This window comes from Cupressus sempervirens, chromosome 7 (assembly GCF_028749045.1).
Source record: "Cupressus sempervirens isolate cs-2001-9-10 chromosome 7, ASM2874904v1, whole genome shotgun sequence".
Lineage (NCBI taxonomy): Eukaryota > Viridiplantae > Streptophyta > Pinopsida > Cupressales > Cupressaceae > Cupressus > Cupressus sempervirens.
The window spans coordinates 456,362,640-456,434,728 of NC_143124.1; positions in this window are offsets into that span (position 1 = coordinate 456,362,640).

Consider the following 72,089-nt stretch of genomic DNA (forward strand, 5'->3'; position numbering starts at 1 on the left):
TTTACACCATACATAAAAACCATGTAGAGCCCCCACCTCTGTAAAGAGAACAAAGAGATCATTGTTGTGATTTTATTTTCAACACTTCAACTTTGTAAACAACAAATGCATTTAACATTTCAACACTCTAATCAATAACTTATAACTTCTCTATTCAAGAACTACTCACAAATGCTTCAGATGTTCTGAACAAAATGCTCAAAGTCTTTTTAATATTCATGTAAAATCTGTTTGGAACTAGTACAAAGATCCTTAGAGTCACCACTCACACTTGTGAGGAAAGATTTTGAAACATAATTTGTAACTTGACAAATCTAAACTAGACTTCCAATTTGTGGAAAACTTGCAAATCATGGAACCACTCTTGGAGATTTACACACTTAGAAAAGATGAAAAATACATTTTGTTATTCTCAACTCTTAATTTTATAGTAGAACTTTGCATATAGCTGAACTAATTTATGATAAACATACTTTGGTTGTAGCACACAAATGTCATTCAACTCTCAAAGCTATTGCTATCATGAATAGGGTAACCACTAAGATGCATGATTTTAAGCAACTAGAAATCACATTTAGAAACTCACTACGACAAGTTGTTTCATGCATTCCTTTCTTTTGTATTGAATCTCTTTTTATATTCTCAAGGTTTATTTATCACATAGATTCATAACAAGTCCCCGATAGAGTCACCATTTTGTTGGCTCATGATTTAATAGAGATTTCAACTACCAAGTAGCTAAGACAATATTTCATCTAAGGGAAACTATCTCCTATGATGGACACAACTTTCTAAAACCCAGGCCAACTATAAGGCTTAACTCCTTCTTGACTTCAGGCTCAACAAAACCTAAGTAGGTAAACCTCAAATTCATCTATATGGTACCAATTTTTAAAAACATAAATCTAAACTTTTACTTAGTAGATGAAAATCCCAAATGTTATATAGTCATGTAATGGACAAGACATGAAATAGCTAATAGAATGATTAATGAGATTGACAAGTGTGGGATCCTTTTTCAACTCTACAACATGAAATGCATAATTAGTTTGATTAATTGATTGATATCAACAACACCCACATATGAAACAATTATATACTTGCAAATCCCATGATTGATTAGTTTTGTATCAATTGTGTATTTGAAAAATCACAACATGCATTAGGTATTAGAGCAATCTCTTCACTTTGTGAATCAAACATCAATGTTCAAAACTAAATCTCATACTCATATTATCCTTCTCATGAAATCTATAATCTTGCAAAGATATATCCAAAATTTACATGATTCTTTGAATAAAAGGAAACAAACATCAAGACATACAATCCAAATTAAGATGCAACATGATCTATGTTCCTTTTCCATAAACCACTAAACATTGTAAACAATAAAGACATGAGATAAGAATAAGAATCAAACTAAGTAACTTGTTGGTATTTATATGCATACATTTGAAGTAAATACATTCATGATGTATGAAAAGACTCATAAAACACACAATAGAACAAAATTATACACTAAAACTCCATTAATATTGTTCATACTATTGAGTGGATATTTTGCAATTGACAATTTTTGGTAAAAATTCAGTCACAAAATAGGATGACTAGCCATAGTGTGTGAGACAAATTCTCTCCTACCTTAAAGGGAAGGATCCACATTCTCACCATTGGTGGGGTCAACTCAAGATAAGCAAGAAGTTAAGAGATTTTGTGAAAAATGGTGTTACGAATATTCTTTCTTCTTAAATTTTAAGAAAAAATCCACTTACTCGTGGAGCAAGTAATGTGTAGGATGGAATCTCTAACTACACTTCTATCAAGAGCTGGAAATAGTTATACCAATAAACCAACACTAACTCAAAGGCTAGCTGAAAGTGTACCATTTTGGCTCTAAGTTTGGTTGTACTTCTATATGAAAAAGCTTTACAATTAGGGCACACAAACTCCTAAAACTAAAAACAACTTAACTATTTTGTGAATTAAGATAGAAGTATAAGCTATAGATAAAACATCTATCTATATATTTCCATAATTGTTCCTAGTCAAAGCTCTGCTCTAATTACTTCTTAACTCTATTCTATGAAATTTACAAGATATAATTATTGAGAACATGAGATAACATGAATCAAAGATAACATAGATAAATTATAAATGAAGCTTATAACTCACACAAGTAACAATCTCACTTCATCAAAATGAAGTCTCAAATTCTCCTTTGTATTCATTTTGTCTCAAAATAGTACTACACATACAAAGTTTTTCTTGCATAATTTCTCCAAAGCTTTCTTGCATATAATAAACATAATAGATCATTTTTACAATGAGAGATCACTCCTTTATTTAGGCAAAGGAGTTAAGAAAATATGGAGAAAAAAGTGGAAGCAACTCAACCGACTTTGACCTAGTCTAACTAGAAGAGAAATTATAGGTTTACATGCAACTGTACATGAAACTTGCACTGCATCCTTTATGCACATGTAACTCACATTACATGTAATTAATTACATCTTTTGCATGCAATAAATCCTTGTTAGAAACAATAGTCCTCCAAGATAACTAGGGGGGTGAATCAGTTATCTAACAATCAAAACATTTATCTTCCTTAAATAAACTTAACCATTCAACCAAAGTAAACAACAACCATAATAAGATTCACATAGATAATTACACTAGATATGTTAAGTAGGTAAACCCTTGATCAAAGTGAAAATCCTGGTGTGAATGATGCCTAAAATATGATGTACTTATATAAATATTCCTTGTGACATGGTGGACCTTGTTAGGTGTCTATTACAACTTTTAGTACATATGAGTCTCTATTAGGAGACTTTGAATCCCTATTAGGAGATTCTAACCCTATTAGGAGTTGTGCCAACCCTATTAGGAGTTGTAGTATAATGTATGAAAGAAGAGCCCACTACCCAAGTATGCAATTTCAATTACAGGAAGAGCTCACTTCCCAAACAAGTGATTTACTATCAAGTTCTACTTTCCTTTGTTCTTTTAACCAAACCAATCACTATCAAACCTTGTAGAATAGGTCACAAAACTTGGATTCAAATATTAGATCTTGGATCATACAACATAACCTTTGAAATGAAGTTTCCTTCACTTCCACTCTACTCTACTAAGCTTCACATTTCTCTCTCTTTGTTACTTACAACCACTTCTTCATGTCATAATTCCATACTCATGATAAAGAAAAATGTCATTCCTTTATACTAAGTCCACAAAATAATTTCGTAAGTTAGTTGTTAGACCTTCTCAATTTATTATTATATGACCACATTAAGAACATGTTACACTTAGTGATATCATTAATATTTTGCCTTGGAACTTGAATACTTTTTCATATGCATAATATTATGATGATAAAAATTAGCTATATCATCATCAACATGTCTTCTTTACATCCTCAACCTAGATTCTTAGAATAACAAATCTGTTAAGAAGTACTATAGGTTTATTATAATAGGCCTCTATAAACTTTATCTTAGAACAAACATTGCCAAAACTTACATAACTCCTTTCAAACTTAACATCTCTTCATCCAACATTAACTACGCATGCTAAATACTCAAAACTATCTCAGATTACCTTAGATAGTGAGAATACTCTACTAGCCATCTGTATCAACTTGATCTTTTTATTGTTCTTTTGTTAGATACCATAGAAGACTACTATGTTGACATCAATGAAAAACCTAGTCATGAATGTAACATATCATCATAGTAACATATCTACAAATACTCCCCCATAGGGATATCATCAACATTCATGCTTCCAACAATCTCCCCCTTTGGCATTGAAGGCAACATAGATGAAAAACATCTAGTTCCAAGAATACTAACAAAAGACTATTCATCTTTTTTATCTAATCCTCTTCATCAATCATTCTCCTCCATTGATATACCTCAATGTGCTTCTATAAAATTTTCATTCCATGTTGTACTTCTTCTTGCTTCTTTTCTTTCTCCCCATGATGTTCTTCCTCATGATCTTCTTGCCAATGATGTTTTTTGTGTCGTACTTCTCCACCATTGACATCAATGTCAAAGGTTTTAGCAACTGTCAAACTTCGTAACAACTCATTCTTACTAGCTCAAATGTCTAAAGACACTATTCAATACAACATCCAACAAGAGTCTTAGATGACTCTATTATTCATAGATACTCCCCATACAAGAAGCATAAGTATTTAATCTAGACACCAATGGTGCTTTATTACATTGGACTCATGCACTCTCGCATTATCTACTCTAATGTAGCAAGGGGACTAACCCCTAGCATACCTCACAAATACTCAAAAGTCTCTTTCGAAAGAGGCTTAGTGAATATATCTGTAATCTACTCATTAGTGCTCACATACTCCAATCTAATTTTATTTTATGCAACTTTCTCTCTTAACATGTGATACTTAATAGAAATGTGCTTGGTCTTAGAATGAAACATTGGATTCTTAGCCATACTTACTATGCTTGTGTTGTCACAATGCATGACAATAGATTCATTGATTTCTATCCTTATATACTTTAGCATCTGCTTCATCCAAACAACTTGATTACAATTTTTTTTGCTGCAACATATATTGCTTTTACTATACTTTATGAGGTATAATCCTACTTCTTTCTTAGCCAAGAAACCAATCTTTCTCCAAGAAAGAAGGCTCCACCACTGGATCTCTTTATGGTCATCCAAACTACTTGTCCAATCAACATCAGTATAAGCACTTAGAGTGAAATCATTAGATCTCTCATACCACAAGCCAAACTTAGGTGTTCCTTTCAGGTATCTAAATATCCTTTTGACTATTGCATAATATGTTTCTCTGGGATCAACTTGGAATCTTGTAACAATTCCAACTCCATTTTTTGTATTTAGCCTTGTGTGAGCAGATATTGCAATCCTTTGATCATAGATCTATACTTCTTCTACTCAACAGTGGGTGTTCCATCCTTTATAGATAAGTTGTGTCTAGTTACCATAGGTATTCCAATGGGTTTACATGTTTCCAAACATAACTTTTTTAGTAAATATTTTAAATATTTAGTCAGATAAATAAAGAATCCTTCTTTATCATGTACAATTTGTAATCCTAAAAAATATTTCATTTCTCCTATCATACTTATTTCAAATTCCTTCTTCATATTTTCTACAAACTTGTCACTTTCATCATCACTTCCTCCAAATATGATATCATCAAAAAATATTACCAAGATCATTAATCCATCATCAATTTATTTCCAATAGAGATTATTATTTGTCATACCTTTGTTAGATCAAATCATTGTCAAATGCTTGTCCAACGTTGCATACCAGGTTCTAGGTGCTTGCTTCAAGCCATACAATGCTTTCTTAAGTCTGCATACTATGTCCTTGTCATCTATCAAATGACAACATTTAGGATTCTCTATATACACTTCTTCAAGTTCTCCATTTAGAAATGTTGACTTGACACCCAACTGATACACATTGAATTTCTTATTTGCTACATAGGCTAAGAATAAACTTACTGCTTCAATTCTAGCCATAGGATCATATGTCTCATCATACTCTATTCCTTCTTGTTGTGTGTAATCTTTACATACCAATCTTGCATTTTTTCTCACAACTTTGTCTTGTGCATTCATCTTGTTTTTGAATACTGATTTAGTTCCTATCACATTTTTGTCTACTAGTTTTAGGATCGATTCCCATGTCTCATTCTTTACTATCTGATCTAATTCCTCTTTCATAGCTTGTTTCTAATGATCATCTTTACATGCTTCATCTACATTCTTAGGTTTAACTTGAGATATTAAACATAGTTCTTCATTGACTCTTCTTCTTATCAAAAAAATATTATCTCTGCTACCGATGATCTACTTGGGTGGATGATTCTTTATCATATTCTTACCCAAACTAGGAGTTCCTCTCTCAACTCTTAGCTCTGTTGAAGGTTCCAAGCTTTGTTCCTACCTTAGCTCTCCTTCATTTTGAAAATCATTGTTATTTTCAAGGAATACTTTATCATCCCTTGGCTTGGTAATATCACCATCATCTAAATTGTAATAAACTAATCTCTCTTGTATCCTAAATTTCTCATCAACTCTCACATTTTCACTTTTCATAATAGTCTTAATTTTCTAATTATAAAATCTTAAAGCCATGCTCTTCAAAGAATAACCAAAAACATACCTTCATCACTTCTAACATCAAACTTACCAATATCATCACCTCTTTTGATATAACACTTACTACAAAAAATTCTAAAATACTTAATTGTAGGTTAGTGACCAAACCATAGTTCATAAGGGGACTTGTTTGTGTCTTTCGTAACTTGTACTCTATTCCTAGTGCAGATTATTGTATTCATAGCTACATAAAAGCACAAACTTATGTCACCCTTTTGTAAAGGAAAAGGATAACAAAAATATAACTGTTCACCTTCAATGACATAAAATTGGTATTATTATTTTGATTTTGGAAATGAAGTAAACTAATGAAATGTGTAGAAATGGATAATTTTAGGATTATAATTTTTAATAATTATTTGGGATAATAATTGATATATTTTCCTATTTTATATATATAATTTTTCAGGTGCTGAAAAAAACTGAAAATTAGAAGTCTAGTTCCCACCATAAAAATATATGCAAATAAACTTATTTCCCTTTGATCTTAGACTATGTTATCTAGATAACATACATATTTAGAACAATAAAAAATAAAAATAGGCTTTAGAACAATATTTTCTCTTTTATAAGGATTGAAATTTCAACTCACTTGAAATCTATAGTTTTCATCTCCTACCACATTTTTCAAAAAATAAAAAGGTTCTAACTAGGAGAAAAAATATACATTCTAGAAGAGAACTCTCTCCTCTAGAATGTCATATAATTTTTAGATTTTTTTGATATACTTTAATATTTTTTCTTTCTGAAAACTAACATCTTTTTGAGTGTTAAAATATGTTGTTATGGAATTTTTGAATTTCAATATACTATATCTAATTAAAACACTATAAACTCTACATGACAATATTCTTGACTCTAAGCTCTATAAAATGGTGTTTATATATTATTAAAGAAAATCATAAAAAATATTAAGAGTATTTGAAATGCCACTTTTTTGAAATAATTTTATATCTTTAGTAATTGGATACAAACTGGTATAAAATATTTATTTAATAAACATTTCCAATTGGAAAAGTGTGAGACCATATATAACTTAGCTAGAATGAATTTATCTAGATCATTTGTTTAAAAAAAAAAAAATTTAGCTAGAAATACTCAAATTTAGTCATTCTGATAAGCTAACCTGAAAGGTGACATAGCTTTATACTTTTACCTAGGCTCTTCTATCCAAAACATCTTGGATACATTATTATCAATTAACATAGCTCTTGCTACTTCGGTAACTAGCCTATTTCTTCTCTTTTCTATACCATTCTATTTAGGGGTTCTCAAAGCTAATAACTATCTTTTGATTCAATTAGCTTCACTAAAGATGTTAAACTCATTAGAAGTAAACTCTTCTTGTCAATCTAATATTAAACATTTAATCTTCGTACCTGATTCATTCTCAACTCTAATCTTAAATATCTCAAACTTATCAAATGCCTCATATTTCTCTTTAAGAAATGTAACACACATCATTCGAGAATAGTCATCAATAAAAATCATAGAATACTTTTCACCATAGAATCCTTTAGTCTTTGTAGGACTGTTGAGATCTGTGTGTACAATCTCCAATTTTGTTGTAGTAGTAAACTTCTTGTTGGAAAAATAAGTTTTGTTATGCTTTGCCAAAACACACTCCTTGAAAATTGTGTTAATAGGGTTTATAATCTTAGGAAAATCTTCAACTATAAACATACTACTAGTCTTCATAATACTATCAAAATTTATATGACAAAATTTTTTATGCCATAAGCAACTGTCATCTACCTTTGCAAAAAAACATGTTATTTTAGTAAGATTCAATTGAAACACATTACCTCTATATCTAATTCATGTTCCAATTTCCATTCCATATTTATCTCTCATCATGCATGTCTTCTCTATGAACTACAATTGATAGCCTTTGTCTACTAGTTGTCCCACACTCAATAGATTGTGCTTAAAACCATCAACAAAGTATACATCCTCAGTATTAGTTTTACCATCAAGAGTTATAGACCCAATACATTTAACTTGGCATGTTGCACTATTTTCAACTCTAACAATGTCCCCATCTTGACATTTGAAGTCAACAAATTTGTTCATATCACCAATCTTATTATGTGAACAACCACTATCAATTATCTAATCAGATTTCTTTTCAACCTGTGATATTGAAGGTATGTTCTCTAGACTTTCTTCTTTGATTGTTACAAATTCTATTCCATCATCACTAACACTTACTGCTTATTCATCAGAATGATCTTCTTCATTTGCATACAGACACTTTGTATCTCTTCAATGTTTGTATTTCACTTTTTGTTTTTTTTGTCTTTTAGGGAACTTACATGCATAATAACCAAATTTATTACAAGTCCAAAATTTAAAGATTTTCTTACCCTCTTTTTCTCTTCTTAATAGAAGGGATACTCCTTCAATATTTCTATCCTCATCAGATCTCCTACTACTAGCAAAGTCTCCTCTAGCACTTTTCCTCCTTGATAAACTAGGTTGAATATTCAATGTACTAAAAGTTGTTTTAATTTTGGTCAATTCTCTAGACTGTCTAAGCCCATTCTCAATTGCTTCAAATCTTCGAAGCAATGAATCCTTTGTGAAATCTTTGGTTAAAGATATCAACAACTGTATCATTTCAATTGTTGGCTTAAACGGTTGTGTTAAGAGCTGTACAATATCTTCCATATCACCTCATCTTCTTCTTTAGTTCATCCTTGTGATTTAATACCCACTACAAGTTCTGATATTCTTCCTACATATGTTCTTACAAATTTATCTTCCATCATTTTAGCATCTTGAAATGCACAAATCCAATTATGAAGCCTCAACTTCTTATAATGTTCATCACCTTTGAAACTAGTCTCCTAATATTTTGAATTAAAATGTAATGTAACAAGTGAATTTACTTGATTGTATTCAATTTTACGAAGTTTAGTCAATAATGCTTCTCTAGCTTTGATGTCACACATGAAAATATCTCTTTCTTCCCTAATACAAGTTTCCAATCTTTTATAGCAATGATTTTCTTTGCTAATTTTGTCAAGACCCAATATCCTAGACCCATACACAATAGATGTGTCTTCATTTATTCCTTCCACCTATCATAAATTTTCAACTGAACTTTATATTATCTTTCCTAAATAGGCTTGCCATGGATCTCCCAAAGTTTTTAAAATTTATCTTCAAGGACCTAATGCTCTAATACCAATTGTTAGAAATAATAGTCCTCCAAGATAAGTGAAAAGGGGTGGGTGAAGGTGTTGAATCAATTATCTAATAATTAAAAAATTTATTGCATTCAACCAAAGTAAACATCAGCCATAACAAGTTGCACATAGATAATTACACCAAATATGTTAATTAGGAAAATCCTTGATTAGAGGGAAAACCTTAGTGGGAATAATGCCCACAAGATGATGTACTAGTATAAATATTATTTGTTAGAGGATGACCCCTATTAGGAGTCTATTACAACATTTAGTACATATGAGTCCCTATTAGGAGACTTTGAATCCTTGTTAGGAGACTTGAACCCTGTTAGGAGTTGTAGTACAATGTATACAAGAACAACCTATTGCCAAAACATGCAATTTCAATTACAAGAAGAGCTCACTACTTAAACAAGTAATTTATTATTAAGTGCCCCTTTCCTCTATCTATCAACTGAACTAATTACTTTCAAAACTTGTAGATGAGGTCATGTACCTCAAATCCAAATATCAAACCTTGAATCACACAATAAGTTCTCAACAATGAAGTTTCCTTCACTTTTTCTCTACTCTACATAGTTTGGCATTATGCTCTCTTTGCTGCTTACAATCACCTCTTCGTGTCATAATTCCATACTCATGATAAAGGAAAATGTCCTTCCTTTATATTGAGTCCATAAAAAAATTCCTTGAGTTGACTGTTAGACCTTCTTAATTAATTATTATAAGACCACATTAAGAAAACATTACACTTAACTATAACATTAATCTTCTGCCTTATAACTTGAATATCTTTTTGCATGCATAATATTATGAAGATAAAACTTATCCATGTCATTGCCAACATGTCTTCTTTACATCCTCAACCTTGATTCTCAGAATAATAACTCTACTAAGAAATATAATAGGTTTATCAAAATATGCCTTTGTAAATTCTATCTCAGAACAAACATCACCAAAACTTACATAACTTCTTCTAGACATGACATTTCTTCATTCTATGTTAACTACATATACTAAATACTTAGAAGTATCTCTCATAACATTGGATAGTGAAAATACTAAACTAGCTATCTATACCAACTTGATCTTTTCGTTGTTCTTCTATCAGATACCATAGAAGATGGTTATGTTGACATCAATAAAAAAATTAGATATGAATGTAGCATATCATCATAATAATATATATGAAAATACTCCCCCATAGGAATATCATCAAAATTCATACTTCCAACAATCCTCTCCAAATACAAACATGAAAGAAGAAAAAGATAGATGGAAAATAAGGAAAAAATCATAGGGATTTTTTGAAGGGCCTTGTACTTGGTGATGCTATCCCAAATGATAACAAGATTGGGAGCACCTATATTTTGTGCCACTACATTCACCTTGATAATCATGGTCTTGCACTTCTTAATAACATCTAAATCTCTTGGATGAATTATCCATTGTCATTTGAAATCTTGATGTGATCAAGCATTTTCTGCTCAAGTTGTCATGAATTCTCCTTCATAGATCAACAAAAACTAGAGTATTTGACACTTTGAAAACTTTCTTGATGATATTTTGATGTAAACATAAAATAAATTTAGATCAACACCTTTAACTTATTTTATAGTAAAGTGCTTGGTGCATGGGAATGCATGCAAATGGAAATTGTTGGTTTCCAAAATGTGACTTAGGATATTTAAGATGTCATTGCATATAAAATGGATTACATGTAAATGCAATATGCATGGGGGATGAAAAATGATATGTGAAGCAAATGTAGATGAAGGATGAGCTTACATGTAAGTTCTGATAATGAATGAGATGCAAAGCATGGAAAGAAGCAAAAAATAGAAAAACATGTATTTTCTTATGGAGGCATGAATGCATATAGAAAGGTAAAAATGAGCTTTATATTTGCCTTAGATGAAAAGGTGAAGTCAAAGCACATCATAATGCATGCATATGATATTTTTTACTTTGCAAGAAAATTTTTTTTTAGTCAAAATAAGGGTTTTGAGATGCTATTAGTGTAAGTGCACCAAGTTGTGGTGCCAAAAATATGACACCTTTTTTTTCTAGTTTTAGAAAGTGCGTACATGCTAGAGCACATACAAAATATAGCATTTATGCACTTTCTAAAACAAAAACAAAAATTATAAATGGGCGGAAAACCCACAACCCATTTTATTTTAAGTTTATTTTACAAGATTTCCTCCTCACAATGCATATGCAAGTTGAAGGAATTGAATATTTTCACCACCTACATCGTCAAAATGCCTCCTCATCACCGAAGTTTGAGATCAAGATCACACTGTATGTTTTTTACCCTTGCTTTTACATTGTTTTATATATTTTTGCATTGTTTTGTAGGTTTTGTCAAATTTTCTTTAAATTTGTTTCTTTATTTAGATTGCAATTGGTTTCTTATCAAGAAATGTGAATAATGAACTAGAAAATCCCAAACAAGATCAAAACTAAAATGCTCCACAAGATGAGAATAAAAACCCTCCATAACAAGAAAAAGAAATTCCACAACCTACATTAATTGGAAGACCTCCTCCTAACACATAGGACAACATAAAAAATGAAATAGAAAGAGGGAAAAATAAATTAGAAGCACTCATTGGTAGGTTGAAAGATTGTGGACAAACCAATTCAATGAGAGCACAATTGGCATCCTCCATCGAGTCCATTATGACCCATGTATCTTTTTTTAGTGGTCAGTTAGATATTTGGAATGTTAAGAGGGAGGAACAAAAAAGATATTATGGAAACAAATTATCATATCAAGATGTAAAAAAAAAGAATGTACGAAAAGGTAGGATTTTTGCATTGTTTAGAAAGCTTGGTGAAAAAAATACTATTAGAGAGACAACTAAACCATTCCCAATCCATTGGTGCATACATGATGGTATTAGAAATAATTTTTGGGATAGATGGTGGATGGTCTTTGATTCTCCTCCCTACAATAATCATGAGGTCCCAATGTATTTCTTAAGGAAATTATATTGTGAATTTTTCCTTGGGGAGATCCCTAATTATTTTGATATATTAGAGTCTTAGGGTAGAGGTGAGGGGTCATCATTTGAGAGGCCAGGGGCATGTCGTGACCCTAACATAGTTAGGGAACCTATTGTCAAGCAACAGGGTGAGTAATTGATTAATCCTTTAGTTGTGAAGGAACATGTAGAGGCCAGCACTTTAGGGACTATTAATGCTTTGATGTAGATCCTCATTCATTACACGAGTCCATTAGTTGAGGAGGAACCTTCTGTATATCACTGTCACATGTGCACATCATGCAAATCCTTATGCACATTTGGCAATCATGCTAAAGATAGTATGGATGATGGGCTAGTCACTAATTAGTTCTTGAATGAGACATTTGGCATTGACACATAGATAAATTACAATTATAATAAACTAATTTGATCACATATCATATGTATAGTGAATGACTAATTCATTAGCATGTATTAACATTGTTCAAAATTCAAGGTCAGAGTGTTAGCAACCCCAGTAAAGATCCCCTAACCCCATTTTTTGTCCCATCGATGAGTCTAGAGGTATGTATTGATTTAATAATTTAAATTAATAAAAATATTTATTAAGTAATCATATGAAGGATTGACAAATTTTTTTATGCATGTGCATTAGTTCTCTACTAGACCATCGACATTCACTAAGGACTCCAAGCCTAGGCATGATATGAGCTTTGTAGAAGTACATTTGTTTCATGTTTATTTAATTCATTTTATTATATTTGGTTCATGTTTCATGTTACATGTAACATGTATTGTATGACATATAGCTCTTGACATCTAAGACTCCTCCTCATCTTCAGTAGTCCATCAATCATGGAGTGGTTATAGGTATTGCTAGTTTATAGCCATTTACTAATGTATGAAAGAATTTTCTTGGTTTTAGTTGTTTTTTTATAATAGTTAGTATCAAAATTTTTAATTTTATTTATAAGTGATTATATTGATTGAATTGTTGCAGGGCCTTGTTACACCCGGTCGTCCATGAGCCTTTGAGGTGGACTTGCAGAGTGACTATTTGATGGTAGTAAGAAAATAATTAGTTTTTTCTATACATATATTTGATTTCAATCTATAATAATTATAGATTCATATCTACTTTGTTTGTATCAGCTCGAGTTAGAGAAGATCCTAAACAAGAGGACAAGTGAGCATGTGAAGAAGACCCATCATTCTCATCATCTCCCTCCACACAATGACCAAAGACCTCTAGAGGTTTGTTTCCTTGACCTCATGGGAAGGAGAAGATATAGTTGATAGACACACATGTATAGGAATCAATGGACATATATGTTGGATTTTATGTCAGTGGATAGATTAGATATACATTTGATGTATATATGACATTTTATATTTGATGTATGACATATATCTGATGCATGACATTATTAGACTTATGAAATTATTGGTTAATATATGATATGTTTGTTCATGTATGACATAATTGGTTATCATAATATATTATGTGTTTGTTAATGTATGACATTATTGGTTATGATTTTATATTATATGTTTGTTCATGTATGCCATTATTGGTTATCATAATATATTATATGTTTGTTCATGTATGACGTTATTGGTTATCATAATATTATGAGGTTGCATGGGTACTTATATCCACACCCTTGGTACTTGTACCCACATAACCAAGTACTAGGTACACGTATTCCAAGTACTAGGTACTCGGTGGAGAGCATCATAGCTAAGGACCTTGATTGAGATCTCTATTTTTTATTTTTTATTCTTTTTGTGTATCAGCTCATTTTTTATCAAGCTTAATCCAATACCTAATTAGTTCAAAACTTTGATAGAATATTGATTAATAATAAACTTTATCACTGTTCAAGCATAAGTTTATCATTTCCAATATGTCATCATCATATGATTTATGATCTTATTTTTCCTTCTCTATTATTTTTTGATCAAGCTTAATTCAATACCTAATCAATTTGAAACTTTGATACAATATTGATCAACAATAAACTTTATCAGTATTAAAGCTAGAAATTTATCATTTGCAATACGCCATTGTCATATGATTTATGATCTTTTTGTTCATGTTTAAAGTCTCTCTTCTATTTTATGCATCTAAAAATTTACCATAAATTATTACAAACATATAAAAAATCTGAAACTAAAAACAATACATTATATTTGCAAACTTTATGACTATTCTTGATTTGAAAAATCATTGTCATGACTCATAAATTTAGGTTTTCTATAAATATAAAAGTATAATTAGAAATAAAGTTTGACATATCCAAGTACCCCCATTCCCTATTATAAAAAATGGCTATACTTGTACCCATACCCATACATTAAGCACCCCAAGTCCCCTGACCTTGCCCAACCTCCTCACAAAGTTAATTGATCCAAACATGCAGCATCACTCCCTTACTCTGCTAGGAACACTACCCCTCCAACGGTTTTATAGTTCTACTAGGGTACTACAAAACTCACCAATAAAATCAAGGTTTCGATGATTTCCTAAGGTGTTATTGGAACACTTGTACTATGCTTGAATGGATAACAACAATAGGTTTGTACCTAATTTCAAGATTTATTCACAAAAGGGCTATAAGGAGAGCCCCTAATTAGGCCTCCACCTAGATTTCTAAGGCCAATAGCTCCTTTGTCTTAGATTTTCAACACCTCTATATTTAATAAAAATTGATACATATGACCCATGCTCAAGGATTTTTAGGGTCATACAACAAAAATAACAAAATTGAGGGTTTTGTAGGGTTTTCTTGGCTGCTTGTTGTCCCCACTTTTAATACACCTTCCACACTTAATGAAGACTCCTCCTCCAAAATTTAGAACCTCCTCATACCCCTCTTCAATCCCTCATAAGGGAAAGTCTTCATTCTTCAAGCTTTTCTCTTGAGAGCTCTTTCTTTTCTCATAGTCCCTAGCCGAGCATTGCCTAGCTCACCTAGGGCTTGGTCAAAGAATTCTTTGCACTCACTTTCAAGGCCCTTTGTTGCATAATATAATACATTAGGGTCTGTAGCCTTGAAATCTAGAAGACCATGGAATTTTCACGATGGAGAGAAGATTTACAACCCTTTCATGATATATAACTCCAAAATTGGCAGCAGACAAGTATCTTTGAAGAAATTTACAAAACCTTTAAAAACTTGGTCGCAAACTATAATTAATGCATAGAAAATGGAGAAAAACCAATAAGACAACTAAAAAATTCAACAAAATTATAATAGTCACTTGAGTTTCCTTCAAAAAACATTAAAAACTAGTAAAATCTATGCTAAAACAATCACAGTCTGCTACATACATTCCAATAGAATGGATTCATACAAGAAATGAGTTGCCAACCCTTGTTTAGGATTCCTCCAAGCATAAATAGGTTTCTCCTTGGGTTAGAGATATGTTTTAGGGATTTTTGAAAGCTTCTTTACAAAGTAGGTCTTTTAGAAATAATTGGAAAAAGTTGCACAACAACTTTTAAAAATTGCAAGCAATTTGGGGCAATTTTTATTGCTTGCGTAGTCTTGTTTTGAATCACATTTCAAGACCATTATATGCCTTCCCAAAACATCTTGGGGAGTGAGAATTTCATTATCTTTCTTCACGTAAGAATCCCCAAACTCATAATAACATCCCTTCCATAAGGTGGCAGATTTACATAACAATGCATTGTTCTTGCACTTTGGTCTTCTAAACAAGTAGTCCATCTTGGAAGGTTCTTTTAATGCACACCCATGGCTAAAATGCAATAAAAAATCCTAAATCAACCTTCCCTCAATAATGACCTAAGAAAGATACCAACCCAAAGTCAAGGTACCATTCTCAATAGAGACCAAAGAGGAAATTTTAAGACCTATCCTAGCTTGGACCCACAAGCATGAGCTAAATGCCCTTATTGTATTCACATACTTCTTAAGAGAAGTTCATCACACAAAAAATGATATTGTGGGAGCCTTGAAATGGTTCTCCTACACCACCTTCTAAGAGATTCTTCAACATCTTGTGAGTGAAAAAAATCTTCCAACATCCTATGATAGTATTTTCTTTGCAACAACATGTAATTTATTGATTTTTGGACAACTCTTCACAAAGGGAAGTGGTTATGTTTCAAACCCATGAAATGACTATTAAGAAATCCAAGAAGATCATTAACATCTTCCACTAACTCCATTCAATGATAAAATGCAACTATATAAGGGGTAATGACTCTCAAAACACTTATTAACTTATTAACAAAAACAACAAAAAAGGAAAATCTTTAGGACTAAGGAAAATCTTTAGGACTTTCAGTTTATAGGTGACCTCAAGTTCCTTGAGCTTACAAACAAGGATTAAATTATTAAAATAAAAAAATAACATGTTCAAAATAATGTGTATGATTGCCCCTTTACCTTCTATCATGAGTCTCCATCATTGGATGAGATGACATATCTAGTTGCCATAGTCAAAGATCGTTGCCCTATGGCATTTAGTGACTCTTAGGGATGATTCAGTTTGGCATGCCTAAGAATGTTCAAGTGCTCAACATTATAGGACAAGCTTCAGGCTAGTGTTTACCTAGCCACCCAAAGCTGATGGAATTGACAGTTTGATCCCACGATGAAAGGTGAGAGAGATTTGATAGTTGACAATTTTATACTAGCCAATACTACAAATTTTAGCATCACCTAAGATGGCATCGCAAAACCAAAATAGAGTAATATCACCAAAAATTGAGAGTAGTTATTTTAAGCCTCTACAACATGGTCTTATAGCACCTAGAATCACATCCATACCTCACATGAGCTCTAAGATATGCCCTATCAAAGATCACTACCCTATGGCATTTAGTGACCCTTAGGGACATTTTAGTTTGGCGTGCCTGAGAATGTTTGAGTGCTCAATGGGATAGGATGATCTTGGGGTTAGGATTTACTGAGCCACTCAAAGCTAACTAAATAGATAGTTTGATACCACAATGAATGGTGAGAGAGATTTGGCAATTGGCAACTTTGTACTGACCAACATTACAAGTTTCAGCATCACCCAAGATGGCATTGCAAAATCAAAATAGAGTAAGATCTTCAAAAAAGTGAGAGAGGTTATTGTAGGTCTCTAAAACATGGTCCTGTAGCACCTAGAATCATGTCCATACCTCACATGAGCCTCAAGATATGCCCTATCAAAGATCACTTCCCTATGGCATTTAGTGACCCTTAGGGATGTTTTGGTTAGGCATGCCCAAGAATGTTCAAGCACCCAATAGGATGGGATGAGTTAGGGGCTATAGTTTACCCAGCCACCTAGAGCTAATGAAATATATAGTTTGATCCCACAACAAATAGTGACAAAGATTTAGTAGTTAGCAACTTTGTACTGGCCAACACTATGAGTTTTAGCATCACCCGAGATGGTGTCACAAAATAAAAATGGAGTAAGATCTCCAAAAAGAGAGGGGTTATTTTAGGTCTTCACAACATATTCCTATAGCACCTAGAATTGTATCCATACCTTGCATGAGCTCTGAGATATGCCCCATCAAAGATCGCTGCCCTATGTCATTTAGTGACCCTTAGGAATGTTTCAGTTCAGTGTGCCCAAGAATGTTTGAGTGCTCATTGAGATTAGATGAGCTTGGGGCTAGGGTTTACCTAGCCAATTGAAGCTAAAATAATAGATAGTTTGATCTCATGATGAATGGTGAGGAAGATTTGGTAGTTGGCAACTTTGTACTGGCCAACACTACCCATTTTAGCATCACCCGAGATGGCATCACAAAATCAAAATGGAGTAAGTTCTTCAAAAAGTGAGAGAGGTTATTGTAGTTCTCGCAAAAACTAACCTATAGGACCTAGAATCACATCCATACCTTGCACAAGCTCTAAGATATGCCCTGTGAATTTTTTTTCCCTATGGCATTCAATGACCCTTACAGACATTTTAGTTTGGCATGCTCGATAATGTTCGATTGCTCAATGGGATTGGATGAGCTTGGGTCTAGGGTTTATGCAACTACCCAGATCTAATAGAATAGATAGTTCAATCCTGTGATGAATGCTGAAAGAGATACAAACAAGATATTTATGCATAGGCCACTTTGTGCAAGATATGAGAAAAAGTTTCTAGTTAGGCCAAATTTAGTCTTTTTGAGTTTTTAGTCAAGATAGCCTAGGATTAGGTTTTTGTAATTTGTTTTTTAATAGTTTGGAACCTTTTCCAAGTCCTAGAAGTGAAATCTAGTGTACTTTGCTTTAGTTGCACTTTTTGTGCAAAATTGCAAAAGTTGTAAAAGTTGCTTTAAAATGAAAATTTGACTAGAAACCTTCTACCCTTCAAAAAAATGTTTCCCATGCTCATATACCTAAGCATGGATAGTTACAACTTCCCAAACTTCCATTTGCAACTTTTTTGCAAAAATTGCAAAAGTTACTCAAGCAACCTTTTGAGTAACATTGCAACTTAGCATTTACAGGACTTGGGAAGCTAGGATACCCAAGTTGGGCATGATCCCTCAAAGTTCTCATCAAAATATATTAATGATCTTTAAAAAACAACAAAAATCTCGTTGCCACCTTTAAATGAAGACTTCAACTTAAATGGAGATTGTCAGTTCCCAAACATGTCCCAATCAAGTAGATGATTGGTTTACTAAGAAACCAATAGAAAATGGGGTCATGGAAATGAACTCAATGCTTACGAAAGTTCAAAAACACTAAAATAACTTATTTCCAAATGCTCAGCCCTTCACCAATTCCCAAACTCTTGCCATTAACAAATCAACATGCTACAAGAGGTCAAATCCTTCATGGTACTTGACCTAGGGCTTGATTGGAAAAATCACAAAACACATCCTCTAGTCTTGAAACCTTTGAATATTAAAAAGGACCCTACTAGCTACCATTTCTCAAGTGGGCATGAAATTTCAATCAATTGTAGTTAGAGGCCCATTTTTGTTGTGTGCACCAAAATGTTGTCCTAAAAACCCAGTTTCACTTAAAATGCAATAACTTGAGTTAGGAAACATGTAAAATGATGAGACCAAAAGAAAAAAAAAAAAGATGATTCAAAACTCTATCTCAAAAATCCTTTACATCTATTCTAAAATTCTATACATTTCATGCATCATGCAAACAATAGTAAAAATGACTTGAAAATTGAATTTATTTCATTGCAACTTCTTCCAATCCATATATTAATGCCCTCCAGACCTCACCTTCCTACATGTGAGCATCCATTAGCTATCTTGGGAAGATACTTTGCTATCTTTAGTCTGATAGATGGTTGCTCCTCATTGGTTGGTGTTGCCACCTCTTCCCTCTTCCTAGCCTATATAAGCATGCTACCTGGCTTGTATTTGCATCTCTTGTTTTTTGCATCCTCTTAATGCTATTTTGCTTCTAGCATTTTCATTACTCTCTTGGAGACTAACTCTATGATGCTATTTTGATTTTGTATCATTTGCATTCATAGTTTAGATATTTAATCTTTGCACTAGTTTTCTAAGTTATTAATCTTTTTAGATTCTAACATGGTATCAGAGCTTTTCTATGTGCAAGAATAGATTTTAGTTTCCTTATTTGAGAGATTCGGGGGGGGGGGCTAATAAACTTTATTGTAGTTTTTTTAAAAACAAAGTATGCTCTTCTCTTGCATCTTTGGATGATCCTGAGAATCAGAAAAGTTTTGACAAAAATGATTTTACTCTGGGATTTCAATCTCAAATCTGACAACCAACTTGCATATTTGGAGGTTTCAATCAGTATTGCAGGTTCCAGCATGCCATTGATGGACTTAGGAAGCTGATCCAACATTTTCATGTCATATTTTGGTTGCTAGGGTTGTTTCTTGATTTTTGGAGCTATTTTTTATTGTTAAAGGCATTTGATTTACACTACAGCAACATCTTCTGTACATCAGCAAGGAAAACGCTTTCTGGGTTTTGTTCGCAATGCCAAAAAACTATCTGGGTATATTTTAGATTTTGCATGCAAGTTGTATATTTTGCAAAATTGAGGATGAAAGGCTACAACCATACCCCTCTCTGTTGGCAATCACAGATTTGAATGCATTTTTCAAATGTCTCATTCTTGCTCATACGGACTCTGATTTTGATGATTCTTGTTATGAACTTGGTTATTTTTTTGTGCTCTATCCACTAGTGGAGTTGTTTTTTGATTTTCATGTATGAATTTTTCAGAAATTGCATATTCTCAGCCATGACTATGCATAGTTCTCATTTTGGAAACTTCAGAGGATCATAACTTTCTCATACGACCTCATATCGAGGCAATTCTTTTTTTGAAAGTGCATGATTTTTCAAGTAGATCATAATAGTGCTATTTTTTTCTTTGATTATTGTGCCCAAGTTTCACTTTTAGCATATACTCTTCATGAGGGTTTGTAATGCATTAAAATCAAGACCACTACGTATTTCTTTCTAGTGGTAGTTGTAAACGCACCAAAATAAAGTGTCAAATCATATTTCTTTGGGGGGGGGGGGGGGCTACTTTGATTGAGTAAAAATGGTGGGGGGGGGGGGGGGGGGGGGGCATTGTCGTGGCTGGGTTCTCTTCTTTATAGCATTTCTTTGCATTTCTTCATCATGAATCAAACAAATATGCCCATCCTAACTCCATACAATCACTTTGAGTGGAAATTATGCATGATAATTCACCTAAGGAAAGCTGGATAAGATAGGATAACTATGGGACTTGAAACTGAACCTACTAAAGTTAAAGAGAAGCCTAAGTGGTTTAACAAATGTGATGAGGCATATGGAACATTGTGTTTGTCTATTTCTCCTGACTTGCTATTTCACATTGAGTCTTTGGATACACCAAATGAAGTATGGACAAATCTAGAAACATTATTTGGCACACAAGATTCAATGAGGCGCCATATGTTGGAAAATGAATTAATTAGTTTGAGTCCAAGCAATTTCAACAAAATCCAAGATTTCTTCACCAAATTGAAATCACTAAGGCTGCAGTTAAAACAATGTGGAATTGAAAAGAAAGATGAACAACTGATTCTCAATATTCTCTCTAAGCTAAGTTCAGAATATTCTGTGTTTGTCTCTACCTTCTATGCTACTAAGGATGCACTTGTTACTCAATTCACCATGCCATCTCTAGACGATTTTGCTATCAATCTCACTCGAGAACATGACAAGCTAATCCAAATGGGCACTCTTAAGTCCTCTAAGTCACATGCGTTAGCAACCAACCAAGGCACAAAAGAACAAAAAGGACAAAGTAGTAACGACAATAGTAAGGATGAGAAACAAAATAATAGTGAGGAAAAGAAGGATCAGATACCAATTGCTTCAAAAGAAACTATTGATACCTCATCCACTAAGGGCGATAAGCCTAAGAAAGAAAAGGTTAAATGTGCCTATTGTAAAAGACCCGGTCATGATGAACATAAATGTTTGAAGAAACAAATTGATCACTTGACATACATTCTTGAGAAGAATAATATTAGTGTTCTTGAGTCTATCAAACAAAGTTCTAATGAAGAGTCTAACAAGGCAAAAGAAAACAGCAAGGGGAAAGGAAAGGGAAAAGCTCTTGTTGCAGTTGCTTCCTCACCATCCACTTGGGTTCTTGATTCAGGTGCTTTACACCACATGGCTTCATCTAAGGAAGAACTTGCATCCTTGGAGCCATGTACTATGCCTTCTATTTTGATGGGTGATGACACTCCTATTGAGGTGTGTGGGAGAGGGTCTGTTGATGTGGGGGATGGCACATTCCATGATGTTCTTTGTGTACCCTCATTATCAACTAATCTCCTATCAATATACCAAATCACTCACACAAGTTTAGGCAAGCGGGTTGAGTTCACTCCTGATTCAGTGGAGATATGTGAGTTGCATAGTCATTCTATAGTTGTAGTTGGGAGAGCAGATCATCAGTCACGACTCTATCTATTTTCTCACTTTGTTCTTGATCCTCCTTCATCTATTTTGCTCACTCACTCTAATGATGTGAGTAAATTATGGCATGAGTGGTTTGGCCATCTTAACTTCCGCTATTTGCATCAGCTCAACCAGTAGAGCATGGTCACAAGGTTTCCTTCGGTTCAATTCTTAGGAGGTGTTTGCCAAGGTTGCATTCTTGGTAAGCATCCTAAGGAAAATTTTGACAAAATTAAGGCATGGAGAGCTTCATAGATACTAGAGTTAGTTCACAGTGATTTGGCTTGTCCATTTCAACATCCTTCCTTCAGCAGGGCCTGATATGTTCTTACATTCATTGCTGACCTTTCTCAATATACATGGGTGTACTTTCTCAAACAGAAGTCAGAGGTATTTGATCATTTTCAAGACTTCAAAAATTTTGTAGAAAAGCAATCTAGGAAAGCAATCAAGGTTTTGCACATAGACAATGGTGGTGAGTATGTCAACCATCAGTTTGAAAGATTTTGCACTTAAGAGGGGATTGATTTACAACATTCAGTTCCATACAATCCTCAAAAAAATGGTGTTGTAGAATGGAAGAATAGATCCTTGAAGGAAATGGCAAACTGTATGATTCACTCTAGATCTCTTGCACCACAGTATTGGGCAGAAGCCATTAACTGTGCTTGTTATATCCAGAACCGTGTTCCTCATCGAGCCTTGAAGGGATTTACTCCTTTTGAAGCTTGGAGTGGTCGAAAACCATCAGTTAAGCACTTTCGAGTTTTTGGCTCCCCTACATGGGCCCACATTCCTATAGAGAAATGCAAGGCCTTGGATCTGCAAAGTAGACCTTGCATATTTGTAGGTTATCCTGATGGTGTGAAGGGTTATCGATTGCTCCACCCTACTACACATGAGTTAATCATTGAGAGGAGTGTTTAGTTTGAGGAGTGATCTTCAAGCTCACTTTCTAACATGTCTCCAACTCCTTCTACCTTGACATTAGAGTCACTTGGAATACATGATAGATCTTCTGATGAGTCAGATTCACCTGAACAATCTTCTACCTCTACTTCTGATGCACAAAGTGATTCAGAGAACTCACCTCCTTCCTCTCCTAGTCATCATTCAGAGGTTGATGATTTGCCTCTAGATTCTCCATCTTCTTGCCCACTTTGGGCTAGACAGACCTTGCAGTCTACAGGTGATTGGGATGGGGATCCATCAGACACTAGGCAAACTCGTTCACAATTCTAGGATGCTCCACATGTCTTTATTGCTACTGCCTCATATCCATAGTCCTTTTATGAGGCTTCTAGTATTTTTGAGTGGGATACAGCTATGCAGGAAGAGTATAGTTGCTTGATGAGGAACCACACTTGGGATCTTGTCCCTCTTCCTAAAGGAAGAAAACTTGTTCAATGTAAGTGGATCTATCAGACAAAATTTGTAGTAGATGGGTCAGTTGACAAACACAAGGATCACTTGGTTGCCAAAGGATTCTCCTAGGTTCCTAGGATTGACTACTCTGAGACTTTTGTGCTAGTTGCTTGAATGAATTCCATTCGAATTGTTCTTGCCATTGCTGCAGCAAATCGTTGGGAAGTACATTAGATGGATGTGAAGAGTGCTTTTCTTCATGGTGACCTTCATGAGGAGATCTACATGGAGCAGCCACAGGGCTTTCTTCAAGATTCTTCACTTGTGTGTCATCTTCAAAAGTCTCTCTATGGCCTCAAATAGGCTCCTCGGGCCTGGTATGCCAAGGTGGACTCCTTCCTTCTATCAGTTGGGTTCACTCGGTGTCATTCTGATCCTAATGTCTACATTTTGTAATAGGGTGATTCACTTCTATTTTTGGTTTTGTATGTTGATGACTTACTGATCATAGGAAGTTATTCACCCACCATTAAGGTTATGAAAGTGGCCCTTCAGGATAGTTTTTTGATGATTGACTTGGGCTTGTTGCATTACTTTCTCAGGATTGAGATCCTTCAGTCTCCTTTTGGGATCACCATCACATAATCCAAGTATGCTCTAGATTTACTCTCGAGTTTTCATATGGTTGACTGTAAGCTTGCTCTGACTCCCTTCCTTTCTGGAGTCAAACTTGAGGCTCAATGTTCTTCTCCACTTGTTGATGGTACTTTGTACCACCAACTTGTTGGGAGTCTCATTTATCTGACTCATACGAGACCTGACATCTCCTATGTCGTAGGCATGGTCTGTCGATTCATGCAGGGGCCCCATGAGTTACACTGGAAAGTAGCCAAGTAGATCCTTCACTACATTTAGGGTTCTCATAGTTGTGGGATTCACTACACAGCAGGTATTGAGCTTGATTTGGTGGGCTACATAGGTTCAGATTGGGCAGGTGATTCTGAGGATCGCAAGTCTACTTTAGGGTATAGCTTCTCACTTGGGTTAGGTCCTGTTTGTTGGTTGAGCAAAAAGCAGTCTGCTATTGCTCTGTCTTCTACTGAGGCTAAGTATCGAGGGGCTCTAAATGCCACCACTGAGGCCATTTGGCTTCAACATCTTCTCATTGAGTTTGGTATCCAGATCAGATGGCCATCAGTTATATTTTGTGACAACCAGAGTGCCATTCAGATCTCATGAAATCCAGTTCATCATCAGCGAACCAAACACATAGAGGTCCACATGCACTACATCTAGGAGCTCATCCATGGGCATGTCATTGACCTTCGCTATTGTCCGACTTTCGAGCAAGTTGCTGATATCTTCACGAAACCCTTCACTGAGAACAAGTTCCTTCATTTGTGAGCTTTGTTAGGGGTGCGAGATACTTCATCTTTTGGGGGGGCCTCTTCCTCTCACTCGAAGTACTAAATTTTTTTCTGTGGGGGGGTCTCTTTTCTCTCTCTTTTGGAAAATCTTATGTACATGGGTACCTCATCAGGCTTGACTTGTCAGGACCCATTTCTACATCCACCTAAGATTCGCTTATGGGGGGGTGTTAGTGTAGTTTTTTATTTTTCCTATTTTGCTAGGTTTTTCCTACACTTTTAATAATCTCTCTTAGGTTAATAAAGCATGTCTTATTAGGTGAATGGTTGTGAGGTGTCACCTTCCTACATGTGAGCATCCATTAGCTATCTTGGGAAGATACTTTTCTATCTTTAGTCTAATAGATGGTTGCTCCTCATTGGTTGGTGTTGCCACCTCCTCCCTCTTCCTAGCCTATATAAGCATGCTACCTGGCTTGTATTTACATCTCTTGTTTTTTGCATCCTCTTAATGCTATTTTTATTTTGTATCATTTGCATTCATAGTTTAGATATTTACTCTTTGCACTAGTTTTCTGGGTTATTAATCTTTTTAGATTATAACAATATATATATATATATATATATATATATATATATATATATATCTTTTACATATATTTTAATGGGTAGAATGAATATTTTAATATTTATAATCCTTTTCCCACTAAGTTGCAAATCTGAACAACTTTTACAACTTTCAACAATGCAACTTTACACAAAAAGTGCAATTTTTACATTTTTCACTTGATTACACTTCTAGGACTTGGAAAAGGTTCCAAAAGACCTCAAACCAACTAAAAATAACTCAGTCCTAGGATTTCTTGACCAAAAACATTAAAAATCCCTAATTTTTCTAATGAGCAACTTTTGCTTATAAATTGCATAAAGTGCCTTAAGCATACAAAATGGTCTCTTTCTTTTACAACTATGAACTTCTCATCCAAGGGTTGTTTATTTTAGCCTAAGTAGGTAAAAAAAACATGAAAACTAAAAAATAAACCAAGTGATTTGGTTCTTTGCACCAGGAACATACCCTGAAACATGAATGAAAAGAGAACAATGACCATGGACACAGTGAGAATGGTGAAATGTAGCAATAAAATGCTTTGTGTTTGCAAGTTTGCAATAAATGGAATCCTTTACCCATACTACCATACCTAGGTCCAATTTGAGGTTTTCATTTATTTAAAGTGGTGCAGATAGTCATTTTTACATTGTTTCTAATGTAGAGCTTACAACCTTCTTTCACCCAAAGCTTCCTAAGTGCCTAGTAGCACCCAACCCACTACAAGATGGAAATCAAGCTTACTAGCCTTTAACCAATGCTGACCACTATCTTTCCAAGTGCACTCCAATTTTCTAAGGTCTTCCCCCTTCTCTAGGGCTCTTGGTAAACTTAGGTCAATTATAGGTTTTAGGGACACTAGCCCTCAACTAGGAAAAATAAGGCAACATGTGAAATCTGGTTTCCAAACTCCAAACATAGGCTAGGATCAACATAACTAGCTTCATACCACATAGATTCATACACTTTTAGGATTCTAACACCCCCCAAAAGACCAAATTTCCAAAATTAGGCCTAGAAATCCTAGTAGGTCAATTTTCAATTTCCTATGGCTAACTTCCAAACTTTCCAAATAAGCTATCAAATAAATTACCTTTACAAATACCCTTTAGAAAGTTCTTGAAGATTCCAAAATATTTTAGGGTAAACCTACTCCATCATGTCCTTACTCCCACTTGGTTCACAGACCTAATAGGCCTAATTAGGTTGGCTTTCCAAAGAAAGTGTTATGATATGGACTCATAGAAATAGAAAAACTACATGTAACTCTTCCTCCCCATGCTAAATCTCAATTTCACCCTTTTCTTGAGTCAAATCAGTTGCTTTGGAAGTCTAATCAACACTTCTCCTAGAATCTAGGCTGAACACATAGGGATGGTTAGCCTAGGGCCTGCTGGTAAAAATATGAAACCTTCTCCTCTTGGCCTAAAACTCTACCATACCAAAGTAAAATCCCCTAAATTTTATCCCTCCAAGTGGCATTAAATTCCAATAGTGGGATTGCAAGTTATATGCACATGTTTGCTAAAACCCTTGAATTTAGTCCCAAACAAGCAACTTAAACAAAAAATGCAATAACTTGAATAAATGGAAAGATAAATCCTTCAAACCAAAATAAATTAAAGTTTATTTCATTAGGATATCCAACCATTTCAACTGAACCCTTCTCCCAATCTGTACAATTCTGTACAACATGAAAAAATAGTAAAAATGGTAGAAAATCAGAGTTTTATTCATGCAAATTTTCACCAGCCCATACTATCATGTTTTCCTCTCCATGTATAACATAATTAATAATTTCCTTTATGTCTTAAATGGTCATAACCATATTTAAAATGGTTATTCCAATGTACAACCATTTTTTTAACAATATTGCAAAGTTGTTAGCATTTTTGCAATTTTGCTTGACAATTTTTGCAATTTTTGACAATTTTTGACAACTAACTTCCTATACACCTAGGACTTGACCAAATGAACCTAAGGACCATTAAAACCTTCTAAGGATCACAAAATCCTATTTGCATTTAAAAACCACCAAAATTTATCATTTTTGACCCATTGGTACAATTTGGTACTTTGGCCTATAATGGCACCTAGAGTCCAATTGACCTTACATTTTGGTCTTATTACAATATTCTTATTATTGTTCAAAATCTAAAACTAGGACCACTTTCCATTTGCCTTGGTGCCCTGCACCAATTTTCTTCAAGAAAAATGATGTAACCATCCCCTTTCTATTCTAACTATTACTTGGGGACAGATTATTAACATGTATCATATTATGCATATTAATGCAGGGAACAGTTAGAGGATGCAAATGATCACCCAACTAGACAAGTTTTGAGTGCTTGGATATATGAAAATGCATTAAATGTGATGACATAGGTATAGCAATCAGAGATCTACCTAAGGAAAGAAATGGTTTTATGTAAAATAGCCAAATTATTCATCACAAACATGGTGTAGGATCAACTAATAGGTCATGAAAGTGATTTCTTGGTCAAATTTGAAGAGGCCCTATTTTTTAGCTTTGTTTGGTGAGGATTTCATAAAAATCACATATAGAAAATTGATGGGTTCAATCCAAGTTAAGAATCCTCACTTTAGGATCATATTAAGATACTTTACCAAGTTGTATTGTTGGAGATAATTATTCCATATAGTTCCTTTGTAAATGGAGGGGTTTTATGCCTAAAAAGTGGCCCATAGTGTAATAGTAGAGACTTGGCCCAAAAAAACCACACCTCATCTTTTGATATGTATTTAGAAGCCAAATGAGTATCCTAATATTTAATTTATTTTCTTTATATTATGGAAAAATATGGACAAAAATGCAAGAGGACAACATTTGAGGGCTAATTGGGGCTTGTAGGCCTAGTAGGTTGGGAAGATTGGTTTACCTTAGAGATAGCCTCTTGGTATTTGGTAAATTGGTTATTTTGGGTGTATTAGGGTATTCCAAACCATTATATTACTAAGAAGTCTTTGGATATGTCATTTACATAATTTGGGAAACTTAAGCCTTAAGGTTGCATCTGGAAACCTTTGGGAACACACATTGTTCAAAGTATTTTCCCATAGAACTTGGAAGGGCCCATTTTGCTCTACATCACTTTTCCTAAAAGTTTCTATAAAGAAGATATGTAATCATACCCTAAATAATTTATTGCAAGTGTAGAAGAGATACAATATGTAATTGGAACCTAGAGCTACATTACAAGTTGTAAGTTAAATAGACGTTGATATGCAGTCAAGTCTCAAATACTTCACTATGATTGTGTTAAGAGGATGATATGTGATTAGGTCTTCAAGACTAGATTGTAGGGATGCAAGTCTTAACCCAATGACATATTAATATTCTTAAAGAGCTTGCAATTAATTCCTAGAGACTTGATTACAATACGTGCCTATCAACATAGAAGGATGACTTATTGGTTGGGTTTTAAGGCATGCCAACCACTTAGGCATGAGAAAACTTGGAATCAAGTTTGTGAAACCCAATTGCATTTTGTTAATGCATGTAACTTATGAGTTGTAATTGATGTCAAGGACCTTGACTACATATGAGAACTAAGACAAACTATTCACGTGTTGAGATTCAAATATTTACCTATACACTAGTAACTATGAGGACAATACAAGGGTATTCAAAGACATAAAAAAAGGGACTAAGTGATGCAAGTGGTAGGGTGGTAATAGGGTACTAAAATATGGCTTTAGGGACACTTGCCCTTAACTAGGCCAATTAAGGAAAAATAAGTAAAAACTTTTCTAGACTTATAACTTAGACTTGATTTAGCATTTCTCAGACTAAACCACTAGGATTCATGCACTTTCAAGGCCCCAACACCTTCAAAGGATCAATATCCCTAACTTAGGCCTAGAAATCCTAGTAGGTCAATATCTAGTTTTCCTTGAAAAACTTCAAAACATTCCAAAGGATACGACCAAATTATCACATTTTAAAATGCCTTTTACCTAGTTCTTGGAGACTCCAAAGGATCAAGGGCTAACTACATTCCAACATACCCAAACTCCACTTTAGTCTATAGACTTTATAGACCTAATTAGGCTAGGTTTCCAAAGTAAGTGCTTGAATATGGGTTTATAGAATTGACTCAACTACATGTAACTCTTCCTCTCCATTTTTCAACTCCATTTCACCCTTCACCTAGGTTCAAGCAATTAGTTTGGAAGCCTAAATTCCACTTCTTCTTTAATTCCTCCTTGAACACATAGGGATGTTCAGCCTAGGGCTGACTGGTAAAAATATCAAACCAATTCCTCCAAGTTTGAAAATTTTCCATATCAAATTACACTCCCCTAACTTGAATCCCCTAAAGAGGTAAATTCCAATTGTTGGTTTGCAAGTTAGAGCCACATTTTTAACAAAACCCTTGAATTTAGGCACAAATAAGCAACCTTAACAAAAACTACAATAACTTAAGCAAATGAAAAGACATAACTGTAAAGGAAAATAAGAATGAGACCTAGTTTATCAAGCTATCCAACCATGATAGTTGATCTCCTTCACCAATCCATGCATGTCTATACAACTCATAAAAATAGAGAAAAAGGCAAAAAATCAGAGTCTAATTCATGTAAATCTTCACCAGTTTGTAGAACTATGTTGTCCTCTCCATGTAAATTTTTTTAAAACATTTATTCCTTCCCTCCAATGATCATAACCATCATTCAAATGGTTATGCTAATGTTCAACTTCATTTTCAATTATTTAGCAAGAAAAGTTCTCAATTTGCATTTTTTTTGCATGACAACATTGACATTTTTGCTTTAATAACCTCCTAGACACCTAAATCTTTGCCCAAAGACCCCAAGGAATTTAAATCTATATAAAGACCTAAAAACTCCTTATTCCATAAAAAATAAGTCAAATTCCTCAAATTTGACCTTTGCCTCAATTTTGTATCCTAGCTTATAATGACAAAAAGGATCCAATTGACCACTCTTTCTCTGTCTCCCTCTCTCCCTATTCAATCTAATGCACCAACTAGATCTACTCTACATTTTAATTTCTCAAGTATTTCCTCATGGTTTGACTTGAAAACTTTCCAAAGAATCATATTATATGGTTTTCCACCATATTTTATCAAGTGGACATTTGATGCGACAACAAGGTTCGAATAATGAAGAATCTTCCTCTTTATTTGCCAATCTTCGAATAACCACAAGTTAGGGTTCTTCATAGTATATTTTCTAAGCCATGTGCCAATTACAACCACAACACCAATATGGTACTCTAAACCTTCACCATCTATAACTGAGTGATCCAATTTTTGTTTGGCTTGGAAACAATGACACAAATAATAATTTGTCCCTTCTTCATTGTCTTCAAGTGCAATAACAACAAAAACATGCCCTATAGTGATAAATGTACAAAATACGATCATTAATTCATAAAATACTTAGGTAAATGTTATAAAGTTACATATTGAAATTACAAATATATATATATTACCAGGTTGTACTAGACTAGACAAGTGGTCAAAGTCAATAAATGAATCCATCTCTACCATTTCTAGTGCTTGTGTGGGATGATAGGTGTCAATTGGATCGAAAACCCATATATCCCATTTGTCCACCCATTTAGTCTACTGATAGTCATCCCAATTTTACACTTTTTACATTATGGACAATAGCATGCCATTTTTCATGTGGGGATACTCCATGAACTTGCATTAGAGCTTCTAAAAGAGTATAACTCACTTGATCCTATTAGTGTGCAACAATCCTCATATGGTGCAATGTTAGTATTATCTATCAACCAAAAAATCTATGAATTGTAGACTCACCTTCCTTACCTAGACCCATTGTAGTGTTACACCACTAGACAATGGATTTTGCATCTAAAAATATTGCTCCATCATTGTACTTTAGTTCTTAATGAGCTAAGGCTCTTTTGATGCATGTGCCTGCACCATCATGCCCTCCCTTTCCATGACTAGTCTCTATGAAATTTCACATATATTGATTTCTAGATAACCTGTGCATCCTTCTCAACCAATAGAACATTCATGCATTCATGAATTGAGATGCACATATATCTGACCAAATAATTTGTTGATGATAAGGTATGCCCCTATTAGCCAAATCTCCATAAAATAGTTGAAAACAACCATGTACAAACTCTATAGAGTGTGACTGATCATCGCTAATGTATAAATGGTACTTTCTCAAAATCTTCCTATCATCCTCTATACTTCTAGGTGAATGCATAAATGCTATGTGAATAAATATGGAAACCTATTGAGAAGTATAATAATTTTTTTGCACCTCATTTTGTGGTTGTAGTGTGTAGTTTTTTGTAAAGTCTACAACTAAAATAATGGTATCTAGTGGAAACATATCCTTGCATACCTTGAATTGAAAATCCAACCATCGGGCTCTATGTGTATGCCTTGTATACTCATAAATAATCTTTTCACAAGAAATCTTCATCAAATCATACATTGGAATCTTTTCAATGACTATATCACATCTTTTACCCTATTTCTCATCTTTTAGAGCATCTGTCATTGTCTTAAATTTTTTGTAATTTACTATTCCATTTCCAATTGCATGTGTACTATCCATATGTTCACAAGTTGATAAAAGTTTCAAAGAACCATAGGATAAGCATGTACCATCCAAGCACGATGCCTTGTAAAAATTTTGACCATCTGCTATTTCACATAAAATGTTGGATATGAATTCCCTTGAATATATTGGTGGCTCATTCATGTCACAATAGAATGTAAAAACACATATATATGCCTAAAAACATAAAAATGGTTAGAAAATTCAAAATGTATACTACAATAACAAATTGTGCATGTGTGATTTATCTTCACATAAAAAGGTTTACCCATCTCAAAAAATCTTTGACTTATTCAAATTTGAGGATACATACAAATAAATTTTGCAAAAAATTGTGTCTAAGTTGAGTCCAAAAAATATTTCACATGTGGGTCTCAATTTTGGCTACCAATCCTCCTTAAAACATCTCTTTGATTAGGGGAAACATGTGTGTTATTTTTCCAAAAATCTTCGATCAATATTTTCAAAGCTTTACTAATTTCTTTATCCTTTCATGGTAGTCTACTACTAAATGTCCATAACTCATATTTTGTTACATCTTCCAATCTCTCACACCTCAACATGGCTCTCCTTAGAGTACCTCTACCAATTTTTAATGTTTTACTTGTCTTTCTCACAACTCAAGTTTTCTTCATTTGGGTACTTAGTATTGTCTATGTAAGTACTCATCTTGTGATATCATTATCTTTGGTGTGTGATTTAGAACCCTTTTTGTCACAAGAACTCATTAGATTCTTTACAATGCTTTTTTCATTTGTATCATCCATCATTCTTGGCCCAAGCATCTTCATGATAGGCCTAAATTTTAAATTCCTCATCATTTCAACAAATAATTGGCATTGGCTTGTAATATTTAATTCTTCAAAGAATAATCTCCACATATGATTAACTTTTCTTTGAAAAATACACTTGCTAATCTTGTCAGGCATTGATTTCAAAATGTTAGTATCAATATCAATCAAATATTTTGGTCTTCTAAAATGAAGTCTAGAAAGTATTCAAATCTCTTCCATTCCCTCAACATTTTTAACATCAACATAAGATTGAGTGTTTTGCCTACTTTGAATCGAAGATGATCTACCTTGGAAATAAGATGCAAAAGATGGAATATCACCTACTTGATATGTTGATGTTGTGCCTTCAACATGACATGATGGAGTGTGTACATTTTCAAATCTACAAATTAGCATCTCTTCAACATGAGAGGATGATATGACTCTAACATTCCTAGATGGTGTAGCTTCACAATTCAATTGTCTTTTTGAGTGTAATAGTCTCATTCATTCTCTTTGTCTTTCCAGTTCTTCCTCTTTGTTTTTTTGTATCCGTGGTTCTTGTTCCTCTTCGAAAGTCCATTTTTCATTATTTCTTTGCAAGTTTCTTTGTTCACATAGTAGTTTCATTTTAGCTCTTTTAATTGCCAAATATAACTCCCTCTTTTTCTTTGTTTGAGTTTTTGGTTTCTTCCTTGGCATGATGATGATTTCTTTATGTTAAATTATTCAAACATCAGAATTAATTACAATTTGTAAATTACAAATCATTCAAATACATATAAAAATTACAATTATTTCAATGAATACATAATATATATCAAATAACTTGCCAAATTTCTAACCATTTCCAAATAACAATTCATTCAAACATACGAATTTAAATGAATTCACTAAATATTAAACAACATGTCAAATTATAATCAAATATGTCTCTATATATCAACAAAAAATATTTAAAAAAATGGAATTAACTTTCTCTTGTGAAAAAATTATGCCTCATGATAAGAAGTTACCCTCTCCCATTACCCCTAGTAGAAAAAGCCCTAGGGGTCATGGTTAGAAGATGCTTGGGAATGAGGAGAAGGACTACAGTGATGAAGAAGAGGACATGGAGACTGAAGATGAGGATAAGGAGAACCATGAGGAAAAAAAGGTAGACTAGGTTGGGAAGAAATGCAAGCGAGTGGGAATGGAGGATGAGAGGTCGCAGCAGGAATCGAATATATCTTCGCTACCTCTCTCCCCTATCCATCCTCAAGCCCATCCCAATGAGTAGATAAAGGATAGTATTAGAGATTGGGGAGGGGGGGGTAAGTGCTGGTCAAAGATAGGGGGAAAGCTTGGAGGAATTTTAACGTGAGGACAAAAAAGATGGGTATTTTTAGAGAAGTGATGAATTCCCAGATTCTGGTGGACAACTAGGAGGAGCCATACCTTGAAGAGCTAATTAACCTTGCAATTGTGGCAATCTTTGATAATGCCAAGGAAATTGGGATGAACCTTTTGAACAACACTAAGAATAGCATAATTGACAATTTAGGTCAATCAAGTCACTTTTTCATGAGTTGGAGGAGGTCAAGGAGAAGGTGGGTCAAATGGAAGGAGCCATGAATCTAATGGGTCTTGAGAAAGGGATAGAATAGGATGATAGGATTAGCTTGGTTGAAAGGAGGATCCAAAATGTGGAAAATTACAATCACAATCTATCGAGCTAGATGATCTCACTGCTCAACTCGATTAATGACAACATTCTATCATTAACTAATTGACTTAAAAGTAGAGGTATGCAAGGGGATAAGGAAGGAAAGAAAAAGGGAAAAGCTAGGTCTAATGATGAAACTACCATGGGTATCACTTACACTATTCTGGACAAGGATGTAAAAAAGACTCATTAATAGGAGGCTAAGGAGAACCAGATGGCCTATGAGGCTACCCAGGTCATGCAAGAGCTAGAAAGAAAGAAAAAGGATTAGCTCTCTTTGGTTCTAGCTATTCATTTTTGTTTGGTATTTTGTCTTGGCTTTTTCCTATATATTTTTTTTAATATAATAGTTTGGCCTTTCCTTTGGCCTTTGTGGTTCGGCTGGGTCTAGTGCTTATTATCATCCTTTAGATTTGTTCTTTTTTGGCTGGGCTTTTAACAATTATTATTAGCCTTGTTTATGTTTTAACTCTTAGGTTTCAGGGTCCCTGTAAAACCTATTTATCTAATAAAAAATGATATTTAAAAAGGAATGCACTAACCTTTTCTATAGAAAAAATATTCAATAAGCCTTTAAATAGCATATCCAATGATTAAATTTGGTGTTTTCTAGCTTCAAAAAGTCTTCCAATAGTTTTTTCTAACTTTCAACAACTTGAAACCCCTATTTTCTATCAAAGCAATAGAATGGACAATAGACAAAAAGCAGAATATGGATTAGCAGGGATCCAAACTTTCTTTATGATTATGTTTTGGTGATTTCACATAGTGCTTATGCACTATAGCACCTACACATTATAAAGCACATACACACTATGTAAAAATAAATATCTCCCTAGCCCACCATTCCCCATCCCCTACTCTCTCTCTCTCTCCCTATTCTCTGTCTCCTCTCCAATCCCCTACTCTCTCTCACTCTCTCTCCTCTCCCATCACCTACTCTCTTTCTCTCACTCTCCCTCTCCTACACCCTCTCCCATCACCTACTCTCTATCACTCTCTCCCATTCCCTACTCTCTCACTCTCTCTCCTCTACTATACCATACTCTCTCTCACTCACTCTCCTCTCCCATCCCCTACTCTCTCTCACTCTCTCTCTTCTCTCATCCCTTACTCTCTCTCACTCTCCCTCTCCCACTACCTACTCTCTCTCCCATCCCCTACTCTATCTCTCTCCCTACTCTCTCTCCTCTCCCATCCCCTACTTTCTCTCCTCTCCCATCCCCTACTCTCTCTTTCTTTCTCTCTACTCTCTATCCTCTCCCATTCACTACTCCCTCTTGCTCTCTCTCCTCTCCCATTACCTACTCTCTATCACTCTCCCTCTCCTTCTCCCTCTCCCACTACCTACTCTCTCTCCTATCCCCTACTCTCTCTCACTCTCTCCTCTCCCATCCCCTACTCTCTCTCGAGATACTCTCCCTCTCCCCCTCTCCCATCCCCTACTCTCTCTCACTCACACACTCTCATCCTTCTCTCTCTCTCTCTCTCACACACACACACACACACACACACACACACACACACACACACACACACACACACTCACACACTCTCTCCCTCTCCCTCTCCCTCTCCCATCCCCTACTCTCACTCTCTCTCCCATTCTGTTCTCTCTCTACCACCCCCTACTCTCTCTCTCACTCTCACACTCTCTCCCATCCCCTACTCTCTCTCTTATACACACTCCCATTACCCTCTCTCTCTCCCACTCCCTCTCTTACCACCTATTCTCTTTCCCTCCTATATGCTACTCTCTCTCTCTTTCACACACAATTACACACACTCCCATATCCCCTCTCTATCCTCTCCAATCCCTTCCTCTCTATATCTATCTCACACACTCCCATCCCCCCTCTCTCTCCCTCTTCCACTCCCTCTCCCACCACCTAATATCTCTCTCACACACTCTCACCCATCCCCTACTCTCACACTCTCTCTCATCCCCTACTCTCTCTCACACTCTCTACCATCCCCTACTCTCACTCTATCTACCACCCCTACTCTCTCTCTCATTCTCACACTCTCCCCCATCCCCCCCCCTCTCTCTCTCTCTCACACACACACACACACACACACACACACACACACACACACACACACACACACACACACACACTCACATTCCCATGCTCCCTCCCTCTTTCTCCCTCTCCCATTCCCCCTCCCATCACCTAATATCTTCCATCCCCTATTCCCTCTCTCTTGGACTACTGTCTCTCTCTCCCCCCTCTCCCAACCCCTACTCTCTCTCTTTCACACACCCACACACTCTCAACCTCTCAACCTCTCTCTCTCTCTCTCTCTCTCTCTCTCTCTCTCTCTCTCTCTCTCTCTCTCCACCACCTATTATCTCTCTCTCCCATCCCCTACTCTCACTCTCTATCCCATCCCCTACTCTGCCTCTACCACCCCTACTCTCTCACACTCTCACACTCTCTCCCATCCCCTACTCTCTCTTACACATACTACCATCCTCCTCTCTCCCTCCCTCTCCTACTCCCTCTTTCACTACCTGCTCTCTCTCCCCTCTCTCATCCCCAACTCTCTCTTTCACACACACCCATACCCCTCTCTCTCTCTCTCTCTCTCTCTCTCTCTCTCTCTCTCTCTCTCTCTCTCTCCCATCCCCTACTCTCTCTCACTCACTTTCACTCTCCCACTCCCTCTCCCACCACATACTATCTCTCTCTCTCTCTCTCTCTCTCTCTCTCTCTCTCTCTCTCTCTCTCTCCCTCTTTACACTCTCTCTCCCATCCCCTAATCTCAGTCTATCTCCCATCCCCTACTCTCTCTCTACCACCTGTACTCTCTCACACTCTCACACTCTCTCCCATCCCCTACACTTTTTTACACACACTCACATCCCCCTCTCTCTCCCTCTCCTACTCCCTCCCCCATTGCCTACTCTCTTTCCCCTCTCTCATCCCTAGCTCTCTCTCTTTCACACACACACACACCCATCCCCCTCTCTTTCTCTCACTCTCCTCTCCCATCCCCTACTCTCTCTCACTTGTTTTCCCTCTCCCACTCCCTCTCCCACCACCTAATCTCTATCTCACTCTCATTCTCTCTCACTCTCACACTCTCTCTATTCTCTCTCTCTACCATCCCCTACTCTCTCACATTCTCACACTCTCTCCCATCTCCTACTCTCTCTATCTTACACATTCCCATCCTGCTTCTATCTCTCCCTCTCCCACTCCTAATCTCTCTCTCTTAGGCTACTCTCTCTCCCCTCTCCTATCCCCTACTCTCTCTTTCATACACACACTCTGATACCCTGTCTCTCTCCTCTCTCACCCCCTACTCTCTCTCCCCTCTCCATCCCCTACTCTCTCACACACTCGCACACTCTCATCCTCCTATCTCTGTCTCGCTCTCCCTCTTCTAGTGCGTCTCCCACCACCTACTCTCTCTCCCATCCCCTAATCTCACTCTCTCTCCCATCCCCTACTCTCTCTATCACCCCCTACTCTCTCTCACACACTCTCACACTCTATCTCTCACCTCTGTCATCCCCAACTCTCTCTCTTTCATAGGAATAAACTCCCATCCCCCCTCTCTCTCATCCACTACTCTCTAGATCTCTCACACACACTCCCATCTTCCCTCTCTCCCTCTCCCACCACCTACTCTCTCTCACTTTGTCTCTCTCCCTCTCTAATCTCTCTTTGAGACCACTATTCTCTCTCACACTCTCTCTGATACCCTACTCTCTCTCTTACACACACTCCCATCCCCCCTCTCTCCCCCTCTCCCACTCCTCCCACTGACTACTCTCTCAAGCTACTCTCTCTCTCTCCCCCTCTCCCATCCTCTACTCTCTCTCTTTCACACACACACCCATCCCCCCTCTCTCCCCTCTCCCATCCCCTACTCTCTCTCTCACACACTCCCAACCTCCTCTCTCTCTTGCTCTCCCTCTCCCACTGCCTACTCTCTCTCTCCCCCATCCCCTATTCTTAATCTATCTCTCCCATCCCATACTCTCTTTGCCACCCCTACTCTCTCTCTCTCTCTCTCTCTCACACACACACACACACACACACACACACGCACACACACACACACACACTCCCATTGTCCTCTCTCTCTCTCTCACACTCCCTCTCCCACTACCTACACTCTCTTTTCCATCCCATACTCTTAGTCTCTCTCTCTCCCATCCCATACTCTCTCTATCACTCCTACTCTTTATCTCTCACACTTCCTCTCTCTTTCATCCCCTACTCGTAATCTCTCTCTCCTATTCCCTACTCTCAATCTCTCTCTCCTATCCCCTACTCTCTCTCTCACATCCTCTCTTTCCCATCCCCTACTCTCTCTCCCCTCTCCCATTCCCTACTTTCTCTCTCTCACACACACCCATCCCCCTCTCTCCTCTCTCTCTCACTCTTGCTCTACCTCTCTCCTTCCCTCTCTATGCACTATTTAGGTCTCAATACTATATGCATGTGCTATTAAAACTTAAATTTAAAAAGCTTTAAATAGTGTGTACTCACCATAGTGTGCATGCACTATTCAAGGCTTTGCATTCTACCAAGCCTAAGGTTTTGTTTTGTCTTGGGGATCCAACCCAAAGGTTTGGAGCTTGTAAACTGGTCTAAGATGTGTTTTGCTACAAACATACAAAAATTGATTAATTTTTCTTGTGTGACCTCCTTCATGTTTCCTTATGGTTGAGCATTGATAAAATTAGGTTACATGACATTGTAGGTATCTATGCCAGCTATATAACCATATAATTTATTTTTTATTTTAACTATTTCAAGCCTTTCATCTATAATTTCTTTTGAACATATGTCCATTTTTTGTCAAAAACTAACATGTACTAATTGGGTTGTAGATTTTAGTTCATTTATCAAAATTTTCAACAACTTAGTTTTTTAGAAACTAGACTCCATTCTACACACTTTGAAAAAAAGAAGTTTTGATTTTATATTAATTTTCAATCATTTCTAGGGGGAGCACATAGATATTTCACATTTTTGGGATGTGTCTAATTAAAAAATTCATTAAAAAAATACACATTATAAAATTACCCAAAAAATATGGGATAAAGTACATAGTGCTAGTTAATTTTTGATGAGGGTGATTAAAGAATTTCAAAGAAAAAGTTAAAATTTTAGGGGGCCACACATTGTACTATGTTGTGTTTTTTTGGAATAAATAATACCACCTTTTGTGGCCCCCTTTTTGAGGACCTAAAGCTTAACTATTTTGAAAAAAAATAGTAGTTTAGAAACTAGATTCAAAGGACTATTACTTTTGTTTTTGTCAAATCTTAAAATTTTGAGTGTAACTATCTTCAAATTCTTGTTGAAGTTAAAAAATTACTGATTTCAAAAAAAAAAGTGTCCACTTATACCCCAATTTTGGCACCACAAGTTGGTGCATGTACCCATTATACATAAGGCATTTTGTCCAATCATGTCCTGTGAGTGAATACAAAAGGTGAGATGAGTGAAAATGGAAGTGAAAAATGGGATTACATGAATGTGTAGATGGTGAATGAGATGAAAAACATATAATTACATTTCATGGAAAATATGTGAAGGTTTGTGACATGGAAGATGAAAGTGAAACATGATGATTCTTTTGCATGAATAGAAAAAAGTTCTTGGGAAATAACTTGTAACTTCTCCAAAGTGGAGAAAATAGGCAAGCAAGCAAGAAAAAAATGAAAAAAAAACACGACTTTGGTCTTAAGCTTAAACATGTCAAAAAACAAGTTGTTTTCAAGTTCAAATTTAAATTTAAAATTTGTGGAAATTTCAAATTTTTCAAAATGAGAATTTTCTTCCTTTTTAAAGGCAAAATCCACTTTTCAAGGCATATATAAAAACAACTATACAATAACAAGCCATAATATGAATGAAAATAGCAAGCTAAGCATGAATTGATGAGAAAGTTTGAAAATGTCCACTTACTTGGAGGTTAAACAACCAAAATGGAAAGAATCATAGATTTTAAAGGTATGTGCAAGATGATGGTCAACCAAACTATGGCCTTAAGTGGCATTAAAAAACTACCAAATTAGGGTTATGTCAACTTGACACATAATTTTAGAGTGGTTCTAGACTTTATATCAAAAAGTTGTAAGAAAATAATCTATATGAAATTGAATATAGTTTCTAAATTACTAGGCATTATTCAGAGCAAAAAATATTTGACTGTTCAAAAGCTTGAATTTTAATGCAGTACTACAAAAAATTTAGGATGAAAATAAAAAGTAAGTGTATGTCTGACCACCTTAATCAAAATCAAATGATAACATTCTTAAATATAATTATAGATATAAAAAGCGGACTCATGCCCAAATGCGATGTGTATTTTTGGGTATTTTTATTCCAAATGAATAATTAAATATGAATTTTCTACTAAAAATTTTTCAGAAAGAAAAAATCTCATGTTTAACCACCTTAACTAATAGAAAACTTTACCAATTTTTTTTTCTTATACTATGCGAAGCATAGAATGTGACACAACTTTTGGATTTAAAAAATGTTATACCATCTGAAAGTTATAGAAAATTTTCAATTAGTATGTCAATTAGCACTTTAGAATCATCTTGATTGAAAATTAACTAATAAATACTTATCAAACTCAGAATTCGATAGCAATTTTAATGATGGAATCTCGAGAGCATTATAAAAAGCCCTATTCATTTCATTCAATTTCAATGAAAATAACATTGTCAGATGGCTACCCAAAGTTTGGGTGTTAGTGAAACCCTTCTCAAACATTTTTTTGGGTTGACCAAATAGGCTGCGTAAATATTGAGCCTAATCGAATACCCAAAATAAAATTAGGTAGGTGATCTAAAATAATATATTCGATATGGAATCGGGTATCCGATCATTGTGGGAATTTTCAATTGTATTTTGGAGGGAAAATTGAGAGGAAAGATTTTTCATTTGCATTTTTTGGAGGGAGGGAAATTTATTTGGGGCAAATGTGGACATTGATATTATTATTACATATGATTATTATTATTATTATTAAATCTATAATCTAGTAACATATATGATTATTATTATTATATAATCTAATATTATATTATCATTATATTAAAATATATAGTATTATATTATTATTAAATATAATATTTTCATAAAATGCATCGAAAGGTGTCATAGGTTACCTTGTGACCCCTTTTGATGTATTTCATGACAACATATGTCCCTAGGGCCCCTAGGGACATACGTAGTCATGAATGTGTCAAGAGGGGTCATAGGTTAACCTATGACCCCTAGGGACATAGGTTTTTATGAAATACATCGAGAGGGGTCATAGGTTAACCCCTCTCGAAGCATTCGAACCAACCAAATGCATTTCTAGCACGTAGGGACATACATTGTCATGAAATGCATTGAGAGGGGTTATAGGTTAATTTTTAGGGGTCCTAGGGCCCCTAGGGACATATGTTGTCATGTAATGCATCAAGAGGGGTCATAGGTTTATCATAGGTTAACCTATGACTGCTCTCAGTGTATTAGAACCAACCACATGCATACTCAGGGGTCCTAGGGACCCTAGGGACATATATTGTCAATCTTGATGCATTAGAACCAACCACATGCATCCCTAGGGGTCCTAGGGCCCCTAGGGACATAAGTTGTCATGAAATGTGTCGATATGACCCCTCTTGATGCACTAGAACCAATCACATGACCCTAGTGATACCATTGTTCTAGCTGCAGAGACACTCCATCATCTATGAGCACCCCATACTGAGGTGTCTCAAGGTGCTCTAAGTGCATTTCAAGGTCAATTTTCTGAGGGTCATAACTTGGAGCATGTGTTAGATATCAATGAAACATCAAATTCTACAAGACGGTGATGTCGAGGTCTAAAATAACCTATCTCATTTTTGAGAGATCACATTATGTTTGGATTTGGCACAACAATCTCGCTCAATGCCAAAACTCGTAGTGTGCCTAAATTCATAGTTGCACCACAATGTAACTTTGAAACTGTTGATCATGGCATCGAATCACTAGTGTCATTAGCTCTGGATGGGTGGGTGAACCCTAGTGACACCCTAATTCCAGCCGTAGAGACCATCCATCATTTGTGGCCACCTCATACCAAGGAGACTCCAAGCTACTCTAAGTGCATTTTGAGGTCAATCTTTTGAGGGTCATAACTCAAAGCTCATGCGGGCTATCAATAACCCATTATAAATTTTAGTGAAGTTGTCTAATTAAGAATTTAAAGTTATAGCAACAATTGTTCAAAATTGCAAAAATTGCAAAATTGTAATTTTGCAACTTTTGCAACCTTTTCTTGCAAAGTGAAAATGAGTGGAAAGAGTCTCTTAGGGGTTTGGGCATGACCATACAAGGTTGCAAACACCTATATAAGGTGTGAAATGATAACATGCATTAGTGATGCCAATTTTGATAAGTGGATTAGTATGGGTAATCTGATCAATGTGAAAAATGTATAGATGTTATTCATATGGATATGGTATTGGGGAACCAAGTTTAAAAGGTTTGATCCAATCAAGTCTCTTAAGTTGGGATATTTTGATGTTATGTTGAAATTGAAAAGTTGTAATATGAGGATAGTAACAAAGTGAAGGGATACTTATCAATGATTATGAGTCTAGGAATGAGTTTGTGGTTGGGAATAGAATCCATGGTTGAGGAGTAGAGTCCTTAAGTGTGTTGAGATTATAATTGAAGCCAAGATTTAGTTTCAAGATTATAGGTAGAGTTTAAAATTAGATTTTGGGTTATGTGAACCATGTGTAGGAGGTTAACAAGTGTGTTTATGTCATGATAGCACTTCAAATTAAATGTTGCATCCAAATTTGATAATAAAGGTCATTAAAATGTTATCCACAAATTATTGCATTTGAATCGAATATAAAAAACATGATCAAATTGACGCAGAGAAGGAAAGGAAAAACTAGGGCCGAAGGCTCACCCAACTAATCAAATCACAATATGAGAGTTAACACAATGGAAGAAAACACAAGGAACAATACTAAGGAGAGAGAGAACAAGAATATCTTTATTGATTCATCAAATATTCAACATACATTCTCAGTTAAAAGGCCTTCTAGGTTATGACAAATTACAAATAGATTCAGATCCAGAAAGCCAACCTCAAGTTCACATCTTCTACTTGATCCTCAAGTTCTCGCCAGATGACTTTCAAACACAAACCTTGACCTCTTTAAATAATTTTCAAAATAGCTTACAAAAGATTCTAGAACATAGAAAGGCAAAATTCAACTCAAAATAGATATAAACTACCTATACCAAAATTAAATGCAAGCTAATTCAGCCCAAACTAGAACCAGACACAAAAAACTCAACAAATGAAGACTCCCAAAAAACTAGCACTCAACACCCACATGAGCTCATCATCCAAAGTAATCGCTCAGCAATAGCTACAAACTTGGCATCCTCCAATGCTCAACAACTAAATGAAATCACTTAGTAACCAAAGGCACTTAGCAAATAAAAGAACTTGACAACAACTCAGAATGACTTGGCATCCAAAGAGTTCACTCGACAACCATAGGAACTCATCAAGCAAAGGAATGACACATCATCAACTGAACACTCAAAATCCACTAAGAGCTTAGCACCAATAGGAAGAAAGAAAAAAAGTTTAGGATTACAAGGAAACCTAGGATGCTCCTACATCAAACAACTAGGGTTGGAGAAAATGATTCTCATGAATCATGCATGTGTCACAACATGAGTTGAATCCAACTCAAATTGGGAAATCCATGTAGTATCTTCAATTGGTCTATTCTTCCATTTAACCAAATACTCATAGTAATCTTTTCCTCTTGTACTCTTGTCAACTCTCTGATCCAATATCTATTCAACTTCTTCAAACTACTTCTTAGGATAATCATTAAGTACAACCATTTTATCATCTGACTCATGATACTTATATAAATCAGCAACATTGAATATAGGAGCTATATCCATATCATTAGGTAACTCAACTTCATATGTATTACCACTATCAAATTTTTTCAAAATCTTACAAGGTCCAAACTTCTTCATCTTTATCTTACTATATGTTACAACAAGAAATATTCCATTCTTCAAATGAACCATTACCTCATCACCAACTTGAAAATCATGGTGTCTTCTAGACTGATCAACATTCTCCTTATACTTCTGATTGCTTTATTCCAACCTCAACTTCACTTCCGTATGGAAAGACTCTATCAAATTAGAAAACTCTTCTCCTATAGCACTTCTCTTTTCTTCACCAACAAAATCTCTAAAATTTGATACTCCTCTAGGATGCATGCTAGTAACAATCTCAAAAGATGTCTTTTGTGTACTCCTATTAACAAAATTATTATATGCAAATTTAGCTTGTGCCAATACCATTTCATAATTACTTGGTGTTGGATACAATTGTTAATTGTGTATTGTCTTTGATGTTACACAAATGTCATATCATCCATCAGACAGAGTCTACCAAGCTCAGATGGTTAGCAAAGCATTTTATAGTGACTATCAAGAATTCCTGAACATTACACAAAAAGTTAGCTTTTACTGAGCTCACTTGGTAAGTGAAAGAAAGTTAGCTTTTATTGAGCTCACTCGGTAAGCAAAGAAAAGTTAGCTTTTACTGAGCTCACTCGGTAAGCAAAGAAAAGTTAGCTTTTACCGAGCTCACACGATAAGCTAAGAAAGGTCAGTATTCACTGAGTTAACTCAATCTCCAAAGGAAATTGCAAAGTTTGCAATTTTTATCGAGCTTCACTTGGCTAACACTGAGGAAACCATTCTAGAGCAGTGGTCACCGAGCTGGGTTGGGCAGTGAAGGATTTTATTGTTCCAAAGAATTAAGTTTAACTATTTTGTACAGCCAACTGATTTTATTTTTTTCAGTTGTTGTAACTTGTAATTGGGCTGACTTGACAATCTGTAAGGTATATATGAAAGGTCAATTTGTGAATTCAAAAGATGTAGAAAAGTGTGGATGCATAAAAGTGCGAATAAGAAAATATATGAGTGAATGTTGAGGAAGGATTAGATATCCCCATGAAGCTGCAAAGTTGCATTTGATTAATGAGGATCTAGTGAAATAGAATAGAGATCTATATTTAGCAAAGATAAGTTGCATATATTTTAGATAATTTCATTGTTGCTTTCTAATCATTGTAATAGTGATTCAAAATCTCTTAACAGAGTTGGTTTGAGAGCTAGTTTGTAAATCCTCTAACAAGGTGACAGTTCAGTTGAATTGTTTTAAAGATCTCTGACAAGGCCACTTCTAACAAGGTGATCAAATCCTTTAACAAGCTCACACCTAACAATGTGTTTTGTAACCTTTAACAAGGTTGGCTCCTAACAAGGCTCACTTTAGAAGAGTGAAAATTGGTAACTAGTTACTTGGTGGTTTTTCCCAAATTAGATTTCCATGTTAAATCTAGTGTCTCTTGTGTTCATGTTATTTCTTTATGCATGCATGTTAATCACCTTAAATTCTTAATAAGTTAATAGAACATCTATCAAGTTTTAGCATTTATTTGTGTGGTTACCAAGTGCCAACATCAATCTTATTTTAAGACATCTAAGGATTTGTGGAAATATTTTTTTGGTAACTGATTCACCCCTCCCCTTTGAGTTACTCCATCTCTATTTCCAACAATTGGTATCAGAGCTTTTGGTGCTTGCAGATAAGATTTCAAGGATCTAAGCCAAAGATCAAGATGTTTTACAAAAGGAAAATCCCAAGAGTTAACAAAAATAACTTCTCAATATGGCAAGGACTGATGAGACTTCACCTAGCATCTATTGTGATACATGATTGAAGTACCTTGATGTAAAATATGCAAAACCAGCTAGTACACTATCTATTAATGATATTTTTGAAAAGAAGACTCACAATATTATGATGATAGATATAGCATCTGCTCTGAGTTATGAAGAATTTGATGATATCAAGGACTGCAAATCTACCTTTGAAATGTGGGAAAAGCTGAAAGAGATCTATGGAGGAGATGATAATGTTAGAAGATCCAAAGCAGAAAGTCTGAGAGGACAATTTGATCAAATGAGGATGAGAGAGGATGAAAACATTGCAAAATATGTTGAAAGAGTTAAACCATGTGTCAATGCAATCAAAGCTTCTGGAGGAGATATCAGTGAAGAAACAGTTATAAGTAAAGTTCTCAGAACTCTACTTCCCATTTATGCAATCAGAGTTTCTGCAATTTAGGAAAGAAGATGTGAAGCAAATCATAAGATAAATCTAGAGGCTATAGTTGGACGATTGACTGCATTTGAACTAGACAACTTTGATAACTATGTTCTAGCTTCCAAGAACATGGAATCAACATTTGAAGCCAAACTTTCACTCAAGGAGAAAGGCAAAAAGAAATCTCAGTCAGAAAGTGAAGATGAATCAAACCAAAGTTCAGACAGTGATCTTGAAGTAATTGAAGCCCTTCTAGCAAGGAAATATTCTAGAGGTAGAGGAAAATACAAAGGTAAAGTACCCCTAATCTATTTTTCATGTGAAGAAGTTGTTCATATTACGGCTAAATGTTTAAACAAGAAGAATAAAGATGAGAAGAATGATCACAAATGGAATGGCAAGAAAGACTTCAGATCATTCAAGGACAAAGGTAAGAAAACATGTTTTATGGCTAAAGATTCTAATGACTCTAATGATGAAGAAGAAGATGAGATTGTCTACATTGCTATGAAAGATGAATCTAATAATGATGAGGAAATGGAACTCATTTCTCATATGAGCAAAAATGATACATAGATTATAGATAGTGGTTGTTCTCATCACATGACTGGCGACAAAACTAAGTTTGAATACTTTGAAGACTATGATGGTGGCAATGTAAGATTCGGTAACAATAAACCTTGATGTATAAAAGGAAGAGGAAGAATCTCTCTAGCCAAAGAACTTATATGTGATAATTCCTATTGGCTAGAAAGACTAAAGCATAATCTGTTAACTGTGGCATAGCTACTCAATAATGGAATCAAAGTAGAATTCAAGCATGGTAAAGCAAGACTGCTAGATGGGAAAGGAAAGCTGATTGGATTAGGCACCCAAACTAAAGGTAACTTGTTCTATCTTGAACTAGGTGAATGCTCATGTTTCATTGCTCAAGTTGAAGAAATTTGGTTATGGCATAAAATTTTGTGTCATGTAAACTTTGATAATCTGGTAAAAATAAACAAATTCAGGAAAGTAAGAGGCATTCCCAACATAAAGAAACCTGAGGTCAGTTTATGCAAAAATTGTCAGATTGAAAAGATGGGAAAGACTAGTTTTAAAAGTAAAAACTATTAGTCTGAAGATATATTCAAAATTGTGCATACTAAGTTATGTGGACCCATTGGAATTGAAAGCTATATTGGAGAAAAATTCTTCTTTCTTTTTGTTGACGATTACTCAAGAATGATGATAGTCATGTATCTAAGAGGTAAATCAAAAGCATTTGAAAAGTTCAAATGGTATTTGGCTAGAGTAGAAAAGGAAATGAGGAAAATATTAAAATGCTTGAGGTTAGACAGAGGTGGAGAATTCATCTAACATGAATTCAATAACTTTTGCATTGAAAGAGGAATCAAAAGACACGTATCAACCCCTAGAACACCCCAGCAAAATGGAATAAACAAAAGAAGAAATAGATCCATCATGGATTGTGCAAGAACTTTAATGATTGAAAAAAGTATTGCTATCAATTACTGGAAGGAAGCAATCATCACTGCAGTCTATACCTTGAACCGAGTATAGTTGAAGAAAGACTCATTCAAAGCCCCCTATGAGTTATGGTATGACTACAAACCTAATGTAAGTTACCTTAAAGTATTTGGAAGTAAATATTACATTTTGAAAGAATCTAGAAAAGAAAAATTTGATGTAAAAGGTGATGAAGGTATATTCTTTGGATACTCATGCAAAAGTAAGGCATATAGATGTTTGAACTTGTCTACTCACAAAGTCATAGAAAATGCACATGTGAAAGTTGATTAGTTTGCAGAAAGGACTGAAGAAGAAAGCAATAGAGAACCAAAAGATTATAAAAGGTTTGTCTTTAGTGAACTTGATACAGTACTAGTTACATCAGAGGATCAGGAAACTTCTACTCCCTAGTCATTTGTAACCGAGTTATAGGAAGTTCAAACCGAGCCACAACAAACTGAGTTAAATACAGTGTCTACCGAGCAAGTGTTTACCGAGTAAGTATCTACCAAGCTAACATCTAATGAGAAAATATCTACCGAGCTAGAACAGATAGAGCCTAAAGTTGAAATGCAAGAAGATAATAATGAAATCCATTTAAAAGGCAAGAAACCTGTATTAGCTAAGTATGTCAAGAGACATTATTCAACAGATTAGATCATTAGAGATAAATATGAAGGAACCATGACAAGAAATAAGTTGAAAGGTACTTGTTTACTTGCTGATTTTGAACCTAGAAATATCAAAGATGCATTGTAAAATGATAGTTGGATTGAAGCTATGAATGAAGAAATAGAGAAAATAGAGAAAAACAAGACATGGACTCTTGTACCTAGACCTAAAGACAAAAATGTGATTGAAACTAAGTGGGTATTCAAAAACAAGTTGGATGAAGATGGTAAGGTAACAAGAAAAAAATCTAGTCTAGTATGCAAAGGATATGCTCAAGAAGAAGGAATAGACTATGGAGAAACTTTTGCTTCTATTGCAAGATTGGAAGGAGTCAGAACCTTACTAGCATATGCTACTCACAAAGGATTCAAAGTTTATTAGATGGATGTCAAGTTAGCATTCCTCAATGGTATACTGGATGAAGAGGTCTACATTGAACAACCTGAAGGTTTTGTTAATACAATTAAGCAGAACATGGTCTAAAAATTACACAAGGCATTGTACGGTCTAAAACAAGCCCCCAGAGCATGGTATGAAAGATTGCATAACTATCTTATTCAGATTGGTTTTCAAGGAACTAATGATAATAGTAACTTGTATATTAAAGAAGGATTAGATAATAAGATTGTCTTGGCAGAAATATTTGTAGATGATATTGTTTTCATAGGGAATGATGATCAGTGCAAATAATTCTCAAAAAAAATGAACAAGGAATTTGAAATGTCTATGTTTGGTAAGATCAAATTCTTTGTTGGTCTTCAAATTCAACAGAATAAAAATGGTATCTACATCACTCAATCAAAATACATCAAGGAGATATTGAAATTTTTTGGAATGGAAGATTGTAAACCAGTTGGGACTCCTATGTGTACCGGATTAAAACTTATCAAGGAAGATGAATAAAAAGAAGTAGATCAAACATTGTATAGATCTATGATTGGAAAGTCGCAATATGTAGTTCATACTAGACCAGATATTGCCCTTGCAGTTGGTATTGTAGCAAGATTTTCAGCAAAACCAAGAGAAAATCACATGATGGCAATCAAAAGAATAATGAGATATTTGGAAGGAACTGAAGAGTATGGGTTATGGTATAAGTTTGGAGGAAATTTGAATTTGAAAGTGTTTGCTGATGCTGATTGGGAAAGAAACCTTGATGATAGAAAAAGTACAAGTGGAGGTGCATTCTTTCTTGGAAAAAGGTTGGTTTCTTGGACAAGAAAAAAGTAGAATTATACATCTCAATCAACAACTGAGGCAGAGTATGTTGCTGCAGCAGTAAACTGGTCTAACATTGTTTGGTTTAAAAAATTGTTGGAAGGCATGAAGATGGAAATCAAAGAACTAGTTGTTATGTTCTGTGATAATACAAGTGCAATCAACATATCTAAGAATCTAGTGATGCATTCCAAAACCAAGCACATTGCAATAAAATATCATTTTGTCAGAGAATTGGTGCAAGATAAGGAGATTAGATTGGAATATGTTCATACAAAGGACCAAATTTTTGACATATTCACAAAACCATTACCTAAGGATGCATTCTTGTATCTAAGAGGTAAGTTAGGGGTCAATCCCCTATCTGAAGTTCACTAAAATAAAGTTTTAGTGATGCATCAACTCATACCAGATTGAAAATCTATTAGTTGATGCAGCATAACCAGGAAATATTGCATATGAATCAGTACTAAATGTACATTGAAATTTATTTGAGTTTGAGTTGTCTTTGGCATGTGTTGTCAAAGAGGGAGAGTTTTATTGTCATATCTCTCTGAAATTTGTTCAAAATATAAAGATTTTTCTATGCAATTTCTTCACAGAGGGGGATTACTGTAAGAGGGAGAGTTTTCTATCTTAGAGGTAGAATTGTTATATTGACATGTCGTGTTGCCATATAAGTGAAAGACTTGTTTTCAAATTTCATTTCTGCTATGACATATTGTGTTGCCATCAATTCCAAAGAGGGAGATTGTTGGATACAATTGTTAATTGTGTATTGTTTTTGATGTTACACAAATTTCATATCAGCCATCAGACAGAGTCTACCAAGCTCAAACGATTAGCAAAGCATTTTATAGTGACTACCGAGAATTCTTGAACATTACACAAAAAGTTATCTTACACTAAGCTCACTCGGTAAGTGAAGGAAAGCTAGCTTTTACCGAGCTCACTCGGTAAGCAAAGAAAAGTTAGCTTTTACCGAGCTCACTCAATAAGCTAAGAAAGGTCAGTATTCACCGAGTTAACTTGGTCTCTGAAGGAAATTGCAAAGTTCATAGTGTTTACCAAGCTTCACTTGGCTAACACTAGGGAAACCATTCTGGAGCAATGGTCACCGAGCTGGGTCAGCCAGCGAAGGATTTTATTGTTCCAAAGAATTAAGTTTAACTGTTTTGTGCAATCGACTAATTTTATGTTTTTTAGTTGTTGTAACTTGTAATTGAGCTGACTTGACAATGTGTAAGGTATATATGAAAGGTCAAGTTTTGAATTCAAAAGATGTAGGCAAGTGTGGATGGATAAAAGTGCAAATAAGCAAATATATGAGCGAATGTTGAGGAAGGATTAGATATCCCCATGAAGCTAAAAAGTTGCATTCCATCAATGAGGATCTAGTGAAGCAGAATAGAGATTTGTATTCAGCAAAGATAAGTTGCATATATTTCAGATCACTTCATTGTTGCTTTCTAATCATTATAACAGTGATTCAAAATCTCTTAACAGAGTTAGTTTGATAGCCAGTTTGTAAATCCTCTAACAAGGTGACAATTTAGTTGAATTGTTTTAAAGACCTCTAACAAGGCCACTTCTAACAAGGTGATCAAATCCTTTAACAAGGTGACACCTAACAGTGTGTTTTTTAACCTTTAACAGGGTTGGCTCCTAATAGGGCTCACTTCAAAAGAGTGAAAATTGGTAACTAGTTACTTGGTGGTTTTTCCCAAATTAGGTTTCCACGTTAAATCTGGTGTCTCTTGTGTACATGTTATTTCTTTATGCATGCATGTTAATCACCTTAAATGCTTAATAAGTTAATAGAACGTCTATCAAGTTTCAACATTTATTTGTGTGGTTACCAAGTGCTAGCAACAATCTTATTTTAAGACATCTAAGGATCTGTGGAAATATTTTTTTGGTAACTGATTCACCCCTCCCCTCTCAGTTACTCCATCTCTATTTCCAACACTTGGCTCTTTCCCAACTAAACATCTCAGAAAATTACCCAAGCTTCTATTCACAACCTATATTTGTCCATCTATCTGTGGATGGAATGTAGAACTAAACTTCAACTTAGTACCCATCATCTTCCACAAAGTCTTCCAAAAGTAGCCAACAAACTTACTGTCTCTGTCAAAAATAATGCTTCTTGGTAATCCATGCAATCTCACAATCTCTTAAAAGAAAATTTCAGCCACATGCTTAGCATATGATGTTTTCTTAAATGGTATGAAATGAGCCATCTTAAAAAATCTATCCACTACAACAAATATGGAATCATACCTTTTCACTGTCTTAGGCAATCAAAGAAAAAAATCCATATTGATGTTAGTCCAAGGTTTCTTAGGAACAATAATAGGTGTATACAAACTAGTATTTTGACTCACTCCCTTTGCAACTTGACAAACTCCACATCTCTTTACAGATTTTTGAACATCCTTATACATTTGTGGCCAATAATACTTGTCTTTCAGAAAACTCAATGTCTTATTAATTCCAAAATGTCCAGCCAATCCATCACTATCCTTTCTCTTAATTAGATTCAACCTCATAGAAATTCTAGGAATACACAATTGAATACATTTGAACAACATACCTTATTGAATGAAATATTCATCATACTTATGTGATCTATCAGATTTGGTGCTCTGCACTCTCTCTACACCTTAGAAAAATTAGGATCAACATCATACAACTCTTTCATTTTATCAAAACCAAGAACTTCAACGGTCATTTCAATAAAAAAAGAATGGCTTATACTCAATGCATCAACAACTCTATTAGTAACTCCATTCTTATGCTTGATCACAAATGTAAAACTCTACAAGTACTCAACCCACTTCATGTGTCTTTGATTCAATTTATGTTCACTTTCCAAGTATTTTAAAGCTTTATGATCAGTATAAAGCACAAACTCTTTAGGAATATAATAATGTCTCCACTTATTTAATGCTTGAATAATGGCATAAAATTATTAATAATAAATAGAATACTTCCTTTTAGCACCATTCAACATTTTACTAAAGAAAGCAATAGGCTTACCTTCTTGACTTAATTTAGCTCCTATTGCACTACCACTAGCATAATGTTCAACTTAAAATACTTGTTGAAAATAGGTAAAGCCAATACAGGTAATTTAGCAACCTTTTGTTTCAAAGTCTCAAAATTGTTATTAGCTCCATGTGTCCACTTGAATTCATTTTTGTCTCCTCTCATTGTCTTAGTCATAGCATTACAAATAGCACTAAAATTTCTTATAAACTTTCTGTAAAAACTAGCAAAACCATGAAATGATATTACCTCACTCACATTCTCAAGTGTAGGCCTTTCCAAAATTGCTTTAACCTTCTCAAGATCTATCTTCAAACCATTAGGTGAAATCACAACTTCCAAGTACAAAATCTCGTCTTGTGTAAAAGAACACTTTTTTAGATTAATCAACAACTTTTCCTCTTTCAACCTTTGCAATACTTTTCTAATGTGCTCAAGATGTTCTTCCTTAGTCTTACTAAAACATAAAAATATCATCCAAATAAACAATCACAAACTTACCCAAAAATATTTTCAAAACTTTATTCATTAACCTCATGAAAATACTAGGTACATTAGTCAAACCAAAAGGCATAACCAACCATTCATACAAACTATCTTTTTTGTTGAAAGCAATCTTCCATTCATCACCTTCTCTAATTCTGATCTGATGATAGCCACTCTTCAAATCAATCTTGGTAAAATAATTTTCTCCACTCAAACAATCTATTATGTCATCCATCCTCAGCATAGGAAACCCATATTTCACTATTATCTTCTTAACAACTCTGTAATTAGTATACATTCTCCATTCTCCATTCTTTTTAGGTGCTAATACAATAGGTACAACACATGGACTCAAGTTATCTCTCATCAAACCTTTCTACAACAACTCATGCACTTGTCTATTAAGTTCTTCATTCTTGGTAGGTGTCAATCTATATGGTGCTTTATTTGAAAAACTAGCTCTAGGAATTAGACCCATACAATGACTTATACTTCTTACTAGAGGTAAACCATTAGGAATATCGTCAGCAATAATGTCTTTATATTCATTCAGCAAATTTTCAATTTTTTCTAGTGCTTAGATTCCATTAGTTTCTATTGTCACTCGATCACTACTAACTAGTACTTGGTTAACATTGTTTGCTAGCACACAACTTGGTCCTTTAGGAATTATAGAAAAAAAAACTTGATTCTTCTTTACTTACTTTTCAAATTGTTTTCCATTAACGATGCAAACTTTAATAGCGGTATAACTGACCTCATTTGAACTTTCAATCAAAGGAAAGAATATTTATTTCTTCCCATTTACCCAAAGAGTATATTGATTCAATCTTCCATCATGTATAGCATATATATCATATTGCCAAGGTCTACACAACAATATATGACAACAATTCATGGGCATAATATCACACAAAACTTCATCAAAGTAATGTCCAATTTTGAACTTCACAAGACATTGCTCAATTACTAATATCTTATGCTCATCTTTGATCCATGAAACATGGTGGGGTTTAGAATGCTTCAGCCTCTACAACTAAAATTTGGTAACCAACTCTTTTGATGCTAGATTTGTAGAACTTTCACTATTATTGATCACTTTGTATCATTTTTCAACCTTCTTACATCTTTTCTTTAACAAACTTCTCCTTAAAACAAGTTCCTAATAACTTCTCTTATTATATAGGGTTCTTCTCACCATCATATTTTCTCTAGCCTTAGGTCTACTTGGTGAACCCTCATCATCTCCTTGAATCATAGCATTCATGTTACTTTGTCCACTTTTAGAGGATCTACATTCAAAAGATCTATGTCCCTCTTTACCACATTTGAAACAATTTCCATGAAATCCACCTCTAGAATAAGAATTACCTTTTCCTCGGTAAGAACTAGTACCTCCTTAGTAAGAATTACCACTTTCTCATTCGATCTTGCCTTTGTCGTCACTCTTCCATTTAGATTTACCCTTATCCTACACAAAATTGTTAGATCTACCACCTTCTCCATAGGAGCTACCTCTGCCTCTTTGGAATCTACCACCTCTACCTCTTTCTCTTTGTTCATGCTTCTTTGCCAAGATCTCCTTAGCTTTCAAGACATATTGATATGCTTCTTCTACACTTTCCAACTTCACAAAACTTATTTTATCTTGAATTCTAGATCTTAATCCATTAATGTACCTTGCAAATTTCTCAACATCATCATCTACATGTCCAGATCTAATGTCTAATCTATAGAATTCCTTAGTATATTCTTTCACACGCATGTCTCTTTTGTCTGAAAGTTTGCATCTTTCTCAATAAGCTAACTTGGTAATCAGCAAGAAGGAATTTTTTCTTTACCTTGTTCACCATCTTTGGCCAAGTTCTTATCTTCTCCTTTCCTCTCCTTTCTCTATCAGTTTACAAGTGCTCCCACCATAGTGACGCATGGCCTTTTAACCTAGTAATTGTAATCTTCACCTTTCTATTATTAGAAGTGTTTTCATACCCAAAGAACTTCTCCATATAAGATATCCAATTGAAAACAATGTTGGCTCCTGATTTAATAGTGTTTAAACAACCAAGTATGCAAGGCAAGAATACATCTATGGGTAGCTATCTCCAATAGTGAACACACTTCATGAAGAACTTGGGCCAACTATGATGATGGGCCACACCACCCGTACCAACTCACAACCAAAAATGCAACAATATGGAGCTAGAGAGAGATGACAAAAAAAAATGCTTCATAAAGCATCCATTAATACTTGAAATCCATTACAAGAGATTACATTTGAAGAGCTTACAATTCAAGAACTTCTATTTCTCCAACTTCCATTAGAAGAGCTTCTATTCCTTCAACTTCTTGAACTTGATTACAAATGATAATAGGCCTTGCTTAAATAGGCACTTCTAACCCAAGACAATACAAACACAACCAATGTGGGATAAAAGGTAAATACAACTACCTTTAAATAAATATTAAATTCCCACCCAAATACAACTAAGCACCCAACAAATATTAAATGCATGATTTAAGGAACTTTCCACAAACTTCTAAGATGCCACCTACACACCTCGATTAATGGAATGACAACTATTTTTATTATTTTTTATTTATGCCACCCATGCGCCTCGAAAATAGAAATCTCCTTTTCCTTTCTTTTCTCCTTTTTATTTTTTTATTATTTCTCCTCTAATTTTCGTCACTTTCTCTCTCCTCCACAATTTTTTTAAAAATTTTTTTATTTTTATTTTTTCCTTTTTTTTTTTTTTTTTTTCTAATAATTTAATTTTCTCATGTAAGATGCTCCTGCATCAGACTCCCTTGGTAGATAGAAAAGTGTGTCCCACACTTTGATGCCAAAAGAATGATATACCACCATCTTCATCTTCACCACAAGCTACGACCTCAATAGGGACAAGAAAAGCTAACATGCAAATCTTCCACCTTTTTGTTTTGCTGATGCATGATGCTCCTGCATCCGACTCCCATGGTAGGAAAAATTTTGTGAATATGGATTCACAAAATGAAGTAGCCACTGTTGACAGATTTTTTTCCTCTTCCTCCAACACATAGCTGGAACAAGTATTCGGTGCCGATATATTTCCTTCTTTCTTCTTTTCCAACACTTGGCTGGAACAATTATTTGCTGCTGAAAATACTCCTTTGCAATGAACTCTATCCAAGTATAACTCTCATCCTCATCCAATCTTGTTGAATTAATTACACCTGTAATAAATCCAGCAACACCATACCAATCTTCCTTTGCATACCACACATGACTAACAAGATCCTCATGCAAAAAATCATCAATATCTTTTAAACTCATATCAAAGACAACATCCCATGATTCATAAGAATTTACCTGTTTGACATCTTCATCTTTGCTTGCCTCTTTTATGTCATCAACAATGCACGTAACTACTCCACTTGCTTGATTTCCAACAAAAGCACTATATTCTTCCTCCATTGCTGCAATCTTCACATCATCTTGATCTATTTCAGGTTCATAAATCTTGTCATCTTTATGCTCTTCCTCTTCTCTTTCATCTTCTTCAACTTTAGGTTCGCAAATAATTTTCTCTTCATCCGCTTGCTCTTCCACTGGATCATCTTTCTTTTCCACATCCAAGGAATTATCAACATCTCTTTTCTGGTGACATGCTCTTTGTTTCCGCAACTCAACTTCTAATTCATTCACTTGCTTCTGCAAATCAACTAGCAATGATTGTTGATTTCTTGCTCTAAATTTCTCAAGTTGAGGAATCCTTAGAATCCATCCAATCACAAAAGTCATCTTCTTCTTTCTCTTCTCCATAATCAAGTCTTTAGAAGAAAAATCTCATGCAACACAAGAACTTCATGCAAACTGCCTCACAGTCGACGATCTGTCTACACAATCAAGAACTTCTTGACAAACTTCACCCACTCAAGGTCCTGGTGCAAACTGCCTCACGTTCGGCGATCTATCCACACACTCAAGAACTCCCGCTCTGATACCACTGATGACGAGCCACACCACCTGTACCAACTCACAACCAAAAATGCAACAATATGGAGCTAGAGAGAGATGACAAAAAAAAATGCTTCATAAAGCATCCATTAATACTTGAAATCCATTACAAGATATTACATTTGAAGAGCTTACAATTCAAGAACTTCTATTTCTCCAACTTCCATTAGAAGAGCTTCTATTCCTTCAACTTCTTGAACTTGATTACAAATGATAATAGGCCTTGCTTAAATAGGCACTTCTAACCCAAGACAATACAAACACAACCAATGTGGGATAAAAGGTAAATACAACTACCTTTAAATAAATATTAAATTCCCACCCAAATACAACTAAGCACCCAACAAATATTAAATGCATGATTTAAGGAACTTTCCACAAACTTCTAAGATGCCACCTACACACCTCGATTAATGGAATGACAACTATTTTTATTATTTTTTATTTATGCCACCCATGCGCCTTGAAAATAGAAATCTCCTTTTCCTTTCTTTTCTCCTTTTTATTTTTTTATTATTTCTCCTCTAATTTTCGTCACTTTCTCTCTCCTCCACAATTTTTTTTTTTTTTCCTTTTTTTTTTTTTTTTTCTAATAATTTAATTTTCTCATGTAAGATGCATCATGCATCAAACTATAAGGCTCTACTCCTTCAGCACTTCAGGCTTTGCAAAACCTAGGTGGGTGAACCTCTTTAGATCTGACTATGTGACCAGTTCAATAACCATATTCAGGATCTAGAATAGTAGATGAAACCCCTAGTTTCTCCTAAAGACTTATGAATTGCCATGGATCTACAATAGCTAGGTGTAGATCTATGAGTGTCAAAAGCTAAGTGATGGTTAAACAATTATGCCCACTTCAAACATAAAAGGGAAATAAAATTGAATAATAATATTGATTTTCAGCAAACCATGACATGAATCAACATAAGCCTATGATCTTTCAAGATGATCAGTGCCTTATCTATTGGGCAGTCACATAAATCCCTAACACACATCTCTGAAAGTCATTGATATATGCCATATATCAGGACTTTCTTGATCTATCTATCCACTTTATGAATTAGACATCTGCATCCTTCTGAATCTCATACTTAACCTATCCCTTCCTAAGATCTACAATCCTATGATGATGAATTAAGCATTTACATAACCCTTTGAGTTACCAACAAAATAAATCAACATATACAACCAATAGATTGCAACTGAGTTTCATATCCTTTGTTTACAAAACACAAGAGATTACAGACAACATGAATGAGAGAGAAGATACCAGAAAGAAGATTAACTTGCTGTTGAAATCTATTTATTTCTTTGAAACAAATATAGGAGATGTATGAAATTGAAATGCCAAACTACCTAATAGGTAAGAACTATTTGCATAAAAGACTTAATGCTATTCAATACAAGAGAAGTCATGTTGAAAGAATGGTTTCACAGTATTGGAAATGCATCAAGACTAGACCAAAACCTTGGTATCATAGTAGTGTGCCAATTTCTTCCAAAAGACTAGAACCCTTACAATGTATTAGAGAAAGAAAGATATAGACAAGAAAGAATTGTTGGATCTGATATTTACTAGACAAGTGTCCACTTGAAATTCAATCTTCTAGCAACTAAAAAACCTCTTTCTTCTTTCTTCCAATCTGATTTGAGTTGGTTTTTATCATCACACTCTAACTGATTTCTAAAATATCTCTCTTCATATGATGAAAACCTTTTGAGTCATTAAAAATCTGAACATCTCATGAAATACTTGTGAAATTTCAATTTTTACTGAGTGAATGCTATTAGAATTTGACCCAAACTAAAATTTTTACTAACCTTTAACCATATTCAGGTCATCACCTTGTTAGAAATCACAACTGAATCTTGATACCTAAATTTGGTTGCAAGATAGGAATGAGAGAAAACCCTGTGTAGCTTAAACAGATGGATACTTATGCAAAAGCTGACTCCAAAATTGGAAAGTTCATCTTCTCCCGATTTTAGCGATATATAACATTACCTATTTTGCATCTCAGAAACCTCCTAAAAGTCATTTTGAAAAATGCCTCCCCTAACTATAAAACCCTGTCTGCAACTTTGACTATTTTAAATTTTGAAAAATTTAAAATATGCTAAGGTTCAAACTTTATAAAAAGCCCTTTTGATTTTAAAAAAAATCATGCACGTCCAGTCTAAAAATGAATAATAAAAAGAATTTTTTATTATTTTCAAATTTCTCTTCACCCCTCAGAATTTGAGGTCAAACAAATTTGACCAGCACCACGTGGTGCTTCCTGATTGGTTGCTCATTATACTTCCATGTCATCATAGGTTGGGATTGTTGCCACGTGGCACTTCTTGATTAGTTTCTCATTATACTACCACATCATCGTAGGCTAGGTCTGCTACCACGTGGCATGATCATGCATTCTCGCATTATTTAATGACCTTGCACTTCTATCTAGCAGGGATGTGTGGACCATCAGATCTCGCCACATGGTGAAATCCTATGCCTCCGTCTTGATCTACTCATCTGCGCAACCTTGCCACTAGTCAAGACTCACTTGCCACTTGGCACTTGCCCATAATTTTTCATGATTTTCGAGCATGTTAATTTTGCGGGTTTTCCTCTTTCATAGATCTTTTCCATGTGTCACAATCTCCTTCATCGCCACCGAATCTGCCATGTCAACTCATTTGGATTTTCACGTAAAATTGTACACTGCCATCCCTGGCTGATGTCATCAGGTCGACCATAGGGGAACCATGCATCCACATAGCCTTTCCAAGAGGCACTCATGTCAATTCATTTTCAATTATGTGTTGTGTAATATTTAAAAACTATAATTTTCCCTTCCACAGTAAATGTGGGATTAAGAACTTTATTTTTCTTCCCACTGTTCATGTCAATTTCAATTTTTTTATATGTAAACATCCCTTTCTAACATTGATCTACAACATTCTTTGATTGATGCACCATTCTTGCTTTTGATCGTGGAGTTCATTTATTTGAATCCATTTTTTTTTGTTAGCTTGGACCTTTTTAGCACTACCTCTATCCATTTCTTGCCATTTTTCAATACTGATGCCTGCTAAAAAATGTCTTCCCTTGCTTAGCGATGGATAATCTTCCTTCTAGTGGCTCTTATTTGTTGGAAGCTCCTTTTTCGTTGAGGCGGCTTTGTCTTAGATGCTTGAGTGATTGTTTTAACCTTTGATTAACTGGCAGGATATTATTATTCATACACGGGTTACCCTTCCTAACTACTGGGAAGAGCTCTTGTCTTGTTCATTTTTTGAGGCATTTTTATTTGCAAGGGTCTTCAAATACCATGTGGTCCTTTCTATGTAGGATTTTTGTGTTTGAGAGAAACCACTGTGCCTGGGCTCTCTTCATGGTTAGTGGCTTAAGAATTTCTTAGTCGGTTCCCTGCTTAGCATGGCAATCTTCCCTTCTACAGACGTCTTCATTCTTACCCTATTAATGGATGCCTAACCTCCTACTATTTGATGTTACCTTTTAATCTACTCATGATAGCTTTTGATCTTGATGCAAGGTCTCCTCCTAATGGCATGAGGCATCTCGGCTTATCTTGGCGTGGGGCTACTGCAAAAAAATCATGGATGACCTTTTTTTTAAAACATGGATCCTTTCTTTGCCTACAAGATGTTGCCTTGTCTTCATTGACATGTCCTATCATTGCTTTCTTATGAAGATTGCTTTCATTAAAGGCTCATTATTCTAGGACAAACTTCTGAATGCTTTGACAAGTTTTATTATGTTGGTCAAAGCAACTCCTTGATGCTAGTGGCTCTATGAGGCTCCCTTGCCTTTCATTAGTAAATCTGCTCACTATCAATGTCTTGCAAATACGAGTGAAATGTTGCTTCAAGATCAATGAAATATGCCCTTTTCACCACACATGGTATGTCCTTTTAAAACTTTAGACCCTTCACTAGTAAATTGCTCAAGACCCCATTTTAATTTATATGACCATGGATTCATTCATGCATAGAATAAATGATTCATTTTCCTTAGGCTTCCTCTTTTCTGACACCACTTTTATTTTCATGCAAGCCTCTCATTTTATATGGCTTCCATACCTCTTCACTTCGTGGGTTTATTTTAATGCCAAGTGTAAGCTCTCAAACATGGAAGCTCCTTATAATTTTGTTGACTATAAGCCTGACCATTGGCTTCCACTTTGAAAATTAAATATAGCTCCAACTATTTTATCATAAAGCTTCTCACCTCCACATGCATTTATTGGATTTTACAGGCAAACCAAGTCGATCACTTGATAACTGACTCGGATGTTGAGTAGATAACACTGACACATTGATCTGGCAATAGGAACATTGGGATATAGAGGAAAACTTATATCTTCAGGTTCTCTTTTTTAGCAACACCCAAAACATTATTATTAGCTTTTGAACTTATGTCACTTCCAATATTGTTCCAATCAATCTACAAAAATTAGTCGGGCCCAAAGTGGGCCTGGCTAATTTTTTTTTTTCATTTTCGAATGACTAAATTGGCAAACTGACCCATTCATCACCTGATATTGATTGAAACCAAGTTTGATCACTGAACCATCAATTAAAGCTCATTTTATCATTTTTTGTAAACTGTGAATTTGGTGCCAGGAGGTCTATTGATTGCCTTTAAAAACTAACTCAGACAACTGACCAGGCTCTGAAAACTAGCATACTGAATCTCTACTCTGCACTCTTGCAAACTATCAAATCTTGTCTCATGATGAATTCCCAGTCAAAAGATATTGACTATCAAAGTTGCCTTCTCAGATTTACCTACAAGTAAACACGTCAGAAAATAATAAACTGGGTTCGGAATTAGCTTGGAAAATTGGGCAAACGGGCACTTGGAAAGATGAAAATTGGGACACTAGTACTCTATCATGAGGACAATATGGATCTACGATTTGGGCTCATGATGAATAATAGGACACAAATGGAGATCACTCAAAGTATGCTACTTGGAATTGGCAGACTGGAAACACTGATAGAAAACAGTTTTTGCAAATGGAATTAACTTAGAAAAGTGTGAAGACAGATTCGTAATGACTTACAAACTGACACACTTAAAGTATTTTTGGAGGAAAACATAGTGGTACAATCCATTTGATCTCACCAATCATGGATTAGGAGTTATAACACCATGAATAGGGGTACTGATCAATTTACACTTCTGGTTACCAGTGAAACTTTAAAACTTGCAAAGGGAATCACATTTAAAAACTAATCAAATAGATTCGTCATAAGCTCAAATATGGAATGCATAAAGTTTTTGAACCCTAGAGTATGATGCAAAAGGAAACTTCTCACTTGGGTCAACTAGTCAAAAGTTATAGTATGTCAAATAAGTCTACCCAAAATAGTGTGAAAAGTGCTAATGTGCGAAAACAATAACTGACCAACTTTGAGGGATTCAAAACCTAGTCAAACGAACTTAAAATGACTTGAAATCAGAAACATAGATTCTTGGGTATGGAAACTAGATAATCTCAAAATGGCAAGTCATGACACATTTCTGGGTGCAAGATATTCAGGTGCAAACACAGCCTCTGATCACATTTTGACACTTGGACAGAAAATGCAGAATTGAAGACAACTCAAAACAAGACTTCACTGAAAAGTTTGAAATGTCAATCTATAATCATGGAACACTTAGATGGGCTGAAAGAAGGGTGTTCAAAATATTGAATACCATTTAGGCCTCATACTGACAGCTGGGTACAACTAGGTACATATGCATTTTAAAAGCGTTTAAGGGCTTGATTTTTAAATGGTGCTCAAAATTGACCATGAAATTTTTATTGCCAACAGTGGCTCTGTCTAGGGATGCATGCCCCTTGCCAGTATGGAAAGATTCCAGATCTCTAGGTGAAGTAGACAACACACCTGAACTACAAAACTTCTCTCGAACAACTTTATTGAAAATAGGGAAAGAACTACAACTACAACTACAACTACCAAAATTATGTACACACAATGGCCCCGGGCCACCGAACTTCATCAAATTTTTTTACCTCTATTATAAACATAATTCTTATCTGAAATTTCATGAGGTAAACTGAAAATCCTTCTCCTATTAGTTTCACCAATCATATTATCATGATATAGCAAATCACTTGGCAAAACACAATCATCACTCTTACTTTCATAATGCATATAAAAGCTTACTTCATCTTCAACCATTAGCTCATTATGAAAATACTGATCAACATGCTTAAACATATCAGACTAAAACTAAAAACTCTCTTCATTTAATAGCTCATGCATGCTATCATTCTTGAATATGAAGGTTTCATATTCAACTTGGGGAAAAAGACCACTTGTACCTTCAAAATGTGTATCCTTTTGTATAACCGGATAGGAATCAAATGAACAATCTGACTAATACTCACATATGCCATCCACATCAGAATCTAAAACTAATCCAGGATCTTCAAATGATTCTCTGAAATCAGCAAGTGGATTAGTCATCACATTAAAATATTCATCATAAAACTTAGTACAAGGTGCATGCTGATTTTCAAGAACAACTTTGTCAAACACCTTGTTATCATAATCAGATGCAATATCATGATCATATTTGGAAGAAGAACATTCTAATCTTTTATAGCAGTAAGACAAAGTATCATCATCAAACTCATTCTCAACTAAATCTGAATTGTCCATGTGTTCTTCAAAAAGAGGATTGATAATTCCATGCAAAGCGCCTTTGTAGACATTAGGAGAAGTAACGTTCTGATCAACATCAAAGTCCTCACCATATAATGGATTAGTGAAAACTTTAAAATCATTTCTAACATCATTATCATGAACACTTTCAACATATGAAGAAGAAAAATCAAAATCATCACCTGATGACAAACCATTAACTCCATCAATGAAGCATGTAGAAATCAAATCAATGTAATTCTCACTATCTTCATATAGGTGATTTAAATGTCTTGCAAGTAAATCATCTTTTATTTTATCAACAGGTGTTGATGCATTAATCTCAGGATCAATCATATACTGATCATCACTGCACTCATCCTCAAGACACTGTTCTACACAATTAGGTAATCTGTCTTTATAGATAACCTCTTTGTCTTCATATTGTGTAGACAAATCTTCTTCACCACTTTCAATCTCAAACTGATTTACACAATTCTGAAATGGAAACTCACTTTTAGATTTAGAAATAGTACTCATACCTTTACTAGCAAGAGAATACTCACTTCTGTAATTACTTTCTTCTTCATAGTCTATATCTGATTCACATGAAGATGCATATGTACTATCACAATCCTCTTCTTGACTTGAGCAACAAGTCTCGCCATTTTCTTCACATGATGCTTCTTCACAATATGTTAGATCAGCAATTTCATCTTTATCACTTAATACATCACTTCCAGATTCTTCATCCTCATACTGAGATAAATAACTTTCCTCTTCCTAATTCATTATGTTTACAACACAATGCAAATCATCAATGGGAAACTGAATGAATAGATTTAGATCTTGCATGCATAACTCATCAAGTGAATCATCTCTATCATTCGCTGTTGTAATACCATAAAAGTGTGCATTCAATTCAGCACGAATGGAATCATTTCTTCTTTGCAACAAAGAGATTTCATGTTCACATGTTTTTATTTCTGAATCTTCAACAAAACTATTTACAACAACATGGGTGCTTATTTGCTGATCTAAAATTAAAAACTCCTTATGACATTGACTTGTCCATTGCACCTCATCTTTTTGGCAAATGTTCCTAGAGAAGTGACTCCTAGTTAAGCCATATTTTATGTTATTCTCAATCTATATCACTGTCGTGAATGCCTGATGCAAAGTCTTGGGTTCTTTATCTCTCATAGATAGCTCATCTTTTTATCAAATGCACCCAGATAAACCACTAAATACATTTGATCATCCAGTTTGTAACTTTTAGGAATTTCATTTAAAACCTTTGCAAATCTGATATTAAATTCAAGAATGAACTCACCATTCCTGACTTGGATATTCAAAAACTTATCAAAATAATCAAAGATGCTTACTCTTTCTCCAAATTACATCATGAAGGCTGACAGTAATTCATCCTAGGATGAAATTGAACATGCTGGTAAAACTGAAAACAAGTCTCTAGCATCATCATCTAAAGTTTGAACAAACAATTTCATCTGAACATCTTCATGAGTAATTTCAAAATTACCAACCAAGTCACCAAACAACTAAACATGATGACTAGCTGAAAATTCATGGTTTCCACCAAACTTAGGCAAATATTTTCTGAGGTTACAAGGAATAGTGTTCAGGAAACCATGAATACCATTAATATTTAATGGCATATAGCTCTTGGTAGAGATGGATCTAGGGACTTCAGTAACTGGCTGCATCTTAGGTGAAATGAATCTTGATATTCTTCAAATTCAAGACTCACTCACCATTAAACATTTTCTAAATTCATAACTTGTAGCAGATCTTGACAACCCTCTACCAAATGAACACTTCAAACACACTTCACAAACTTTAAATACAACCAACTAAAACAAATCTAGTGAAATGTGTGAAACTTAAAACCATTCACCTCTTTTTAGTGCCAAAAGTTCATTGGATGGAGAATACACTTTCTACAATCAATTTTCATGAAAAGGAAATACATGAAAATGAGAATACCTTTAGTGTTGTTCCATGAAACCATTGATCTGCTGATTCGCCTAGTGCTGATCTGAATTCCTCACACCATTGATCAAACCTTATAGAGTCACCATCTCCTTGAGGAGAATTAAATGAAATTACTAGTGTGATTCATCTTTATCATTACAAATTCTTATAATAGCAAATCAAACAACACTTCAAAACTTACTAGTTAGAAACTAATATACTCTCTCTTCTATTTAAAATTTTCAACACAACTTTTAGATCTGTCTGATTCAATTGAAAACTCTTGAAAACAATTTATACAACCGATCTATACTGATTTAGAGATCCTTTTGATAGAGTTGCCACTCACATATGTGAGAAAGATTTGAAACAATGATTTACAACATGACAGATCTGAATTGAAATTTCAACTTGAAAATTTTGAAAATCACCAAACACCTTGAAGAGAGACAAACTTTTGATCACTATTTTGACTCTGAAAATACAATAGCAGTTTGAAAACAAAATCCGGTTGAACTAATTGAAAATGAAACTTGAGAACAATACAATCTGCATTCAACTTCAAAGCTGCTACTGCAAATGGATAAAACTTCACTGGGGTGCATGATTTGGAGTAAGAAAACTAGAAAGAACATTAGAGAACTTACTACTAAAACTTTTTAATGCACTTCTTCTACTGTATTCAATCTTTTCTTTTCAAATTCTCAAGGTTTATCTTAAATTTGATTCAATACAGTCCCCAACAGAGTCACCATTTTGTTGGCTCCTGATTTAACAGTGTTTAAACAACCAAGTATGCAAGGCAAGAATGCATCTATGGGTAGCTATCTCCAATAACAGACACACTTCACCAAAAACTTGGGCCAACTATAAGGTTGTACTCCTTCTGCACTTCAGGCTTTGCAAAACCTAGGAGGGTGAACCTCTTTAGATATGACTATGTGACCACTGCAATAACCATATTCAGGATCTAAAATAGCAGATGAAACCCCTAATTTCTCCTAAAGACTTATGAAATGCCATGGATCTACAATAGCTAGGTGCAGATCTATGAGTGTCAAAAGTTGAGTGAGGGTTAAACAATTATGCCCACTTCAAACATAAAAGGGAAATAAAATTGAATAATAATATTGATTTTCAGCAAACCATGAAATAAATCAACATAAGCCTATGATCTTTCAAGATGATCAATGCCTTATCTATTGCAAAGTCACATAAATCCATAACACACATCTCAGAAAGTCATTGATATATGCCATATATCAGGACTTTCCTGATCTATCTATCCACTTTATGAATTAGACGTCTGCCTCCTTCTGAATCTCATACTCGACCTATCCCTTCCTGAGATCTGCAATCCTATGATGATGAATTAAGCATTTACATAACCCTTAGAGTTACTAGAAAAATAAATTAACATATACAACCAATAGACTACAACTGATTTTCATATCTTTTGTTTACAAAACACAAGAGATTATAGACAACATGAATGGGAGACAAGATACTAGAAAGAAGATTAACTTCCTGTTGAAATCTATTTATTTCTTTGAAACAAATACAGGAGATGTATGAAATTGAAATGCCAAACTACCTAATATGTAAGAACTATTTTCATAAAAGATTTAATGTTGTTCAATAAAAGAGAAGTCATGCTGAAAGAATGGTTTCATAGTATTGGGAATGCATCAAGACTAGACCAAAACCCTGGTACCATAGTAGTGTGCCATTTTTTTCCAAAAGACTGGAACCCTTACAATGTATCAGAGAAAGAAAGATATAGACAAGAAAGAATTCCCAGATCTGATATTTACTTGACAAGTGTCCACTTGAAATTCAATCTTCTAGCAAATGAAAAACCTCTTTCTTCTTTCTTCCCATCTAATCTGAGTTGGTTTTTATCATCACACTCTAAATGATTTCTAAAATATCTATGTTCATATGATGAAAATCTTTTGAGTTATTAAAATCTAAACATCTCATGAAATCCTAGTGAAATTTTAATTTTTACTAAGTGAATGCTATCTGAATTTGACCCAAACTGAAAATTTTACTGATCTTTAACCATATTCAGGTCATCACCTTGTTAGAAATCACAAGTAAATCTTGATACGTGAATTTGGTTGCAAGATAGGAATCTGAGAGAAAACCCTATATAGCTTAAATAGACAGATACCTGTGCAAAAATTGATTCCAAAATTGGAAAGTTCCTCTTCTCCCAATTTTGATGATATATAACATTGCCTATTTCACATCCCAAAAACCTCCTGAAAGTCATTTTGAAAAATGCCTCCCCTGACTATAAAACCTTGTCTACAACTTTGACTATTTTAAATTTTGAAATATTTAAAATATGCTAAGGTTCAAAGTTTTTAAAAATCCCTTTTGATTTTAAAACAAATCATGCACGTCCAGTCTAAAAATGAATAATAAAAAGAATTTTTTATTATTTTCAAATTTCTCTTCACCCCTTAGAATTTGGGGTCAAATTGATATGACCAGTGCCACGTGGCACTTCCTAATTGGTTGCTCATTATACTACGACATCATTGTAGGCTAGGACCGCTACCACATGGCATGATCATGCATTCTCACATTATTTAACAACCTTGCACTTCTATCTAGCGGGGATGCATGAACCATCAGATCTCACCACGTGGTGAAATCATGTGCCTCTGTCTTGATCTGTTCATCAGCGCCACCTCGCCACTAGTCAGGACCTACCTGCCACTTGGCATGTGCCCACATTTTTGCATGATTTATCAGGTGAGCATGTTGATTTTGTGGGTTTGCCTCCTTCATAGATCTTTGCCACGTGTCACAATATCCTTCATCGCCTCTGAATCCACCATCTCAGCTCATCTGGATTTTCACGTAAAATTATATATTGCCATCCTTGGCTTACATCATTAGGTTGACCATAGGGGAACCATGCATCCATGTAGCCTTTCCAAGAGGTACTCACTTCAATTCATTTTCAATTATGTGTTGTGTAGTATTTAAAAACTATAGTTTTCCCTTCCACAGTAAATGCGGGATTAAGAACTTTATTGTTCTTCCCTCTGTTCATGTTAATTTCAATTTTTTTTAATGTAAACATCCCTTTCTAACGTTGATTTGCAACATTCTTTGATTGATGCACCATTCTTGCTTTTGAGCATGGATTTCATTTATTTGAATCCATTTTTCTTTGTCAGCTTGGACCTATTTAGCGCTGCCTCTATCCATTTCTTGCCATTTTTCAATATTGATGCCTGCTAAAAAATGTCTTCCCTTGCTTAGCGATGGATAATCCTACTGGTGGCTCTTATTTTTTGGAAGCTCCTTTGTTGCTGAGGTGACTTTGTCTTAGATGCTTGAGTGATTTTTTTAATCTTTGATTGACTGGCAGGATCCTATTATTCACACACGGGTTACCCTTCTTAGCTACTGGGCAGAACTCTTGTCTTGTTCATTTTCTGAGGCATTTTTATTTGCAAGGGTCTTCAAAGACCATGTGGTCCTTTCTACACAAGTTTTTTATGTTTGAGAGAAACCACTGTTCCTAGGCTCTCTTCATGGTCAGCGGCTTAAGACTTTCTTAGCCGATTCCTTGCTTGGCATGGAAATCTTCCCTTCTATAGACATCTTCATTCTTACCCTATTAATGGATGCCTAACCTTCTGCTATCTATTGTTGCCTTTTAATCTGCTCATGATAGCTTTTGATCTTGATACAGGGTCTCCTCCTGATGGCGTGAGGTATCCCGACTTATCTTGGCATGAGGCTACTGCAAAAAAAATGTGGATGACCTTTTTTTTAAAATGTGGATCCTTTCTTTGCCTATAGGATGCTGCCTCATCTTCATTGACATGGTTTGTCATTACTTTGTTATGGAGATTGCTTTCATTAAAGGCTCATTATGCTAGGACAAAGTTCTGAATGCTTAGACAAGTTTTATTATGTTGGTCAAAGCAACTCCTTGATGCTAGTGGCTTTATGAGGCTCCCCTGCCTTTCATTAGTAAATCTACCCACTGTTAATGTCTTGCAAATATGAGTGAAATGTTGCTTCAGGATCAAAAAAATATGCCCTTTTCTCCACACATGTTATGTCCTTTTAAAACTTTAGACCCTTCACCAGTAAATCGCTCAAGACCCCATTTTAATTTAAATGACCATGGCTTTATTCATGCAAAAAATAAATGATTCATTTTCCTTAGGCTTCCTCTATTCTGACATCGCTTTTCTTTTCATGTAAGCCTCTCATTTTATATGGCTTCCATACCTCTTCGCTTCATGGGTTTATTCTAATGTCAGGTGTAAGCTCTCAAACATGGAAGCTCCTTGTAATTTTGTTGACTATAAACCAGACCATTGGCTTCCACTTTGAAAATTAAATATAGCTCCAACTATTTTATCATAAAGCTTGTCACCTCCACATGCATTAATTATATTTTATAGGCAAGCCAAGTCGATCACTTGATAACTGACTCGCATGTTGAGTAGATAACACTGACACATTGATCTGGTAGTAGGGGCATTGGGATATAGAGGAAAACTTATATCTTCAGGTTCTCCTTTTTAGCAACACCCAAAACATTATTATTAGCTTTTGAACGTATGTCACTTCCAATCTTGTTCCAATCAATCTACAAAAATTAGTCGAGCCCAAAGCTCATTTTATCATTTTTTGCAAACTGTGATTTTGGTGCTAGGAGGTCTATTGATTGCCTTTAAAAATTGATTCGGACAACTAATAAGGCAGGAGATAATTTCTACAGCTAGTCAAATTGTGATATGAATATCAGGATTTAACTGTGTGATTTTTTGAGTCAAACTCGATGACCCATGTTTCATGAGTAGTGAGGAAACTCTAAAGTTAAGCTTTGGATTTAACTATAGAGGAAACTCTATAGTTAAGTGCGCTTAGGCTGGAGTAGTACTGGGATGGGTGAACTCTTGGGAAGTCTCGGTGCTTCACCCCTATGAGCATCACCTAGATCCAATGAGTGCTAAGTCTTCCATTTGTTCTCATGAGAGATGGATTCACGTTGAATCACTACTCATGAAACACGGGTCATCGATTTTGACTCAAAAAATCACACAGTTAAATCCTGATATTCATATCACAACTAATAAGGCTCTAAAAACTAGCATACTGAATCTCTCGTCCGCACTCTTGCAAACTATCGAATCTCATCTCATAAAAAATTCCCAATCAAAAGATATTGACTATCAAAGTTGCCTTCTCAGATTTACCTGCAAGTAAACACGTTAGAAAACAACAAATTGGGTTTGGAATTAGCTTGGAAAACTGGGCAAATGGGTACTTGGCAAGATGAAAATTGGGACACTGGTACTCTGTCATGAGGACATTATGGATCTATGATTTGGGCTCATGAAGAATAACAGTATGCAAATGGTGATGAGTCAAAGTAGGCTACTTGGAATTGGCAGACTGGAAACATTGACAAAACATTTTTTGCAAATGGAATTAACTTGGAAAAGTGTGAAGACGGATTCCTCATGACTTGCAAATTGGCACACTTAAAGTATTTTTGGAGGGAAACATAGTGGTAAAATTAATTCAATCTCACCAATCATGGATTAGGAG